At 33.4% G+C, this 71707-nt stretch overlaps 8 protein-coding genes, 1 long non-coding RNA gene and 1 pseudogene across 10 annotated transcripts; 3 read left to right on the forward strand and 7 right to left on the reverse strand.

Annotated features, from left to right (window-relative positions):
- Positions 5049–5543, reverse strand: LOC104770951 (annotated as a pseudogene).
- On the forward strand, positions 8804–9433 carry LOC104770950. Its single transcript, XR_764683.2, has 4 exons — positions 8804–8862; positions 8950–8976; positions 9160–9235; positions 9375–9433. It is a non-coding gene; the product is annotated as an uncharacterized LOC104770950 (long non-coding RNA).
- LOC104770949 (tRNA (guanine-N(7)-)-methyltransferase-like) lies at positions 17784–19439 on the reverse strand. The gene is made up of 3 exons (XM_010495425.2): positions 19360–19439; positions 18852–19048; positions 17784–18489 (listed from the first exon to the last, which is right to left on the reverse strand). The coding sequence occupies exons 2-3, from the start codon at positions 19038–19040 to the stop codon at positions 17923–17925; spliced, it is 756 nt and encodes a 251-aa protein (XP_010493727.1). The 5' UTR covers positions 19041–19048; positions 19360–19439; the 3' UTR covers positions 17784–17922.
- Positions 19617–22738, reverse strand: LOC104770952 (cryptochrome DASH, chloroplastic/mitochondrial). Its single transcript, XM_010495426.2, has 12 exons — positions 22307–22738; positions 22087–22226; positions 21806–21988; positions 21311–21436; positions 21140–21214; positions 20928–21044; positions 20799–20845; positions 20639–20715; positions 20482–20557; positions 20189–20382; positions 20018–20067; positions 19617–19936 (listed from the first exon to the last, which is right to left on the reverse strand). Exons 1-12 carry the CDS (start codon positions 22698–22700, stop codon positions 19715–19717), a joined length of 1701 nt encoding a protein of 566 aa, XP_010493728.1. The 5' UTR covers positions 22701–22738; the 3' UTR covers positions 19617–19714.
- Positions 22748–26654, reverse strand: LOC104770955. 2 transcript variants are annotated; one of them, XM_010495430.1, is made up of 6 exons: positions 26565–26654; positions 26271–26423; positions 25779–25957; positions 25410–25662; positions 25146–25309; positions 22748–23351 (listed from the first exon to the last, which is right to left on the reverse strand). In XM_010495430.1, exons 2-6 carry the CDS (start codon positions 26420–26422, stop codon positions 23200–23202), a joined length of 900 nt encoding a protein of 299 aa, XP_010493732.1. In that variant the 5' UTR covers position 26423; positions 26565–26654; the 3' UTR covers positions 22748–23199. The 2 variants fall into 2 exon arrangements, 1 of the variants encoding a protein (XP_010493732.1); XR_002036877.1 differs by lacking the exons at positions 22748–23351; positions 25146–25309; positions 25410–25662; ... (1 more) ...; positions 26271–26423; positions 26565–26654 and adding exons at positions 23466–23711; positions 23787–23885; positions 24022–24114; positions 24860–24929.
- Positions 29190–29864, forward strand: LOC104770956 (flowering-promoting factor 1-like). The gene has a single exon (XM_010495431.2). It carries the CDS (start codon positions 29344–29346, stop codon positions 29674–29676), a length of 333 nt encoding a protein of 110 aa, XP_010493733.1. The 5' UTR covers positions 29190–29343; the 3' UTR covers positions 29677–29864.
- On the reverse strand, positions 33398–36480 carry LOC104770957 (E3 ubiquitin-protein ligase RNF12-A). Its single transcript, XM_010495433.2, has 6 exons — positions 36235–36480; positions 34479–35641; positions 34302–34352; positions 34112–34213; positions 33859–34017; positions 33398–33774 (listed from the first exon to the last, which is right to left on the reverse strand). The coding sequence occupies exons 2-6, from the start codon at positions 35628–35630 to the stop codon at positions 33625–33627; spliced, it is 1614 nt and encodes a 537-aa protein (XP_010493735.1). The 5' UTR covers positions 35631–35641; positions 36235–36480; the 3' UTR covers positions 33398–33624.
- On the reverse strand, positions 40650–40969 carry LOC109131307. The gene is given in 2 exon segments (XM_019242107.1): positions 40650–40795; positions 40797–40969. Coding segments are annotated over 2 exon segments (186 nt in total). The 5' UTR covers positions 40953–40969; the 3' UTR covers positions 40650–40765.
- LOC104770958 (uncharacterized protein PF11_0207) lies at positions 40738–42454 on the forward strand. The gene has a single exon (XM_010495434.2). It carries the CDS (start codon positions 40966–40968, stop codon positions 42259–42261), a length of 1296 nt encoding a protein of 431 aa, XP_010493736.1. The 5' UTR covers positions 40738–40965; the 3' UTR covers positions 42262–42454.
- Positions 65009–66113, reverse strand: LOC104770959 (protein phosphatase inhibitor 2). Its single transcript, XM_010495435.2, has 2 exons — positions 65547–66113; positions 65009–65456 (listed from the first exon to the last, which is right to left on the reverse strand). The coding sequence occupies exons 1-2, from the start codon at positions 65882–65884 to the stop codon at positions 65045–65047; spliced, it is 750 nt and encodes a 249-aa protein (XP_010493737.1). The 5' UTR covers positions 65885–66113; the 3' UTR covers positions 65009–65044.

The following is a 71707-nucleotide window of genomic DNA, read 5'->3' on the forward strand; positions in this document are numbered from 1 at the left end:
TCCTTTCTAATCTATTCATATTTATTTTTTAAATTTGCATAGTTAAATTTAAATTCACATATGTTGGTTTTAACAAAAAAATCAACTTTATTTGAGAATTAGATGTTCCTATTCATTTTTAAACGATCAATGTGTAACATAATATATATAAGCATTTTGTCTTGCAATCACAAGTTCCATTTCCATTGCTTAACTCCATGGTTAAACTATAATATATGTTGTCATATTTGTAGGAACAACAACATACTTATTTAATATATTTAAAAGAGCAGATGATTAATCGAAATAAACATTTCTCCAAATTTTATAATTCAATCAGTGTGAGTGTACTTATTACTTTGAAAAACTTTTACATTGAAGTTCATAAAATCATATAAGAAAACTAAAATACTATGTCACTTCAAATTTGGAAGGAAACACTTGGTATTCCTTTTTAAAAAAGTTAAGACACATATAAAAATTTATTAATATTTAACTCACTTTAAAGACATTAAAGGTCATTTAACTCAAAAATAACTACTATCCAATAATTCCATACATTCCTCCCACAAATAAAATACATATATATATTTATATATATGTTAAAGATTATATTTAAATATTACAGAATTTTGTAGTTACCTAAACTTATATTCACATATATACAAGGAAAAAAGATGGCTAGCTACACGAAGTATCCCAGAAAGCATGGTCACACATGCTAAGTATACTATTGTATACTCAACTACACAAAGTATATGTATTACATGACCACATGCATGAACTATATGACGTTATGTGGTCAGCACCATAGACATATAATCCAGTACACCGGTCAACTGACTCCGGCGAAGACCGACGTTGACTCCGGCGTTGACCAACATTACAAAAAAAATATTCTAAATTTTTTAAAATTTTGTTTTTAAAATAATAAATTATTATACTCTAATATATTTATGGTATATTTATATATTATACTCTAATATATTTATGGTATAAATTATTATACTCTAATAATAAATATATATTTTTAAAAATAATAAAATCATTTATGGTTTTTCATGATTAAAAGACATATTCTATTCAATATCCAAATAATTTTTTATATATCTCTAATATATTCATTCTTTTTTGGTAAAATATATTCATTCTTATAATTAGTTATTTTTTTTTTTAAGCTAAAGTAAATAGTTGAATAAATATCATTTATAATTATTTTCAAGATATAAAAAATCATTTATAATTATTTTCAAGATATAAAATCATTGATAATTATTTTCAAGATACAAAAATCATTTATAATTATTTTCAAGATAAATATATATATATATATATATATATATATAAAGCTCTGGTAATCAGATTATTGAAATATTACAAAATCAATAAAATTAAATTCAAATACTTTCATTAGAAAATAATATGAAAAAGATTAAGTATATGACTCTTTACTCTAAATTTTGCATGGTAAATGTTATACAAAATTTTAGATACTCTTAACTTTAAAATTTACAACTCAAAATAACATATAAACAACAACAACAAAAATTCACAATATTTACTTTTAATATATAAAAGATAAAGATATAAAAAACCATTTTAGCAAAACAATGTATTTGATATAAGGGTATGTTTTGAAAAATGTATAGAATAAGAGTATTTTTGCAAATGCCTTTATATTATATCTTGAAAAGAATGAAAGTAGTAATGAAAGTAAAGAGTCATATAATCAATCTTTTGCATATTGAATAGAGTAAACGACAAGAAAACAATTGTTTACACTAATAAAGAGTATTTTGAAGAGTAAATTTTAAAGTAAAGAGTATCTAAAATTTTGTATAACATTTACCATGCAAAATTTAGAGTAAAGAGTCATATACTCAATCTTTTGCATATTATTTTCTAATGAAAGTATTTGAATTTGATTTTATTGATTTTGTAATATTTCAATAATCTGATTATCAGAGCTTTATATATATATCTCTTGAAAATAATTATAAATGATTTTTATATCTTGAAAATAATTATCAATGATTTTTTATCTTGAAAATAATTATAATTGATTTTTTATATCTTGAAACTAATTATAAATAATTTTTATTTAACTATTTACTTTAGCTTGAAAAATAAAAAGTAACTAATTATAAGAATGAATATATTTTACCAAAAAAGAATGAATATATTAGAGATATATAAAAAATATTTGGATATTGAATAGAATATGTCTTTTAATCATGAAAAACCATAAATGATTTTATTATTATTTTAAAAAATATATGTTATATTAGAGTATAATAATTTATACCATAAATATATTAGAGTATAATATATAAATATACCATAAATATATTAGAGTATAATAATTTATTATTTTAAAAACAAAATTTTAAAAAATTTAGAATATTTTTTTTTGTCATGTTGGTCAACGCTGGAGTCAACACCGGTCTTCACCGAAGTCAGTTGACCGGTGTACTGAATTATATGTCTATGGTGATGACCGCATAACGTCATATAGTTCATGCATGTGGTCATGTAATACATATAATTTGTGTAGTTGAATATACAATAGTATACTTGGCATGTGTGACCATGCTTTCTCGGATACTTCGTGTAGCTAGCCANTATATACAATATATATACATAAGAATTTATATTACTTATTAACACCATAATTCGACCCATTATTTGCGTAACTCAAAATTGGTTTCAAAGCCAACTAAAGAAAAACAGAAATAATCTTATTGATATTAGACCAAAACATGGGCATACAGACATAATCACTTACACGGAAGATAATTATTTTAAAAAAATAACTTATTATTGCAACATCAACGTATGAAGGGATTACATAAGCAGTTAATTAGAAAATCTATAATACAATAAATGTATTGGAAACAATATCAGTCAATGATAAGATTGGATCCTCAAAAGCAAGAAACAACATCCTCATAATTCATAAAAAATAAACGCCACAATTGTACACATCTAAACGAATGGTATAAACATATAGTGTATAAATACAAGTGACGGCAAAGCCCGTAGATGCCTAACTAAAACAAAATAATACAAAAGAGAAAACGAAAAAGACCAAAAAAAAAAAATACCAACTACATCACAACCCACGCGTTGCGTGGGGAAACACCTAGTCTAATAAGACTTAGTGAACAAGGAAAATATTCTTCTTTTATTTTTCCTGGAGGGCATTTTTAGTTGATTTTATAGTATGAGCTAGGGATTAATTCGTATCTTCTATCTTTCCACCAATAATTATATCACTATAATGAGATCTCTGCTTCTCTCCAGGCTTTGTCTTATGAGGCAACCACGAACCACCTCCGGTCGTAAATGTAAGCTTCACTTCTCTCCGTTAATTGTTCTGTATCGCTTTTCTTCCTCTTCTTCTTCTTCTGCTCATGTCTGATTACTCTGCAGAGACACCACCTCTGTGGCGTTCGATTCTTGTCTGAAACCCCTCTCTGTCACATTGTTGGGGCCGAACATTGTGGATCTACTTCCAGAGATGGGGATGTCGGTAAACTCGTCATTGGCGATTACACTCATGAATCTTCTTCTTATGGAATCAAGGTTTTGGACAAGACGGTGCCAATGGATTTGATGAAAGCAACGGGAACAATAGGAGCATCTCATGGCTGGGTGGCTACTTTGAGAGACGGCGTTGTGTCTCCAAGATGACCTAAACCCGAGTGCTTCTGATTCAGACCCAAAACGAATCTCACTACCTCCTATCATCGTAACTCTGCCTCATTGCCAAACCAAATTCGTAACCAACGTGGCCATGTCCTGCTCTTCTCCTGAGGACGATGACTGCATTGTGGCCCTTCAAGTTCCTGGGACCTCAGCTCAGCTTATGTAGGCCTGCTCGAAAAGACAAGGTCGAGTGGGTCAACACTCAACACCAGAGTCAAAGATCCAGCCTTCTTCTCCTCCAGAGTCATGTACTCAAAGAGGAATGAGATGTTCTCCATGCCTGGCTCTGGAGGCGCACACACGGGATCCTGGGATCTTGGAGAACATATGCACAAACCTAAGATACTACCTGTGTTCGACACGAGACATTATCCTGAGTTCGTTCAGTCAGAGTTGCAAATACTAGATTCGTGTAGCACGACCGAACACTTGGTGGAGTCACGACCCACGGGAGAAATGTTTTTGGTTAAGTCGTTCATAGGGAGAATGGAAACGAGGCATACAATGGTGTTCAAGATAGACGAAGACAGAAACGCTACATACACCCGAAGACATTGGAGATCTCTGTATTTTCCTCTCCAAGTCCGAACCATTTTGTCTCAAGGCTAGCTTGTCTGGCCACTGCAGAAATACGGTCTATTACATAGAGAACAACGAACGCGGAACAGTTAACCTCAAAAATAAGGACAAGGATCGTATATTTATAACTTACCCCGCACCTTACTACATTCCACCTCAATCCTCCTCCTATTAGTAGTAAGCTACTACGCAATCTGCTTCAGTGTATTTGGTTTCATTTTTCTTTGAAGGACAGTGGAAATGGAAACACTCTGAATTATCATCATGTAGTCTACTTGCGCTTCAAATGGAAAAGAAACTTTACTATGATGTTCTGTTTTGTATTGAGTCCATATTTCTCCTTGTTCTGTTTTGTGTTTGAGATTAAGATGTTAGCTTCCAGTTCCAGATGATACATCAAGTAAGCGTAGTGAAAAAGTTGAAACACTTATTTGGCTGGTGCAATCCTCCCTCTAGTGGGTTGTGCTTTGCTCTGTTTTGGCTTTCAGACTTTCAGTCACACAAATGTTGACAAGCCTTTGAACATAAGGGCACATACTCTTTTAACTTCTTGAAAACGTCTGATGTATCATGCTTATTTGGTATATTGGTATAGTTGAGACTCAGTTGACGCTTCATGTGAAAATTAATTAATCATGTACAACAAGATACTAACATAAAAAATCTCCAACTTGTTGTCCTCAATACACCATAACTTCTTAATTTCTGCAAACACTATCCCAAAATTTTCAAATACAGAAAGAAGCTTTTGTTACAACAATAAAATGACAAAGACTGAAAAATCAAGAAACATATGCAATGCGTCTAAATATTGCTCTGAAAGTCTGTCCTCCATTTCTGGCAACTTTCTGTCTTTTTCCTCGGTAGCACTGCACAGAAGCTCGACGACGGGATCCGAATCAAGCTCCTCTTGTGTAAGAGATTCAAACATGGGATGTTTCTCAAGGCGAGCCTTCATCCACTCTCCAAGCTCTTCCACATCAGTGATTGTGTAAATAATCCCACCAGCTCTAAGAACGTAAGCATACTCATCAAGCAAATGAGTGCTAATCACTCTCCTCCTGTGATTCTTCTCCTTGAAATGCGGATCAGGGAAGAGGGAAAACATCTCCGAAAGCTGTCCTTTCTCAACGTAATTCGGAATGTACTTCATCGAGCGAGTTTGTCCTAACAACTGAGATGTTCTCATACTGTCCCTCGGAGCTTGTTCTCCTCAAGGCTAAGATCCGTTCCTTAACGTATTCTGTGACTTTGTCTCTCAACTCCATATCGATCATATTGGTAATATATGGTCGTGAGTTCGAACAATTCTTTCTCACAATTAGACAATCAAATGAAGAGTTGTTTATACATTTGCTCTGTTTGGAAATCTTGTGGCATTTGCATCATTCGGCATTAGTCTCCTTAAACCATTACAAAATCTTGCACTGGACCAACATCATATAATACCAACATACCATATACTACTAATAAATGATTTTGTGGGCTTACTCAATGCATGGGTCCACTCGTTTTTTATAAGTATCATTAGCTAATAAACTAAACACAAGAAAATAAACAAAGAAACGAACCAAGAAAGGAGAGTGGAATGTAACAAGACTTGGTGGGCAAGGAAAATATTCTTCTTTATTTTTCTTGGAGGGCATTTTTAGTTGAATTTATACTATGAGCTAGGGATTTAGTTCGTATCTTCTATTCTTTCACAAATAATTATATCACTATAATGAGACCTCTGCAACCACCTCCGCTCGTAAATGTAAGCTTCTGCCATCAGAGTGGGAACGGTTGCTTTCATGTTGCAGGACCCAACACTTGGTGTACTTCACCCACAGGTGAAACTTTTTTGGTCAAGTGGTACACAAGACGCTTCTCACCCGAGTACGTATATTCAGAGCGTTTCTTTGTGTTCGATATAGCCCGGAGATTCTATGGTGGTTCGGCGGCCGTGACTTATGATATTGGAGATCTCTGTCTTTTTCTCTCCTACAAAGGTGAACCTTTCTGTGTCCAGGCTAGCTTGTATAACCTATCGCCAAACTTCATCTATTTCTTGGGCACCAATGACTACGGAAAAGCAAATATCTGGGATAATACCATGGTTCGTGGATATGACATGGTTCGTGCATTTGCCATGTACCCATCCCCTTACTTCATCCCACCTCGATCCTAATTCCGTTTTTTTCCTTTTTTGTTTTGATGTCTTAATTTGTTCTAGAATGGAAATTGTATCTCTCTTTTAGATTTATCTACTTTCTTTGGTAAAACAGTCACTTTACTAAAATGTTATGTGGTGGCGTTTTGAGCATCACAATGATACAACTCTTCGTGGTTTTTTTTGATTAAGAGGACTGCTATCTGGCAACTATATGATGGACGTTGGAACGGAGAGAGTCACTTCATAACTATTCTGAGATGTCTTGTCCTTGGAGAAATAATCTTGTTTCAGCAGCAAAGTCAATTGTAGAAACACCTCTTACTGTTATCCTCTGTCTCTTCTCACTGTTATACTCTTGCTGAGAAACACTGATCCGGAAGGGATGAGATGACCAAGTAGTTTCTTGCAGGAAACTTATTTACTTCACCTACCTGGAGAAAACCAACATAACATCAGAACCTGGATAATCAAGAATGTGTTCTTAAATGTTGTAAGTTGTTTTAGTTTTATTACCTCTGAGTTTTAGTTTATTGCATGAGTGCAGAAAACCAAGCTTCACCCGTTGAGTCAGAGACTTTCACCGCCATTATGTACCTGATCATACAATAAGTACACATGATCAAAGAGGAACACAAAATAAACAAGATCTAATATTTGGTCTTGAATAGGATTTTTTATGAATCTCACAGTCATCTTTACCTTAAACTCCATTCTTGATCCTTTTTCTGACAACCTTCACACCAATAACCAGAGTCCATTGTTTCAGTCAATTTTTAAGACGGCCATTAGAAATTTAAAATTCAACAAATAAATAAATTTTTTTTAATTAAAAAGTAAATTTCAATGTCTTAGACATTTTTAGTGTTCAAAACAGCAAGATTTTTTAACTGACACATCATCAATACAGAAAAGGGCTATATTGCAAGTGATTTTTGAGATTGTAATATTGACTTACATTTATTTGATTTGGAGGTTTTTCTTGCAAAAAAAATTATTTGGATGGTTTTTTTTGCACTAAATCCTATTAAGATTCTATTAATCGATATAATTTACTTGACTTAATCATTGCAACTTTTGTAATTTCTTACAAATGCTTCGCTAATTTTTTTTGTATTTTTTTTGTCAACCGTTAAAAAATATTTGTTTATGTATTTATATCACATATAATCAATGTTAGCAACTATGTTTTGGTTACATAATTTTAAAAACAAAGTTGATTCACAGTACCACCATTGCCTTTCTACAATACAAGAAAAATTCTTTAAAATCATTTGTCAAAGAGTTTGGAAATTCTTTAAAATCATTTGTCAAAGAGTTTGGAATATATATTAAAAAAAAACTTATTATGATTTCAGTAACATTGTATATTGTATTTGTTTGATTCGAGTTTTAGTCAAACAGTAAATATCATATTATATATTATATATTATTATACTGGATATAATATTTTAAATTAAAACTTTTAAGAACTTAAAATATCATCGAACAGGGATATATTATGTTGACAAATGATAATTAGCCAAATTATAAAATTGTCCTGCAATGTACCCAAAGTTAAAATCTAGTCATTAGCTAATAGACTAAACACTTTGATAAAATAATAATAAAAAACTAATAGACTAAACACAAGAAAATAAATAAAGAATTTATTGAAAATAGACTACTTTTAGACACCCAACATTGAAAATAGTTCACAAGAAATTTTGAAAAGTGAAGGTAAGAACTGTATCAAAGTTTTGTGAATTTAGGTTTCTTCTAAAGCAATGTAATGGTCCCTTTCTCATGCAGATAAAGATACAGATACAGATGCCATAATAGCCAAGGAAGTAACAATGGATAAGAATATCAAGCCTTCTGTAAGGACCTTGTGCTAGGACCATTATTGTTGTTTCTTCTCTGGTTCTTCCTTATGATCAAATTACAAATTCCAGGGTTCAAGCGCAAGATTACCTTTGGTACATTCTGAGAAGGTGAATCGTACAAAGGTAATACAAATATGTTTCCTTGCAGATGGTTTTACACTCTACGTTTATATATCAGTGAACTATATTTACAGGTACTCGTTGAATGTGAAGGTGACTCGATAGATTTGAGTGGAGACATAGGGGCTGTTGGCCGCGTGGTTGTTTCAGACACAACTGGGGACATGTACATGCACTTAAAAGGCATGTTCCCTCAAATATACATATAATTGGCTTCAGTCTCTTTGCTTTTTATTTTTGATTTCTCCCATAGAAGAACTCCAAAAGTGGTTCTCTTTTTGTTAGCAAAACATGTAGCAGAATAGCTATGCCTATTAAATGTAACAAAGCTGATGTGGTTACAAGTATCCGATAACAGAATTAGTTCATGACTGGAGTCTCTTAAGTAACACTTTGTCGTTTCATGTTTCAGGAACCATATATAAATCAACAATCATTCCATCCAGAACATTTTGTGTAGTACGTTTTTGGTTTCCTTCTATCTTTCCGAATTGTAAGGGCACTTTGTGGTTTATAATTATTCACACCAGTGATCTTGTATTTCAGGTTAACGTAGGTCAGACAGAGGCAAAGGTTGGTAATTTCTGTTGTGCTTCCTTAGTTTCAACCATCTAAGTTTTTTATATTCCTGCTCATAGATTCCGACTCTGTGTGCACTCTAAACATTTGCTAAGCTAAAATTTAGAGGCTGGTTGAGAAACTAAAACATATATTTGAACGATAGCCTAAGTTTTGGATTATATGTTTCCTTGTCAGATTGAAGCTATTATGAATGACTTTATACAGCTGACACCACAATCTAATGTGTACGAGGCAGAAACAATGGTGGAAGGTCAGCTCTATTTCTCTTTCTCTGTTTAGAGCGTAAAGATATTATTGCTACCTTGTCTTCTTGTAGCAATATTCTCCATTTAGTAAACTGATTTTACGAAAATGATTGCTTCTCTGGCTTATTTTACAAACCCATTTAGGCACTCTGGAGGGATTTTCATTCGAATCAGATGATGAAAATAATAAAAACACCAAGAATGCTTCAAAGCCAGCTGATACAACATTATATACATCAAATAGAGTAGGTTTACAAGTTTGAGGTGAAGCCAATTCAGACAATTCAAGGCAATCTATTTGAATAACAAAGCTCAGAATCTATGAGTTTTGTATCACTTTCTCATTAAAAAAAAAAAAGAAGAATGATGACCGATTCATGTCATGCCTGATTGCCTCAAAGCAGTTAGACTGAAACCAAGAAGCAACAAGACTGGAAAAGGTCGAAGTATATTGGATGAGGATTGAGTCTCTCTTTGACTCTGATCCTCAATTGGGGGATTCATATACTGGTCGTTTGGAACTTGGTTCACTGTGGGAGGAGGCATGAACTGTCCATTCCCATTTTGATTCTGAGGTGGGGAAGCCATTGATTCCTCGTTTGGTCCAGGTGGGTTCAATGAGAGGCGCGAAAGGTGGAGTGTACTGATTTTGAGTCGGTGGGGCCACCACAGGTTGATTGTATTGATTCTGAGTGGGAGGAGCCATTGGTTGACATGTATACACCTCTTCTCATCCCTATCCCGTAAAAGAAAAGTAGAAAATGGACAATGGATCCGGTCAATTAAGTGAAAATAAACCGAAATTAAAGAAACGGATACTTACTAATCGGGCAATAAAACGGGTTTGGATATAACCACTTACCTGTTTTAAAAGTCGATTTAGAATTAATTTATTAATAATGACATCTAATTAGTTTTACATAAACAGTTGTCAATAAAGCTTTAATTTTGGCACAATTACCAGTTATTATAGAAATATCATTTAATTACAAAGATATCAATCTTTAACAAAATTTTCTAATTACAAAACTGAACCTAATTGTAAATTGTTAGTTACATAATTGATTTTGAAATCGTAGATCTAATAAAATTATATCGTAATTAAACCTAATAAATTACGATTACTTAATTTGGAAGCAAAAAAATATTGAAATTTATATATGTAAACTTATTTAATTTAGCAAAGTAGCAATAAATTATTTTGGAACTATTTTTTTAACAAATATATTGGTTGGATATTCACGTATTTCCTTAACTAAAACTATAGTAATAAATTTGGATTACTATAGATATAAGCAAAAAAATTGTAATTGTATATATGTAAACTTATTTAATCTGGCAAGGTAATTAAAAAATATTTTCGAGATTCCTTTTTAAAAATATATTAGTTAGATATAAGATATTTCCATAATTCCTTGGAAAAAATGCACCTAATTTGATCCATAAAAAAAAACATACCAAATTTGAGTCTTTAGCATTTAAATAGATTTCCATAACAGACGTCCATATTTGATTTTGAAAAATATAGTAGCATATTAATTTTAGATCTTGATTAAATAGATTTCCATAAGAAACCATTTCAACCAATATAAAATAATAGATAAGGAATTTTTTAAACTAATTTAAATAATAATTATCTAAATATTTGCAAATCTTTTTCAGTTGTCATATATATAAATTTCCAAATATATAGGACTACCATATAACAATGATTTTCTTAATTTCACAATTAACATATTATCAAATTTTCGAGATTTTTCAAAAAGATCTAAACAACAAATTTGAATTAAATTCCGAAATAAGAATTAATTAAGATACTGAATTTGTTTTAAAAATTTTAACTAGGTCAGCCTATTTTTTTTCTCATTAACTCCATCTCTCCCTATAAATATATGAATCATATGGCTGAAGTCACAGAGACTCATTAGTCACCTTTTTTAGAAAATGGTTCTTTATTTTTTGCTTATAAAATTTTGCTTTATGATTATTTGTTGTTATATGATTACCTCTAGAAATTTTACATACGTTTTGATGTTTTCTTTTTCCAGGTGAAATTCACTACATAGAATCAATTCACTACATACAACTGCTGAGTTGCATGATATTGAGCCGTAAGTATATTTTGCTTTGATTATATTTAGACATTGTTTGATTTATGTAAACATCACCCATTTAACTTTAATTTTTTTCAGATCGAGATTCTGTGTGGAATCATTTAACCTTAATTTTTCTTATAATGTAAAATCAGATCGAGATTCTGTGTAGAATTTATTATTTTATCTAAGTTTCTAACTAATCAAGATACCCATATTTTTTCTCAGAAAGAGTTAACTTCGTCAAAAACTACCATTGTAACACTCTTTCTTATTTTATTTTTCTTTGAGCTGTTACTAAGAGGTTTTAGTTGTTGGAGTGTATAAAAATGTTGACAGCATTATTATAAAAACCGTATAAATATATTTGTTTATTACATGTTTTCATACTCTAGAACTTACTTTTCATACAAATTTTCATCTTAAAAAAAATTCTCTTTAATATGAGCCATTAGATATTCACAGGTGAGAAGAATACGAGACTTCAAGGTATGAAACAAATAAGGATAAAAAAGATAGAAATGAACATATTAGAGCCTCTACTGTTATCATTTGTATATAATATTTTGGAAAGCAATATTGATATATTTTTTAAATAGTTGTGAAGATTGTAATCTTTCAAATATATATTTCCCAATCCCACATCATGTTGAATTATTTCATGCCACATTTAAAATGACTTTTAAATTTTAAAATTTCAAATTTCAAAAATACCAAAAACATATTATATGTTTAAATAATTTAAAATAAATAATTTAATTTTTTATTGGAAAAATCACATTTTAAACTTTTAAAGTGTCACTTTAAACCTCGAGAGAATTTCACTAACACTATAACCTTTAAAATAATTTTACTAACATTTTGAACTTTTAAAATGATTTTACTAACACTTTAAACCTTGAAACTGACTTTCATGTTTGTACTGTCATAAAAGATAATGGAATAATAATATCCGTCATTGCAAAATAGTTAAATTATGGTGGTTTAATTTAAATTTTAATTAGTTTTAGTTTTTATAAATAAAAAAAGAGAAAAATATAAATTTGTATTCATGTTTATTGTAGACAAAACTTTTACGACGTTACTCTTCACATTATTAATCCTTTTAATAAATGCATCTCCTCTGAGTTATGATTCAAACCGATTGACTTCTCATTGGAAACAATGAATCTTCTAAATATGTCGTCGTCTTCAGTTTTACATTTTTCAAATGTTTTAACCTTACCTCTGATTCTTCATTTTTTTGCTTTGATATATTTTGTTTTTGTTTTTGTTTTTTAAAATTTTTTATCAGTTGTAATAAATAATTAAATAAATTAAACAAGTATTCAAATAAAAAAACTAGCATAGTTTAACTATTTCATGTTGACGGATTTTATTGTTTCGTCATCTTTAATGGCAGTGCAAACATGAAAGTTAGTATTAAGGTTTAAAGTGTTAATAAAATCATTTAAATGTTTATAATGTTAGTGAAATAATCTCAAGGTTTAAAGTGCTACTCAGTGACACTTTGAAGGTTTAAAATGTGATTTTCCCTATCCCATTTTTTATTTTATTTATTTTTATTATATCAAAACTCATTATATCACCATTTATTATATTCACCTTTTTATATACTATTTTATCAAAACTCATTAACAAGTATATGATTCACTATAATTGACTGTAATATAGTTATGAAAATGTAACATATTTCATTTCATTAAATATTATATATATATATATATATATCTGTAAATACTTCCCCGCGCTGTAGCGCGGATCCGATCCTAGTAAATAACATAAAAAACAACAACAACAAAGTTGTCACTGGTTTAGTCGGTACGGTTAGATTTTATTAATTTTCCATTTCGATTTCTTTGCATACCGAGACTCCGAGAGTAATGTATTTTGTGGCCATTTTCTTAAACTTTAAAAATTTTATGAAGTAAAATAAACCTTTATAATGTTTTGTTTACGTCATGTTATTGCTCCAGTTGTTTTCCTCTTCTCATGATGTTCCAACTTTTAACTTTTTATTTTTTGAAAAAATAACAAAAATATTTACTAGTAAGATTTATTTCGTGGAACTCATAACAAGTCACAAAGTAGAATCCATGCAGCTTGCATTGAACTTACTACGTAGATCAAACTTTAGTAATAGTATCATTATATACTAGGTAGGGGTGTCAAAATGGGTCAAGATTAATGAGCCAACTCAATTCAACTCAACTCATAAATCCTAATGAGTTTAAAATTTTGACCCTAATGAGTTGATGGGTTAAGTAAGTTAATGATTAAATGAGTTTGGTTATAATGGGTTTATGAGTTAACCACTAACACATCATTTCTTCGTTATAAACCTAATATTATCAATATCATCATCATCATACTATCATCATCATTGGTCTACCATCATCATATCAACATCATCATCCTACCATCATCATACCAACATCATCATACTATCATCATCATCATCATCATACTACCATCATCATATCAACATCATCATACTATCATCATCATCATACTACCATCATCATACTATCATCATCATCATCATACTACCATCATGTAACTATCATCATCATCAACATTATCTTACTATCATCATCATCATCATAATTTCATAATCATATTAACATCACCATCATCATATCAACATATATATATCATAGTCAACAGCATGATGTCATCATCATCATCTTATAATTTTCTATTAAATATTAATTAATTTATATTGTAATTAATTATAATTATTTTATATTAAATATTAATTAATTTATATTGTAATTAATTATAATTATTTTATATTAAATATTAATTAATTTATATTGTAGTGGGTCAACCAAATTATTAATCTAACTCATTTAACTAAATTGATTCATGGGTTGATCCATCCCAATTATTAAATGAGTTGAGTCAACTCATAAACTCATTTAACTTTGAACTCATTGGATAATGAGTTGAGTTGGGTTGGATTAACCATTTTGACACTCCTAATTTAAACAATAAAATTTATATAGGTATATTTGTTTTCTATTTTCTTTTATAATAAAATTATTTTAGGGTATATATTCTTTTTCCTTTTTCCCTAAAAAAGATATTTCAACTCTTCTCTTCTTATTTGACGAACGCCGAGGTTCCTCCAATTTGAGAAATTTACGTGCAAAATGTCTGAGCTCTTATTCTATGAGCGCCGATCTCATAGCCTACTACATTGATCATCATCATGACTTCTTCTTCTTCTTTATTATGCTCTCTTTTTCCTTTTTTTTCAACCAGTTTTTCTCTCTCATAAACAACAACAAAAAATGTTAAGACCCGAGATTTTCAAAACTTTCCTAATTTCAATCGAGCAGAAGATGACCACCTTTGGAAAGCAAGGGAAGAATGTTATTTTGATGGACAACTGGCCCAAGTTGAAATGGGAAGGAGCGGCAGTTGTCCAGAATCTACTAAAAGAGAGGTCTTCTTCAACTCCTCCAATTCCCCGTGACGTGCTTGATTCTATTGCATTAGGTAGCTACTCTTTCCGTTTGAGTTATGGGAAGATAATATATGAATAAAATGCTAAGTACATTCATGAGTTTGACTCATCTCTTTTGGATGAATTGTTGCGCCATATGGGAGACACTTCCAAGAAAGTACCAAATGCAGAACTCAAGAGGATAATGGAGAGCTGGATTAGTATGGGAGTGAAGAGAGAAGTGGCGCATCTCAGGGAAGCTTCAAAAAACATGACGTCATTGGAGGAAGCTTTTGTTCATGCTGAATCTAAATAATATGAATTTTAATATTCAATATCCAACATTATTCTATAATCTAACTAGAGATTTTAGAAATGATTATAGTAATATAGAAATTTAATCAACTTTAGTTATGTAACTTACAATTGCATTTATTTATCGTAACTTTTCGTAAAATATATGTTTTTAAGATTTAACTATTTCATCATTTATTTTGAGAAGTTATGTATTTTTATTATAATTATTGGTTGATAAATTTTCACTCAATATGAAATTTATTTAATTTTTAAAAACATTTTTATCAGAAAATTGCATTTACTTATTATAATCGTTCGTCTGATATTCTCACTTAGGATCACTTCGTCATAATATTTGTTTATGAGTAATATATATATATCAATAACTGTTATGATGCTTTTTACTCTTTATAAATTATTTTCATACAATATCTTATACTAATAAATAATAATATATACAAATTATTTAATAATTTACTCCGATACAAGTAGAGCTGTCTCGATTCATTATGACTTTTCATTTAATAATTTTCAACTAGAGTTGAGTCTTTTTACCATATTATTTTTTATTATAAGTTTTTATTTTGATGATTATGTTTTTTAACTCATAGTTATATATGTTTAACATTTATGAAGTTTTACCCCTATTTATTATTTTATTCTTTTGAGATAATTTTTAATTTTATTATTTAGCATATATTTTCAAATAATTTTATAATATAAAATTTTTAATTTAAAATTTGACTAAACTTAATTTGGATTATTTCTACGGCGACATCTTGGAGGTCTGAGTTCCAGTTAAATAAAGGGAAGAAGAATAAAAATACACAACCACATGAGATTAGAAACGTTTTGTTAATGACATCAAAACCCTAATATTTACTTTTTGTTTTGCACAACCATATATATAAAAAAAGTGAATGAACCGACAAAAAAATGGAAAATTTGTAATTCCATATTTTTCATAATTTTCTACATGTTAATTAATAGAAAAAACAACAAAATAAAAATGGAAACTTTTAACTTGATAAATACATAACATTGATTCGCTCACGATTTATTCTCTTTATATAATCGATCTCTGTAACTCATTGTTTCTTCATCGTTTTGTTTCGCTTCTGATTTCTCTCTAATATTTTCAATTAACGACGACGCAATGACAGAGACCGAAACTTTCTTGCCTGCTAAGGAACGCATGAGACTTAATGACGAACCAGAAAAAGCCGAAGTGGTCGCGTCTGCTACAAAGACGGTTGCCGTTCGAGGCAACGTCAAGTACAAAGACAATTAGTTGACACTTGATAGTTCTCTGTTGGATATATAGACTTAATTAATAGCAAAATTCATTTTTTTATTAATCACTACTTTTCCTTTAAATAGTTGTGTCTATTTATTATTCATGTATTTTGAACTCTATATAGATTTGTCTCTTCTTTAGTTACTAACAAATCATTGTTAGTAGAAACATGTTTTTTGTTTTATGTTAAATCAAAATAATATAAATATTAATATATTAATATCCAGTATCTAATAATATTCTATAATCTAACTTAGAGATTTTAAAAATGATTATAGCAATATAAAAATTTTAATTTTTAAAATATAATTTAGAGTTGGGTCTATTTATCTTAACACTTTGTAGAATATGTATTTTATTTTTAGAAGTTGTGTATTTTTACTATAATTTTCCTTGATACATTTTCACTGAGGATGTATGTTGAGAATATATATATAATATCGCGGAGGTCTGAGGATGCTGAGAATGAGAATGTTGGTGAGGAAGAGGAAGATGAGGATGCTGGAGAGGAAGAGGAAGATGAGGATGTTGGTGAGGATGCTGGTGAGGAAGAGCAAGATGAGGATGTTGGTGAGGATGTTGGTGAGGAGGACTAGTTTCTGATTGTTAGTTTGGTATGTGAGAATCTTTTGATGAAAACTTTTGAGAACATCTGAACAAAACTCAATATCTTCTTATCATATTGTATTTTGGATTTGAGTATTTCTGATGTTGGCATCTTCATATTCATCATAATCATGGTTCCTGATTAGGTGTTAGGTGTAATGGTTTTGAGATTTAGAACTGGTTTTGTTTAAACTTGTCTATTTTCTCACAATTTAGCTTTCACAATGCATATCAAGAGTATGATTATCGGTGTTGATGGTTTGTTCACTGATTTCACCCGAAGTCTACACAATTACGGTCTCCTTTGCCTCAGTGATAGTGATACTCCCAGTTAGATTTGGTCTTCTTTTTGCATCCTTAAGCTAGTTTATGTTTTGTTAGTTAGGTTTACTATGATGTTCTGTTTTGTTGAGTCCATATTTCTCCTTGTTCTGTTTTGTGTTTGAGATTAAGATGTTAGCTACCAGTTCCAGATGATCCATCAAGTAAGCATGGTGAGAAAGTTGAAACACTTATTTGGCTGGTGCAATCCTCCCTCTAGTGGGTTGTGCTTTGCTCTGTTTTTGTTTTCACATCTTATTGGCTATCAGAATGCAAATCTACAACTGCCTTGTTTTCACATATGACATAACCCGTCCATCCATAAAACTTGTTCATCGATTAGCAGCAAGGTTAAAAACAAACATGTTGCCAGCTTTCAGTCAAACAAATGTTGACAAGCCTTACGTGTGATGATGTATTATGCATATTGGTATAGTTGACACTCAGTTGACGTTTCATGTGAAAGTTAATCATGTACAACAAGATACTACCATAAAAATCTCCAACTTGTTGTCCTCAATGCACCATAACTTCTTAATTTCTGTAAACACTATCCCAAAATTTTCAAATACAGAAAGAAGCTTTTGTTACAACAATAAAATTACTAACAAGACAAAGACTGAAAAATCAAGAAACATATGCAACGCGTCTAAATATTGCTCTGAAAGTCTGCCCTCCATTTCTGGCAACTTTCTGTCCTTCCTCGGTAGCACTGCACAGAAGCTCGACGACAGGATCCGAATCAAGCTCCTCTTGTGTAAGAGATTCAAACATGGGATGTTTCTCAAGGCAAGCCTTCATCCACTCTCCAAGCTCTTCCACATCAGTGATTGTGTAAATAATCCCACCAGCTCTAAGAACATAAGCATACTCATCAAGCAAATGAGTGCTAATCACTCTCCTCCTGTGATTCTTCTCCTTGAAATGTGGATCAGGGAAGAGGAAAAACATCTTCGAAAGCTGTCCTTTCTCAAAGTAATTCGGAATGTACTTCATCGAGTTTGTCCTAACAACCGAGATGTTCTCATACTGTCCCTCCGCCGAGCTTGTTCTCCTCAAGGCTAAGATCCGTTCCTTAACGTATTCAGTCACTTTGTCTCTCAACTCCATACCGATCATTAACGTGTCAGGGAAGAGCGTCGCGAGTGAAATTAGCAGGCCACCAAACCCGCATCCAATATCAGCAAACTCAACCTTCTTGGAGATTTTGTTGTCAGCTTCGACGAATTTAGGGAAGTGAAGTGAAAAGTCCTCATGAGCTGGAGAAACCGGAATCGGGAAGTGAGAATCGCTAAGNGGAAGAGGAAAAACATCTTCGAAAGCTGTCCTTTCTCAAAGTAATTCGGAATGTACTTCATCGAGTTTGTCCTAACAACCGAGATGTTCTCATACTGTCCCTCCTCCGAGCTTGTTCTCCTCAAGGCTAAGATCCGTTCCTTAACGTATTCAGTCACTTTGTCTCTCAACTCCATACCGATCATTAGCGTATCAGGGAAGAGCGTCGCGAGTGAAATTAGCAGGCCACCAAACCCGCATCCAATATCAGCAAACTCAACCTTCTTGGAGATTTTGTTGTCAGCTTCGACGAATTTAGGGAAGTGAAGTGAAAAGTCCTCATGAGCTGGAGAAACCGGAATCGGGAAGTGAGAATCGCTAAGAGGGTTACTATGAGCTCTTGCTCTGTAGAATCGCTTCCTAGGTAGCCCTGTAGATTTGCTGAAGGTTGGTTTCGTCTCACCATCCATTATCACTTCTTAATCACACAAAAAGATAATAACAACAGTGAGTGACATAACCAAAACATAGTCTTATTGCAAGTTTTGTTCATTCGAGATTCTGAACTAGCTTAAACATGGCAAAGAAACGAACTTTGAATCAACTGAGACCGAATCTGCAAAACCCACTAACATGCCTAAACCCTAAACCCTACACCCTAATTTTCTAATGTCTCTGTTCTATGAGAAGATCGAGAGCAAGCATGCTTAAGAGAAACCAGAAACATGGATTCATAGATACGTAATACGATAAGAGAACAATAAGTAAACTTAGTCATTAATTGAGTACCTGATTCACTCTGCACTTGGAAATTAAAATCTCGAGCTCTTTGTTCTTCGCTGAGAGAAGCAGAGAGAAGAAGAAGAAGAAAGAAGATCTTACCTTACCTAAGAATTAGGGTTCCTATGCTCTCAATGGACCCAAACCCATAACTTACTCTTAATGGGCTTTCCTACAGCCCATAATAATATTTTGATAAAACTACATAATGATTTAGAAATTTACTAATTTAGAGTATGAAATCTTTTTTTTTTTACTGTAGTCAATTTAGATTGGAGTTTGGACTGAGACAATCATTGATTCATGTGCACAAGAATCACATAATGAAGATACAAATTCGTGTAAATAATAGTTGTTTGTTTCTCTAAGAACCATTGTGTCTAGAACGTCTTCCACTATGACTACCTCTGAAGCCACCACCAGGAGGTCTTGACCCTCCAGCCATTGGACCATTACCATGCTTTAATGGCACAATGGTGTCCATATACATCAATCTCCCTGGCGAATGTCTCTTCTCTTTCGAAAGCCGACGCAGTTGCTGCACCCAAAAGGCAACATATTCTCCTTCTGGATCATAATTCTGTGCCTGAACAAACCAAACAAACACATTGTCAACCTCTTCTGCATTAGTACTGTTTCTAATGACTAGTGTTTAAAAGTTACTAACTTGCTTGGGAATGCTGAAGTAGCGGTCTTCTCGGGGATCATTTCCAACTCCTTCAGTGAGCAAAAATCAATTTTTCATCTTATAAAGTTTCCATTTTAATCTCATTCTCAATGTTGAGATAGAAACCACAAGTCACAAAGAAACAAATTGTAGCATGAGTAGTACTAGTACCTGCTCCATAGGTCCAGTTTCCGTAGTTAGAACAAGGATCATAGTCCAATAGACATGTCTCGAACCATTCTGCACCCATGCGCCAATCCAATCCCATGTCCCGGACAAGAAACGAACAAACAATCTGTCGGCCTCGATTTGACATGAAACCTGTAGTGGCTAACTCCTTCATGTTTGCATCTATAAGAGGATACCTAATACCATTTCATGAGACAGTCACTAATGGTGAAGGCATTGGAGCATTTTTGATTGATGCTTTCGAAAAAAAGTAGTTCATGATATGAGATATTTACCCGGTCTTGCCATCTCTCCAAGACTCAAATAGTCTCTTATCTTGACTCCATTTCCCTTGCACATTTCTAGGCCCACCTACGAAGATATATAATGGTGCTATTTAAAAGATTCATTCTGATCACATGGCGTCACGCTTTAGCTCGAAAGCATCGTTACCTAGTTGGAAGAGGGAGTTCCCACACTTAATTGAAAGAAACCTAAAGTAGTCCCTCCATATTAATTCAAACAGCACCCTGGAAACATATATCAAATCAGTTAGGAGTAAGAGTGACGAGAATGCAACAGTGATTTGAAGCTCTCACAAATGAAGACATACCAATATGTTGAATTATTTGCTACTCTTTCCTTTTCATATCTTTGAACCTGAAAATTTTCAGTTGCCACATACAAGTGAAACAATGCTATATGTTTTTGGGACACTGAATAAAGCTTTAAGATATGTGACCTCTTCATATATGAAACGAGGAGAGATACATCCAAAGGCAAGCCACGGAGAGAATTTTGTCGAATAATCAGGTCCTAACATTCCGTTTCTCGTGTCTTTGTATACTTTTAATAGATCCTGCATGAAAAACAAAAACAAAAAGACATACAAATATTATGTACATATACAAGACACGAAATAATAGACGCAGGGAGAGCTCAATGTCCTCTTGCCTTCTTCCAAAAGTACTCAAATACTCTGCCTACTCCTGCACTTTCACCACCCACGAATCTCATTCCTCTGGTTACCTGTATCAATATACATACAAAGAGTTGACTAGTAAAGAATGCTTTTACTTACTGTTCTCTCTTGTCTCCTCAAAAGAGCTTCTCAGGGATACTCACCTCTTGTGGCTCAATTCCAAGTTGCTCAAGAGTTGGAACATCTCCCCAGTTATCAACAGAAGGTGTTAGTCCTAGAGAAAGTGGAACGCGAGTGGACCTTCTGATACTACAATTGCCTTCTACCGACTGCAAGTGAGTTTTCAACCAGAAACAAACTTAAATATGAATTCCAAATATTCAAATTAAGTTTATTTACTGTAACACAAAAGCTACCAATATATGCTCTATAAGTCATCAACCGCCCAACTAGACAATTACTGATCTCAATTACTAAAATGCCGCTTCATCCGCAATTGATACCTCAAAATGTGAGAATTTGTGTGCAATTCATTCTACTGTATCACAAAGTATGGTACTAATTAGTATCCTAAACCATTCAGAATGTTCTAATACAGTAATACTCACTCCTATTGTATCAAAGAAAACACATCAACGGAAACAAGAACCAAACAAGTATGGTACTAAGTATCCCAAACCATTCAGAATGTTCCATACCTTACGAAACTGAGTGTAGACATCAGGCAAATCAAAAACATCAAATGGAAGATCATCTTTGTGATACATAGTGCTTCCCCAAATAAGCTCAAGCTTAGCACCATTCCCAACCCTTTTCAAACCTTGATTCACAAGTCTTTCAACATCTATCTCCTCACTACACGTTTCTTTATGAGCAAACACCTGAAAAAAAAACATAACCAAAAACAAAAATCACATTTTCATGTTCCCTAACAAAACTCTGAAAATTTTCTTCAACACAAGTAACAAAAACACTTAACCGTATGAGCTCCAAAATCTTTAGCAAGAGAAGGAACAATATCTTCAGGTTTACCACTTCGAATAAGAAGATTCAACCCTCTTTTCATAAGATTCTTTCTCAAATCAACCAAACATTCCATAAGAAAACCACCTCTTAAAGCTGAAAACATTACCACATACAAAGATTAATAAGTGATCAAGATCAGAAAAAGGATTGGTTTTGAGAATTGGAAACATTACCTCCGGTTTTAGGGAAATTGAAGAAATGAGTAGTGTGAAAGAGACGAGGATCAAGACAGTAAACAGGCAAAAGGGTCTCAGAGGAAGACCAAGCTTTGTACAATGCATCATTAACAAGAACTCTAAGATCGTTTCTAAACCAGAGAATTGAGACTCCTTTGCCGTTTCTTTTCACGGAAGAAGAAGGCAATGCGTATCTCTCAAACGTCTTTATGGCCACAGAGTCAATCTCTTCCTCGTTGAGAGCTGGAACACGATGGATATGATCGTTCATTCTTGCGACGGAGCAGAGGAACAGTGAAGAAGAGGAAGAAATGGGATGAAGGTTGTGAAAGGTGAATCTGCGAAGTGGGTTTGAGAGATGAGATGAGAACGAGAGCGAGGAAGCCGCCATTTACGGATGATGCTTTGTTAACGTCATCTAGTTTTTGGTGTTCGTGTTTTGATGAGTTGAGAACGTGACACGTGGTGTTTGGTTTGGAAGTGTGACGTGGCTGATATTTAGCCTTTTGTCTGGATCTGATTTGGTCATTTTCATTTGTTTCTTATATTAAATTAGATGTCTCATTTGTCTAAAGATGGTATTATATATATGGAAAACAAAACAAATTACTGAAAGCTTAATCGTAGAAAGATTTAGAAACTAAAATAAAACTGGCAAGTAGGATATATAACCAGGATTACAGAGTTTAAGATAGTGGCATAAAAACAGAGTTTTCAGACAGTGGTAGACAACTAGACATGCATGTCAGATAGTTTATATCCCTAAACAAAAGGGTGAATTTTTTTAGATGACCTTAAAGAACAACATCACATATTTTAATCTCAACGCATAATGCAGAGTATTCCCAAAAGTAGAAGGTAGAGACATGCATGGTTAAGGTAGAGATACCCTAATTAAAGAAGGGGTTGTTCCTGCTGTTAAGGACTTCACATTCCATCTCGACGTTCACAGCATCTTCAGTGTCCAAGTAGGCCTCCCCAAGTTCAGCTAAAGACATGGTTTGAACAAGACCCATCGCTTTGTTCATGACCCACATGTTAACTACCACGAAACAAAGAACGTATATAAAGCAACATTAGTTATAAAGGAGTACTGACATTTTGACATTGCGAAAATAGTAAACATCAAAAGTTTTTTCTTTTTTGGAACTTAGAGCATGGGCATTGGTGTCCCTCAGATTTTGGTCCTTCAAATATAATAAGATTATTTTCAGAGTTTCTTAAATTTGACATAAGCATTGGTGTCCCTCACATTTTGGTCCCCCAGCATACAATATAACTACAATGAGACACAAGAGAAAGCTAGCCATACAAAGCTAAATCACACTTGACCATTGCTTAGTTAAGTTACCTGAATAACTGACGGCAAGAACAGAGAAAAGAGCCATTTGAACTGCAGTCCCTGCAAGTAGGAGAAGCAAAGAAACGAGTCAAGGTTCATTCTACAATATAATTATGTAGGGAGAAAGAGGATTACCTGACTGATGACAAATTTTAAAATGCCAGCTCTTTCTAACTCAACCAAAGCCATATGAGTCATGCTAGGCATTGCACGATGAAATGGCAAAGATGCTTTCTGAAAACAATAAACACGGCTCACATATGTTAACTTGCAGGATATTATGCTTTATGAAATGTTAGGTATATAACCAGACAGTCCAAGGAAATGCCATCAAGTCAATCAATGATGAGTAAAAAGCCTTGGCTCAGACCTGTAAAGTCCAAATTCCTTTAGGGCCTCGGAAATCAGGAATACCACAAGAAGTTGAAATGCCAGCACCTGTGAAGACTACTAGATGCTTACTCTGCAAAACATAAAACCATCCTTCTTGAAGATACTTACATAAGAACAGGAAACAAAAGCCAAAATATGCAAAAGCATCAAGAAGAATATGAAAACAGGACACAGATCCAAAACCTTTTGAATCATTTCCCAAAACCAAAGTTAGCACAATGGTGAAATAGACAATAAATACGCCAAGAATCTAGCAACCAAATCCCTTTATACAGACGTCATTTGCCAAACATTTGGCTTGTTAGATTAAAACAATGATAAACAAAGAGTCAAATTCTACACACAAAATCAGACAAAGGCTTTTTGCATAATCAGTAAATAAGAACCATTGACATTGTTTTTTTAGGAGACCCACAAGGAATAAAGACACCTAGCTCATCTTAAGTTGCTTGATATAACCCAATTCCAATTCTTCCAATTAACACAACACAATGCAAGTCCAAAAACAAGTACGGTAAAACCTAAAATATACGAATCATTAAGTAATACTTCCAACTCTTCAACAACCATCACAACCCATCAAAAAGACAAGATGATAAAGCGTTAAAGGGCTTAATATGAACATGCGATCCAAAAATCAAACACTAGGACAGAACACACGAAGGATCAACTGTAAGAAATCTAAACTGCTAAGCGATCAATCCAGAGACAAGAATCAACGAAACCTGAAATTACATAAGATTACGGAGAAAAAATCGAGTAAACCCACAAAAACCCAGAGAGGAAACAAAATAAAGAAACCCAAGAAGAACAACCTTGCATTGTAGAACGTGAGAAGGGTCGAAGAACTCGGCCTAATTGATCAGAAATTGAACAAACCTGTGAAATTAAACCTTCTTCGATTAGAGGTCTTTGCTCTTCTTCGATGGAACCCATCGTCTGAATCTTCATCCAATCAAAAGGTAGCACGCGTCCAAGTGAACGGAGAAAAAACGTCCCAAATGAAGATACGTTTCTTCTGAATTGGGCTTTTTTTTATTTATTTTAAATCGAAAAAAAACGGGGGACGGGTTAAAACAACACCAATGCACATGGTCTTACGCCATGTTGTTTTGTGATTGGAACCACGCGGGTCGAGAATCCGCAGCTGAGCTCGCACGGAAACCATCTCACCAGGCTGCAAGACTTCACCGTCAGCTAAATGCAAAGACATGGTCAAATCGTCATCTTCACCAGACTCTCCCTTTGGGTACAGCTTCAAACTCCTGTAAAAACGTTATTGACAGACCACTTGTTAGCAGTAAATCTACCAATGGAGACACAAACAATACGTAAGGGGAAAAACACAAACTTTTACAGACTCACCAGTTTTTTTCTTTCATTGGAAAGATCTTTGAAACGCAATCATTCCCTTTCAGCAGCGAGACATCCCTAACACGCCAAGTGAATTTGGGAAAATCGAGTTTCTCCTCTGGTGGAGCAATCAAGACATCAGCACCAAACTCACATTCTCCATCCACAATGTAGCCTTGTTCAGGGTCATTGAACTTGTCAAGAGGAAGAACTTTTGACACTCCCCACACCGTTCTTGAAGAGTTGAACAGCTTTGCTTCAACATCTACACATCAACAAGTATATATACAAGTATTAGTGATTCATTCATATCTATATACATAGGCATACAAGAGAGAGAGAGAGAGAGAGAGAGATAAGGCTATATATGTTCATACAAACCTTGAACAGAGAAGTACTTGTTCTCTTTCTTGTTAAAGACAAAGAAAGAGAGATGAGCAAAGACCTCCGTGGGTGATGTTGTGGAGGATGAGAGGCAGCTCTTGTCAAGTTCCACATACATCGACACAAACCCACTTCCGTTGTCATCTTCGTTCCCTTTAGGGTACAGAACCATTCTCCTGATTTCATATTTTTAGAGATAAATCGGTTACAAAAAGACAACATTTTTTACTTCTACATGTTCATAAAGATGGAAAGATATGAACTTTTGTTTCAGAACAAGATCATTTCATACTTCTACATGCTCATACTGATGGAAAGATATGAACTTTAGTTTTTAAGAACAAGATCTTTTCTTACTTCTACATGCTCATACAGATGGAAAGATATGAACTTTATAGTATAAGAACAAGATCCTTTCTTACTTCTACATGTTCATAGTGATGGAAGTATATGAACTTTAAGTTTTTAAGAACAAAATCGAGCACATACCAGTTGTATCCACCGGATTCGAACTGAGGTGACTCGTATTTGTTGTTGATGGCAGTAACCTGAGAGAGCTTGACAACTGAGGAAGTAGGAGAACGATCTCTCCAGCTCTTCAAAACTGTGGAATCTGGTGCACTTGAACCCATGTTACCCATCCTACAAAAATTACAAAAAACAAAAAAAAAGGTAAGGTCTTTACTTAGAATTCGCAAATGTTAAACAACGTACAGCTAGTTTTTGTACATTCTTCTCATAGAAGACGAAGAAGTTGAAAGCTAGAGAAAAGATCCGACGAACCTTGAGGCAAAGAGCGAGACGGAGACTGAGAAGGAGAGAGCCTTGACACTTGTTAAGTAGAGAGTAGAGACTGACTATTCTGGAAGCTTGAGTCTTCTTCTAGGGTTAGATAGGCTTTTTATATAAGGATGTTATAACGGGCCTAGCTCGTTTTAAAATTGTTGGCCTGTGGTCCTGCAAAACATCGACAATTCAATATAGCAAAGGATTCGACTGTGACATGATTTAAATTTTGGTTGATACGGATACATTTTTTTTTTTTAAAGAACAAGAATAGAATCCTTCTAAATATGATTTTTGACAATATTTTTGTATCAAAGTGATGATTTGTACCATATGATTGATTGTTTCTTAGACTATGCGAACGTGAAACTCTTTTTATCGAGTTGAAATCGTATGGTTTATTATGGGATTGTATTTGCTTTAGACTTTTCTTTTGTATAGTAAATTTGTTTAATTGAGTCTATAACTTTGGAATTTTTCTCTATAGTGGAATCATATGCTTTTTTTGATAGAAACGTTAGAAGAATGCGTAGCAACATTCTCTTTCTTCTAAAATTGATTATAATCTCACTCTAAAGTAGAGTAAAAATATAATTAATCTATATTTAAAGTAATTCTATTTTTTACTCTATTGTTTGTTCTATTATTTTGAAAAATATTGGAGAGAAATTTTATTACATTAAAAATTTACTCTTATCTTAAATTAGAAAATAGAATAAGGGATCCACAAATATGGTCTCAACAGAGGATGAATTTACGTTTTGTCCCAAATCTACCGCTATATATACCACATGCACCTAGACAGATACATGCTTTTTATTCCTTCATCCAATCCAAAGCATTTAACAATTAGTATAAATTTACAGAGAAGATATACATATTTGTATATGTTCCCGCATCTCTATATTTTTAATAGTTATTCCATTAAATCTTGTGACTATATATACATTTTTATAAGAAATTGATATTAAAATTCTACGCATCGAGGAAAGAAATTAATCTAGTGTAACTTCAAAAAAAAAAAAAAAGATGTATTCGACCGATGACGCATAAGGTTATTGTGTACGTGCACTAATACAATTATTGATTGGCCATGCTAGAATCATATTTCTATGTTAGGGAAGCAAATGTTGTTAAAGTTGCTTAATGTCGAATCTTTAATTATTATTTTCAAGTATCAAATTAAGAGATAGAGATTCGCCTACCATTAGTGTGTATGCATGATTCTCTTACATGTGTGATTCGTCACTATATATGTAGCTCCACCATTAGGGTCATTGTCCATGGTCTTTTTTTAATACTGATTTGTCGTATAAAAAGCTGAGAGTGAACTGTGAAGGATGACAATGTTTAATCTCAAAAATAGTGTGCTTATAATTGCTAGAATCGTAAAGGATGCTAAAGTGACCTAACCGTCGAATTCAAGATAGAAAAGAAAAAAGATTTTACGCATAATGTGAGATGACATTATGGAATAACACGTTATTTTAAAAAATGAATTGTTCAATTGTAATATCTAGATAAATATAGTTTACTTGGTTGAGAAAATCAACTGGAGAGCTAGCTACTTAGCCAGGGGTGATCATATTTTCTAATATATATCGTTTGGATCAGATGAATCATTTCTTATATATGTTTTAGTTCATTATCGAAGAACAAAATACAACATTTGGCGCTGAACCAAAACTCAAAATATCACTCCATGAAAACATTTGAATAAAATATTGTACCCCTTAGATTATATTAATCTTCTATCGAATAATATAATAAAATAATACCTACAATAAGATCTATTATTAGTGCTTAAAATCTTTAAAGGTTCATAGAAACCAAAATCAGAATTTATCCGAACAAATTCTTACCAAACATGAAAAAAATACTAGTGTTTGTTTTTAGGAAAAAGATTGAGGAATGTTAGAAAGTATTCCAAATTTTTTTTAAGTAGTGAAAGTAGATTAACCAAATAATATAAGTTCTTCATCAGGCTGGCGAGATACAACCTTCACCAAATTAAATATGCATGCGGACATCTAAACACATAAATTAAAATGTTATGTCATTATGATCATCTACATAACAATTTATTCAATGTTTCTTCATAAACCATTCTTATTTAAAACTACATATCCATTTCTTGGCTAAGTTTTGTTTGTTTCTAAAAATGTAAACAGTGAAATATGCGAAAATAATCTATTTAATTTGTACAATTCTTAGTTTGACGAAATTAAATCAATTTTGTAATACATATTGACCCCAAAAAGTGGTTTCTATAACCTATTGATTAACTTTTTTTTTTGGTCAAACCACCTATTGATGAAGTAACTTAGGAAAAAATAACAAGCAATTTTTATATTTCCATGAAACATTTGAGTAGAAGTAGCTTTATTAATCGTTTTAATATCAAAACAACAAACTATGATATCAGTTATGTGCAGTCTCAAATAACAGCTTACAAACATATTTTCGGACACTTCATTCACCACAGTACCATATATAATTTATGTATCAACAGGTTATTCCACTAGTTTTTATTTCATCTTTTAGTTATTTCACCAATGGACCCAAAAAAAATCATTGATAGCTATAAACTTTAAACAGATTCTACTTGTCACGTCAAAAGGATACTTTTTGTCTTGATGTGGTAGACCCTCTCATCTTACTTACGGCTATATAAAAACAGTACCACACACAACTCTCTTCTCAAAAAAACACCAAAACCATTCCATGTTCTTTCTCTCTCTCAAGAAAACAAAAACTAAAGAGGAAGAAAAAGATCATGTCAGGCGTGTGGGTGTTCAAGAACGGAGTGATAAGACTTGTGGAGAACCCTAACCAGTCAGGATGCGACACACAGAGCCGAAGGAAAGTGATGGTCTATCTACCGACAGGAGAAGTGGTCTCATCCTACTCTACGCTGGAGCAGATCCTCCAGAGTCTTGGATGGGAGAGGTACTTTGGGGGCGGCGACACAGATCTCCTCCAGTTCCACAAACGGTCCTCTATTGATCTCATCTCTCTCCCTAGAGAATTCACCAAGTTCAACTCCGTTTACATGTACGATATCGTCGTCAAGAACCCTAATTACTTCCACGTCCGAGACTCCCATTAAATCGTCTTTCTTTTTTTGTGTTTTGTGTGTGTACACATGTGTTGTTTGGTTTTTTATAATTTAGAGTTTGTTGGGTTTTGTTTTTAGTTGCATGTGCATGTTTTATTTGTTGTGGACGTTGAAAGTTGTGTTACGTAACTGTGGTTTGATGCAAGTTGAGATTAAGAAGGGACATGGATTAGGGAGAACTCAATCTCAACATTAATTGTTCTCTTCCTTAGCATGATTCGATTCGGTGATGACTGGTTGTAAATTTGTAATTGAGAGATCATATTCTCTTTGGCTCAGTGGATCTCAAATGCTTTTCTATTTTAATATAAAAGCCAAATCTAGTGATGGTTTTTTTTTTCTATTCTAGTTTTACACTTTTACTTAAGAACTGGTGACGTATATTAGATATACTCCCATAGAGATATGTCGTGAGGATATTTCAAATTCAAAGTCCCTAAATTAAATAGCCAATGGGAGAATTCAGAATCAATTATGAAAACCCACTTTTCTTAGTGGCATTTGTGAGTTTTGCCATTTTATGGATTTGTCATATTTCAAAATTTTAAAATATAATTATATATTTTTGTTAAAGAAATATAATTTTATATATAATGTTTGGGATTTTTTTGGTTCCATTTTTTCTTATTGTTATAAATTTTAAAGTAAAAAAAAAGAATAAATCTAAATATTAAAAAATGACAGATTCAAAAGAATTGGAGTGAGAAGTGGCAAAATCTGTAATAATCCCAAGAATTAATCATAAAGTTACATTATCAGGTGATCGAGTAATCTATGTTGAATAAGAGATATATAACTATATACATATAAATAGGAATATAAATTTATATATAAAGAGGGAATATTTTGGGGGACCCCATGAGGCTTAAGGAAGTTGTTTTGGTTAATGTATTTTGATTCCATCATTCTTATGAAAGCTAATGAAAGGTATTGAAGAGGCTGCTGGTCTTTAGTTTTGTCAGTGTTGTACTAATGAGTTCTTGTTTTTTGCGTTAAGGGTGTACATAAATAAATATCATTAATATGAAATGTTGATGGATTACATTGAACACTACTTAAAGAAGGGTATGCTTGAGAAAAAATAATTAAAAACTAAATTACAGTTTTTAAAAAAGGGTTTTGTGAGATTATTACCGAATCCAAAGAAACAATATTATCTTCGGCCATCGCTACCTATTATGTCTTCTTCCCGTGATCGTGTTACTTTGTTTTCAGATATAATAGATTGTTGCTTGGCCTGGCACTTTCTTGATTAGAAAAGGTCTTAAGTTATAATCAGTCTCCGTATATATGAAATTAAAATAGTGAATTAAGCTGAAGACACCTATATATAACGCTTTTATGAAACTTTTATATATAAAAAAAAGGAAAAAAAAAAAACTTAAGATCTATTTGGCCCTCGTGCTAGAGAGTCGAAAGGGACATTACGTATAGCTTTTGCTGGCAAATTGGTTGTGTCAGTCTCTCAGTAAACACCGACTAGCGATACATCTATCATTAGGGTTTTCCTTGCACTTTTTTTGACCTTCTAGGCTCTAAATAGTAATATGTTTATGAAAAACTGAATGTTAATTTCTGTATTATTACTTTGATGGGAAAAAAAAAAGCGGCCTAATAGGTTAAAAAAATAGTGATACATCATTTGGAAATAATACTAAATACTTCAATTGTTTTCATGAAATTTACAAAATGGTTTCGTTGGCCAATTTACATTTTTACTTTAAGTGTGAATTTAACCAACCATGCATGTTTTTCTTTTTATCATTGGGATATAAGAAATAAATATGATACTAAAGTAATTGCGGTTACTGTGTACTAGCGATGTATGATATTGCAATATACGTATCCCACATTCCCACTATATATCATATGCATGTGTTTGAGTTTGTGAATCGAAGGAGATATTTGTCGAAAACATTGACAAAGAATATCAATATATTGTGGTCCATACCTTGTATCCCTACAATCGTAACATCGAGATGATTAATGTGCCGTATTGGTTTAACCAAACTATACTTCAATATGATTTGCAATCCCATAGTCAAAACTCATGATTGACGAGGCTTGTCAAAAAAAAAAAAAACATACACATAAAGCAAGCAATATAGACCACAGTGCATCACGTGAACAAAGCATTGTCAGCTTCTCGGTGAACCTATGAGAGTTCGAAACGTGTGTAAAGGGACATTGCTTTGAGAAACACATCCCACTCCCTAGGAGTATTTCTCACGTGGCCTGAGCTTTAATATCATCGACACGCACAATAACTCCTTTGATTTAAGTAATTCGTACGCGGGGGCAGCCGCAGATTTATTGGAGAGAGACATGGATTTGAGGAAGCTCCTCATATATTGTCGACGTGCCATGTCGTAGTCCAGTGAGAAGATAGGGCTAGGGGCTAGTACATAGGCTCTACTTTGAAAAACTAGTTTAGGAGACATCACATCTCATTCTGCCTTGTTACTGCATGTACTGATTGACGACGATTGGACTTGTCATTACTAAAACATTATTCAATTAACTTTCTCTTTTATTTATACATTTTAAACCTCTATCAATACTACATAAGTACATATGAATATATATCTGTGTAAATACATGTAATATACATACCAAATGAATATTTCATACCTACTGTATAATTATTCACTAAAAGTAAAGCATCCATTATAACTGATCGAATGTAATTACCTTATTTTGTTGGGTATGAACTATGAAGAATATGGTTACTTTGATATCTGTAAGGAAACGTGTGAGACCGGATCGATTTTTGATATTAGTCTGCCCGCTCTGCACCCTAATCCACCCAACCCTAAACATCTCCATTCGGGGTCTAAAACTCATGTTAGTATCTAATTAGCACTATAGATTGTGATTCATAATTTTGGTTATAATATTTACTGAATTATATTTATGTGGTGATAAGCAGCTTCAGTTTGAACACTGCTTAATTAAAAGAAGAGTAATCTTGAGAAAATGAATTAAAACAAGGTTACAATTTTTTTTACAATGGGTTTTGTGGGCTTATTACCAAATCCAGAGAAGCATTAGCTTCCCTAACTAACCAGTAACCAATTTGGTTAACAGAATGTTGTGATTAAGAGAAATGCTTAAAAACGAGAGACAAGCTAATACTCATACCACGCGTCTTCCAAGCAATGGAATTTTTTTTTTTGTTTTTGGCATGAATTCCATTTTAGTATTTTACAGTTAGTTACTAGCTGAAAATTCATGAATTTAGTTCTAATTAATAGAACTGAGTTTTGATAGACTCAAAATCAAGTAGTTTTGATTCAAAAGCTGGTCACGCATCTGGAACGCATATGAGCTAAATTTGTTGAATATTTGATAAAATGGGAACACTAATTAATAATTATGCATGACGACGCAATCAAAGTAGAGTGGTTAAGTTCTTCATGGAGCATTGAGATCTCCGGATGATTCCCTTGGATTCACAAGAAGTCAATTGTAGTATCGTTCTATAGTATTTTTTAGATGACATATCCCCACCCCATGCATATTTCCTATGTTCAGAAGTTTAAGATCCACGAACAATGGCTTTGGCTTTGGGCCTATGACAAATTTATGGGTTACTAGTTTGTTGGAAAGCAAAGTTATCGAACAATGACTACCTTCTTTATTTTTCCCTTTAACCGTTCTCTAGAGCCAATATTTTCATTTAGAAGCAAAATGAAAAAGTGCAATAACAGTAAAAGTGGAATATGGAACTAAACCAAAATATTTGGTTGAAACTGAAATGTTTAGAATTTATACAGGTGAAAAGTTTGTCCACCTGATCTTATTTTCTATTTGTTCCCAAATTGTGTGTAAGTAAAAAAGAAAGAAAAACCTTTTATGTACAAATAATAGAGAGCAAGATATATGGTGGAAAGCAGAGAGACAAACACTTTGGTGATGGTGTCTCTGCAAATTCCATCATCATGAAAATGGCTGTGGCTGAGATTCTTCTGCTGAGGTTTTACAGATAGGACACCAATTCTTCATGCGGAGCCATTGTTGCGCGCAGCTCACGTGGTACTTATGTTGGCAAGGCAGAGTCCCTACTTCATCTCCATCAACATACTCTTCCTGCATATTTTAACATAGGATGCTCTTTTGAGCTTTTTGTAAAGACTACTGAGAGTAGACTCAGAGAAGAGAGAGTTATTATACCTGGCAAATGCTGCATTTGACATCATCATCTTTGTTTACGCAGATGTCGCCGGATTCATCTGTTGGAAGATAGATGCTTGACTTAAGGCTTTTCAGTAGCGCTTCCTCGCTTAGAGCAGTGCTCACTGTACCCATCTTCTCCTCCAATGCTAATAGTTCCTGCATGAATTTTGACAAGTTTAGCTTTCATATCTAAACACTTGAGCGTTGCCTTTGACTGTCAACAAAAAATACACAAATAGGTAAGGCTAACCTCATACGACATGTTATCAATGTCAAGCCTCATGTCTCTATGCTGATCGTGGAAGCTGCTCATACCATTTAAGAACAAATTGGTCTCTAAAACAGCCAATTGCTGCAAGGGAAATAAAGATGTGTCAAAATAGAACTCTGAAGTCAGTCAAAACCTCTGCATTTCAAAAGGTCCAAGATGATGAACTCACCTCGTATGTAAGCTCTTCATCTTGTTCAATCCTTTCCAACGCCAACAATACCTGCAACATTGAGTATTTGAGTTTGAGTTACTAAGACGCTGGAACATCATTACACACACAAGNTTTGAGTTTGAGTAACTAAGACGCTGGAACATCATTACACACAACAAAGATTATGATGACTACCTCTGCTACTCCATTCATGTTATACCGTCTGAAACCATCACGGTTCATCAAAGAGCGAGAAAGGCCGGCTTCTGAGGGGCTACCAGGCATCATCAGGCTACGTAACCTGCCGTCACTACTGATTGGCCTACTGTAACTATTTAATGGACTACGTGAAACTTCTGTAGATCTAGAAGGATTGAGATCAGCTCGTGTTGCAGGGCGAGGCGTTTGTAGAGTTGCAACCGCTCCAGCACGTCCTGTTCTACCATAGTAACCAGTTGATCTCCTAGCACTACTTGAAACAACACTGTTGTCCCTAACACTTTGTAAATTTCTGTTCCTCCTAGATTCAGATATGGTGATGCCATTACCCTGAGGAAAACTTGAATTCCTTCCCCCAATCACTGATCCTTCCGTCTTATTCCCTCTATTTGAAGAACTGCTCTCTCCATCAGAGTTTTTCTTTCTAAATACGATACTTTTTCTTGTCGGATTTGAGTTTGATGGAACAACATCAGAAACAGATTTGCTCTTCAAGTCTCTCAACCCATTCCTGTTCACACTAGCTCTACCAATTTGGCCACTGTTACCCAGACGAGCCTCTCGGGTGACCAAATCAGGTCTCTGATAAATGCTTCTACCAGTTCCTCTACTTGAGCTTCCTGCCTCTGTCACAACTACTTCTCCAGAGACAGTATTTTCAGAAAGAACACTAACAGTGCTTTCTTTGGTCTTTCCACGTGGAAGAGAAGGCTCAGTCTTGGGAGACTCATCATTATTAACACTGCTACTCTCTGAAGAATCCATGTCTAAAAGAGAAGAGAGCTGTCTCCTACCACCAGTAACTTGAAGTGCCTTTTTCGTACCGCCAAATCCAGTCATACCTCGAGATGAACTACTCCCAACGGTTTCCTTCCCATTCAAAGAAGACCGAAACGAAGACACGGTAGATTTAGCTTTGTGATCAATCATCAAAACTCCCTTAGTGGAGGAACCAATCCTGGAACTACAACCAATCCGGCTGCAGATAGGAACAACACTCTTCTTATTATGATGATGATCATCATCATCTTTCTTCTTCATATTCATATTCTCATGAAGAACAAGACCACTTGCTTTCCTGGACATAACCGGTCTTGATGATGTTCTTTTGCCCTTAAATCCATCCATACATAAAAACACTGCAATAGAAGAAGAAACAAAGCTTTGAAATTTCAGATTCCCTATCAAGAAATTGCATCAGTTCTTTCTACAAGTTTTGTAAAAAGGGTCATCAAAGCCTAATCATAACAGAGAAAGAAGAACATATATAATAACCTGATGAACCATAACTAACCCATCAGGCTTCAACAACAGATTAATTAAGAGATTGTTATAGAAGACTTAAAGAGAAGAAGATGAACCATCCATGAAAATAACGATTTACACGGAGTTTCCATAAACACGATTAGTTTCTCCGTGATTTAAGCTTCTCCATTAAAACACACAACAACAACTCTAAACCAAAAGATTAATAATTTTTTCAAGAATCAGAAACAACCAAACCAATCAAATTTCATCGAATATTTACATAATTAATCAACCAAAATTAAATAAATTTTTGGAGATTGTATCAAAAGGCAGAATCATCAAATTCAATCAGCGAATCCAAAAATAAAAAACACACAAAGGTTTATGGGTTTTTTTTATTTTCTTGTAACNAAAAAAAAAAAAAAAAAAAAAAAAAAAAAAAAAAAAAAAAAAAAAAAAAAAAAACTGAAATTTCCGGCGATACCTTAACCCGGCGGCTATGTATGGTTCAGCGAAGAAAACGTGGAGTGAGAGAGATGCGATGAAGAAGAAGGAGGAGAAGTAATATATTCTGAATTTTTAAGTGATTTTATAAATTTTGTGATTTTTTAAAACCGGAGAAGAGGAAGAAGAAGAAGTAGTGGCGTAGCAAAGGCGAAACAGAAGTCGGAGTGATCTGAGCCGTTGATTTTGGGTTTTTGTTGTGTGAAGCCTGAGATGAACGGCTTAGATATATACTACGAAAAGACTTGAGAGAGGTTTGTGAAACGGCGCCGTGTTTGATTAGCGTCTCGTTAAACACGGAATGATATGTTTTAATTTAATTATATTTCTTTTTTGGTTCCATTTCCAAAAAGTTATAAAGGGAGTTTAAGGAAACATAATATTAATTGATCAAAAATAGCTGGGGTGGAAATATTAGTAGATTACATAATTAATTGTGCTGATAATATTAATTTATTAATTCTACTGTTCACAAATTCTCTAAGTTTAACATGTAAAACGGTAACGATGATGAAAACATACGTTTTTTTAGCATCTAGTAAGGAAAATTCTATAAATTTGAAGGTTTTGTTGAAACTAAATAGCTTACTCCTAAAAAAATATATAAAATATTTGTATGAGAAAATACGAAGAAGAAAGATGATAAGAAGAGTGTAATATGAACAAACGTTTTTTTTTTTATTTTGGATAAAATTATAAAAACGTCATACTCAACCATAAAAATTGACAAAATTATTGTTGAGAGATGATAATAATAATAATCAAATATAATATCAGTTTGGCCCATTCTGGAATATGTAAACTAATTAAAGGAAAGGCGACGTGATGAGAAGAAACTAATTATAAAGATCCCACATCCATGATAGAAAACGAAACCATTTTATAAATTATAAACAACTTTAAAACATTAATAAAATAATAATTATAGACATAAAAGTCATTGGTTTATTATTTTGTAAATCAGCTATGTTCATTGGAAGATGAAAGATGAGGAGAGGGTTAAATCAAAATGGACCCAAGTCAAAAGCCAAAATTCAGAACGAGAGCCCACCATATTCTGAAACACACACAGGAGATTAAGGGGTGGGGAGCGTGAAAGGACCACGCAGCATCACGACCAGACGTGAATACATACACTTATCTGTAAAAATGTCAACTTGAAGAAACAAATTTTTGGAATCATCCTAAAGCTGCTTTTCTACGTCATACGTCTTTTTCTATCTGTATGTGTTGTTGCATTTGCATACATTGATACATAATTTATAGTATATTATAGGTACTTATTCTCTTTTTCTCTCGTAGTCTCGTACCTAACACCAAAAGAAAGCATGCAACCACGCAACACATAACACTATAATCATGCAAAATTTGATTAATTGCATATAAAAATGTTCAGTAGGGTTAACACTATACAAAAAAATATAGTTTGATTTTGCAAAGATACGTAGGAACAATTCCAAGGGGTCATATTTTGATACAAAATTAATATAATTTTGAACTGCATGTGAAGAAATGTTTCCCACGAACTCTATCAATCTAGTTATCTAATCATATTCATATGTTTCTTTTTGGATAAAATAAATCATATTCGTATGTTACTTTGAATGCACTTTTAACTATTTTGTATTTATTGAAATCATACAATGGAATTATGGAAGAAAACTTTTCCTAGAAGAGTTTTATATGTTAAATATATTAATAATAATTATTTTCAGTTTAGTATATGAAAGTACAATTGCATTTTCTAGTGTTTGTCAACTTAGCACGAATAAATTATATACATTTCTTTATAAAAAATCATTTGGAAAATATCCATTACCAAAATATCGCTATATGATGACCACGAGCAATAATCCACTAGAAACTATGTGTCGTATACATGGTATAAGAAATCTAATCCAAGCATAAATCCCTAATTTCTTATAGCGGTCACAAACTCACAATCATACTAGATAAGGACTTTTTCAATGGCATTTATAGTCAGTGCCGGTCCGGTGAAATCCGAGGCCCAATACGAAAAAGAAAAAAAATTAAGGTTTTTTTTAAAAAAAAATAATAAAAATTGAAATATGTTTTGCTAACTATATTGGGGCTTTCACAAATTTTTATTTATTAACTCATTTGATTTTGAGATTTTTTTTGCTAATTATGGACTTTTTTTTGCTAATTTTGAGGATTTTTTCTAATTTTAAAACCTACTGTATTTTATTAGTTATGGAATATTTTCAAATTATATGGCTTTTTAACTAATTCTTGGACTTTTTTGGAGCCTATTATTGGACATTTTTAAAAATTATGAGGCCTTTTTATTAGTTTTGGGAGGTTTGAAGCCTTATTAGTTTTTTTTTTAATAAAAAATTCTTGCAAAATGGGCTTCGAAATTTTGAGGCCCAATACGAATGTTTCATTCGAATGGGTGAAGGGCCGGGCCTGTTTATAGTTTTTGTCATTTCACCTTAAAATTTTTAGATTTGCCATTTTTTAAGATTTAAAAACACAATTTAACAGATTATTGTTGGGTTCTCTTGGTTCCATTTTTTCTTAGGGTTTAATATTTGATATGAAGTATGTATTTTAGCAAAAAAATTTACAAAAACACACATTTTGAAAAATAAAAAAATGGCAAATCTATAAAGTTTAAATGAAAATGGCACATTCATAATATTTGAGTGAAGAATTGGCAAAATCTATTAGACAATATCCCACATCGAGTGAATTAAGATTTGTGGAGCAATATAAATAGTACATGGATACCTCCACTCATTGCCAATTGGTTTTAGGTTGGATATTCATGTTTACTAATATGGTATCAGAGCTCATAGTTAGGCCCAACAAGCAAATTCTCACAAAAAAGATTTCCCACCTATGTGGCCCATATAAGTAACATATCTTGTTGTGGATTAAAATTTCTCTCGATTGTGGGGTCACCCGTGGATGTCCAGTCCCACAAACTTCACGCTACAGATGTCCAATCCTGAGCGTGAGGGGGTGTATTAGACAATATCCCACATCGAGTGAATTAAGATTTGTGGGGCATTATAAATAGTACATGGATACCTCCACTCATTGCCAATTGGTTTTGGGTTGGATATTCATGTTTACTAATAAAATCCATAAGAATCCCCACAATCATATCCAAATATAAATTGAACATTCGAGACGAGATGGCTCTTGATCCAAACAAAATGCTTTTATCTCGATTTACATAATTTAGCTAGATCCCAATAATTTTAAACATGGTGTATTCAAGTTTCTACAGGTTCCTGAAAATGCATGAGCTTCACTAATCCGTTGATGAAACAGATCAAACACTTGTCTCCACTATAGTGGCAGCGATGCAACACATCAACACATCATACCACTATAAAACATGCAGCTTTTGTTTTTACCATATTTAGTTTAATTACTTTACAATAGTAATCACATAACCCCAAATATCAACAATCTTTTACTTCTCGCACCAATCACCATGTCACATGGAAGAAAGAATGTTATAGTTGGTGATTGCACGAAATTGAGGGGTACAACAAGTAAAATGATTATTGATGTAATATGACATATACGGTTGTACCCATCAACGTGTAGGTTTTTTAAGTTGAGTTGGCTTTTAACTACCACCGAAATAGAGTTGGTTTTAGCCTTTATGTTCAATTTTGGGCCCATTACCTCTATTGCAGATTAGTTCCCACAGCAAGTGTGGTTTAGTATGTTTTAGTTAAAATGCATAAGGGAATAAGGGATGAGGTGATACGTGGCAACAGAAGCCAGACACATTTGGTCTCTTCAATTTCGTGTCTAACTAAGAAGAAGAACAATCACACCACCCCATCACAAATTAAAACTTTCGACTACAAGAAAAACTAGTAAAGTAACTACGATATATATATATATATATATATATATATTTGTTCACTTAATATATCCATCTGTTATTGCTACAACTCCTATCACATAGAAATCATAATCTTTAGTCGTGACTCGTGACATGCCACAAACTTTTTCGCATCAACCATCGCCATTTGGCATGAGATTTAAAATAGAACCTATAATTTCTTTTCTTTAATCAAAATGATTGAAAAGATTATGTCGACAAGAAAAACAAATGATTGAAAGGGAATTGGGATGAGTGGATAGCATGTAGAACATTGGTGGAACCGTTCCAACAATGGCTCCATCAGAGTTAAGCAAGCCCATTCTTCTTTCTTTACATATATAATTTGTTTTGAATTAGTTTAATTCCTATTTTTGGCGATTTAGTTAACTTGTAAAGTCGCAATTACGTGGTGTTATATCTTATCATATATGCTAATGACGTGGGGACAATTATCTTATTTAGTACTAACATTGAAACGGTCTAAAACAAAAAAGAGAGACAAAAAGACGCAAGACAAAACACATAGTTGGTGTTCTTTGTATAAATAGAAACGGCTCAAACTAAAGTCAACGGTTCTCCATAACGACCGGAATCGTTTTATAATGTTATAATTTAGTTTTTTTGATTTAGTAATTTGTTAGGGAGATTGATGGCCTCCACCACCATTCACCACCCATGAAATTGCGAGATTTAAGCTCCGTTTTACAAAAACATAAGTAATCGAATCTCATTTTATAGAAAACCCTAATTTTCTTTCCAAAGATATTTGTTTCCTTGATATACACGTTTCTCTTTTCTATTGCTGTTTCTTCTCTTTGATCCATATTTCTTGAGGTAATGGCAACGACATCAACCACGACAAAAGCAAAACCGGACAACCCAAACCTAACCAGAAGCAGATCTCTCGGCAGAAAACCAAAGCCACCTTCGTCGACGGTGTCATCAGAGGATGGTACTGATCAGAAACCGGAGAAGCCTTTACCAAACTATCTGAAACCAACAATCAGTTCGAGACCTGATCCAGTCAAGTTCTTGAAGAAGAACAATAGTAGTCTTGATGATAACCAGAAGCTTCTCCGTAGAAGATCCTTTGATCGACCTCCTTCTTCTTTGACTTCTCCTTCTAGTTCTTCTGCTACTCCGCGTATCCAAAAATCACTCAACGTATCTCCTTCTCGCCCGCTAGATAGACCAGCGGTTCCTAGAGAGAAGCCTGCCACAGCTCTACGCTCTGCGTCTTTCCATGGAAGCAGAAACGTCCCAAGAGGAGGCAGTACTACTGCGAAATCGCCTCCTGTGGTTCCAAAGAAGAGCGGGTTGAGCAGCGGTAGCATTAATTCTTCCAAGAGCAAAAAGGAAGGTTCTGAAAATGTTAAAGTAAAGAAAGAATCTGATAAAGAGATTGCCTTGGATTCTGCTTCTCTATCGTCTGCTCAGGAAGATCATCAAGAGGAGATTCTCAAGGTTGAGGGTGATCATGTACAAGTTGTTGAAGAGATAGAAGAACCAAAAGATGAAAAAGAAAACAAAGAAGTGCAGGTAGATCAGGTTGTTCAAGCCGATGACTCCGGTGAAGAGAAGAATGAAAGTGGTGGATCAACAACGGTTACTTCCCCTGTTGGGAAAGATTGCACTGTTGTCATCAAAGAATTAGAAGAAAAATTTGTTAATGAAGAAACCGAAGTCGAAGAGAAAATAGAGGAAACTAAAGAAGAAGACAACAAGGGTGAAGATGGGGAAGAGGTTAGTAATAAGATTGATGAGAATGATACTCCGGAGAAGGTTGATATTGACATGAAAGAAACTGAAAATGTCGAAGAGGCTATAGAAGAAAAAGAAGAAGAAGTGAAAGGAGAGGAGAAGGAAGAGGTTAAAGAAGAGGCAAAGGAGAAGGTTAAAGAAGAAGAAGAAGTGAAAGAAGAAGAGAAGGGAGAAGAGAAGGAGAAGGTGAAAGAAGAAGAGTCGGGAGAAGGAAAGAAGAGGGAAGTAGTGAAAGGGAAGAAGGAATTTTCATCAGCTTACAACGATGTAATAGCAAGTAAGATGCAAGAGAACCCGAGGAAGAACAAAGTTTTGGCTCTTGCTGGAGCTTTCCAAACCGTCATTGACTATGAAACTGCTGCATCTAAGTAATATATATCACACAGCAACAACACCAAAAACAATGTCATCTTTAGCTTTTTAATGTTACCTTTTTTTGTCTTTCTGTACTAATCATCATTTTTTCCATTGTTATAGTTTTCTCTCTTGTGAAATTGTATGCTTTTTTCGAGTGAACAAAGTCACCTACTCATATGTTTGAATGGATTGGATTCATTGGTGTATATTTGTCATGTCTTTTAACTCCAAGATTCTCCTATTATTTTCTATATGCAGCAAAATCTGATTGTTTATAGAGGTTTTGATTACTAATCATTGCAATATTGAATGTACTATATTTTTCATCGTAATCAATTATAAAAGTGGTAAAAGAAATTATAAAACTTTTTATAATGTTTTCTTATACGGTTATATACCATTATCTTTTACTACTTAAATTTACTAGGTTTTAAACTCGCGCGTGTGTCTATTTGATATATTTTGATAAAAATTATATATGATTGATGAAGGTAATGAAATATTATCTTATAGAAAACTTTAAATTATTATTAAGGAAAAAATTAAACTTCAGATACACAATTTTTAAAAATATACAAATCTGTTGTATTTTAAAATAAAATCTGATTAAAAAATCATGAATTTAACTCGACGTCCAGGCGAGGCGAATCAACCTAGTGACCTCACATATCCTAAACCATTTATTTGACCACCAGAAAAACGAAACAATTTTATAATCATGAATTCTTAGCGTAAATAAACAAAAATTGTAACAAAAACAAACACATCTTCAAGCCTAGAAACTTCATGTCATCGTTACTTTTACCATCTAGTTTTTCGTTATATTCTTTTTCTTGTTCTTCCTCATCAACTTCTTCACATTCTTACACTGAAAAATCTTTTTTTTAGACTACCACACAACTTGTTAACCCATCAAACTCCAAGACCAAAATCATTTCTTTTCTCATAAAAATTATGCAATTCATAAAGACCAGCTATAGTCAACACATGCACCCAATTATTGATAATTTCATCAATATACTTATTCAGTTTTAGATCCACACTTTGAAACTTCTGAAACCAAAATCCTTACTTGCAGATAAAGTAATATGAACAAATGTATAGTTAAAACAATATTTGTGCTTTTCGTCGATCCTTCTTCTTTAAACTCAAGTAACATCAAATCAAGGTCTTGCGACGTCAATCCTTTTTTCTTAAACTTAAAAAAAAACAATTTTTACTGCAAAAATATCAAATCATCTGTAAAGTCATACACAAAAACATGTTTTACAGCTCATAAGAGATATAAAGCACAAACAGAGATAAGTAAGATTTTTTCAAGATATTAAAAAATTTGATATATAATATTTAATAATTCTTAAACTTTTAAATTTTTAATAGAGATAAAATATTTAAAATATTTCAAACTTTAGATGTAATTTAAATATTTGTAACATTTTTTTAGAGTTAGATATTAATGACACTTTAACTTTTTATAGAGTTTAAATAGTTATAATATTTTAAAAATATTATGGAGGTATTTATAATATTTCTAAACATTCTATAATAAATATTTTAACCTTTAAAAATTTTAATTTGCTAAAATAAATCAAATAAAATTTTTAAATTTAGAAACCTGATAAATAAGCATAAATCAAGCAAACCTGATAAATTTATAGTTAAAAACATATTAGTTTTATTTATAATAGTTCTTAGCCGTTGTCTAAAATTTTCTAGCCGATGTGGAACGTTGTACATATTTCTTTTACTTTTATAAATTTTACTCTTTTTTTCTAAAAATCTTAATAATATAGATTACTACTATATTTCTAAAAATGTTATTAGTGAAATCCTTTTACATGTTAAGAAATTATTAAAATTTAAAAATTATAATATTTTGAAACCTTTTAAAAGCTAAAACTTGTAGAAGTTTCAATATTAATAATATTTTAACCTTTTAAAAAATTTTAAATATTATAATTTTTAAATTTTAATAGTTTAAATATTATAAATATTGAAAATTTTAAAAGTTTTTATATTTAAACTTTTAAAATTTTTATATATTATAATATTTTTTTGAAACTTTTTTAAGTTTTAATTTGATCAAATAAAAAAACCGGATCAAACCGAATCAAAGTTTTAAACTTGGACGCTTTCCTACTCATTCGTTGTTAGAAGCATATTAATCTTATATATACTGGTTCTGAACCATTGTCTAAAACTTTTATAGCTGATGTGGAATATTGTACATAGTTTTTTTATTTCCATAAATTTTAAAATTTTACTTTTTCTAAAAATTTCTAGAAATTTTAAAAATGTTAATGAATGACATGTCAAATCCTAATCAGTCGTTTAAAAAATATCTTAATACAGAAAGTTTTGGAAATTTTAAAAATATTAATTAGTGACATGTTGAATTCTGATTGGATGTTTTAAATCCTAGATGAACAGTCTTAAGAGCTTATTTTTATCTTTTATTTAGTATAATTTCTATATTTTTATCTTTTTCTAGTACTGCAAAAGATTCATAATTTTTTTGTGTTATCGATTGGAAAATAAACTAAAAATAGAAAAGAGATAATTAAATTAATCGTTACATACATGATACATCCACTAGAGCAGCTTTTGGTGTGGTACAGAATAATCCCACGTGGAAGAGAGGTCATCATGTAGTTGCCGAGTGGGCTCATGGTTTAGTACGACTATATAATATCAAAATCTAATTTGTCCCCAAGTTGAAGTGACTTGAAAATTATGAAGAAAAGTATAAAAAAAACCCTTGTTGTAATCTTCTTACACATATAAAGTATTAATTCTAAATTAATTAGTTAATCTACTAGATAATTGATAATATCTTATTCATGGACTGATTTATTAACCAAATGAATTTATGACATAATGAGATAGTAGAAGGATACAAGTGTTTGGTTCCTTTCCAATGTGGAAGTTTGTCACACGCACATGAGAGAGAAAGAGAAAGAGAGAGTTCCTATCAACTTTGACATTTTATTGTAACAAAGCAACGCAAAGCAAACATAATAAGTGGCACGACACAAATTTAGTGAAATTGAATGACACGTGGTCGTCAGAAAGAGAAGATATGAAATTGGCAATCGCTTGTTGTGTGACCAAAAATAAAATAACAAAAGAAGAACAAAAAGAAGAACAAAAAGAAGAAGAGGCTACAACACGTCTTGTTTCCTTTTTTTTTGTTTTTTTTCTTTCTGATTTTGTTTGTTTTATACTTTCTCTAGTTGTGGAATCAGGTTTTGGTGACATTTTTTCATGGACGTAGGGAGAAAACTCTTTATAATAGGTAAAAACTAATATTCAAATTCTGATATAGTAGTTCACATGACATTCCATAAATTTTGACTAGAGTCAAAAATTACAAAAACAATTTTTAAAATAAATATGTCTACAAAAAATTACATTACATTTTTATAATACTTTTGTATTGAAATTATTTCAAAAAAAAAATAATCGAAAAATTAAGAAATTCGGGCTATAATTCTTTATATATTTAATAAAAGATGTGTGTTTTAGTTTAGTAGTGCTACATTTCTATTTCATTGTGTCGACCATGTTTTAATATATATTTCATAAAAAATCATGATATTTTGAAGAAAAAATCTATTATATTTTAAAATATAATTCACACAATAACACCAATTCCACCAAACTCTCTACTCACGATTTAATCTGAGCCAATACATTATTATGAGTATATATATATATATGTATAATATTTCCAAGTAATACTATTATTCAGTATTTATTACATCGGTTAAGTTCTTACTACAATGATACCAGTACACCATCCTCATAAAACTGCCTATTTGCGATTAAATTTTAGTTAATCCGATTATGTAAAATAGCATGAATAACATGATATATATTCATTTTCCAATAAATAATATTAATAAGTATAAATCCGTTACAAATTTTTTTAAACAAAAATAATTTACACAATAATATTATTTTTACTATTTTTTAATTTTAATATAATTTAAACTACTTGCGTTACTTCGAAATGCTATAAATAACATGATACATTTTTTCCAAAAATTGAAATATTTGAAAGTAATACATTCTTCTGATAACTCCGTATCTTTTACCACACCAACAAAAAAATTCTAATCTTACACCAAAGATAAATATGTTAAATTTCTAGTCTATACACAATCATTTACCAAATTAAGTTGGTTAAATCTACTATATCCGTTACGACTATTTATAGATATCAAATATTCTCTCTCGAAAACTCCTCATCTCTTACCACAAAAACAAAAAATCTTACACCAAAATAACTATGTTACGTACCTATATGTAAAAAAAAGGGGAAATTGGAAAAAAGACATTTTTTTTTTCAAAAAATGTCCATTTGTACTTTTATCTTTTAAATTTGTTGAAATAGGTTTTTTATTAATAAAAATTCAGTTTTACCCCTACTTTTTAAAACCAAACTAAATACAAAAATACAGTAAATAATAATTAACAAAATTAAAAAAAAAATTGATGGAAACCTCTAATCGATTTAGAGGTTTATACACCCTATAGAATGAAAACTCGAAAACCCTTTTACACTTAGCTTTCACTTTTACCAAATCGTAAACAAAAGAAAGTGACATCGACGGCGGCTTTGACGGACGGTAAATTACTGCTGCTTGTTCTTCCGAGTAATCGACAACGGTGAGTTATTTTTTTCATCCTTTTCTCATCTGGGTGAAGTTTCGTCCTTAAATTTGTGCCCTTCCTGATTTGGTTTCATCTTATTAATGCGATTCATGGTTTTTTTTGCTCCCATGGTTTTTTTGCTCCCATCGCTCATTGTCGTTTGCTTCTCTTCACATCATTTGAAATTCGGCTTGATATTACAATGTAAATCACTCTAGATTTTTCATTTTGCATAGATTTGGAAGTTGCATGTAGATTTTGTTAATTGCTTTTGAATTCCTATTACTAAATTGAGCTATCAATGATGAGAGTAAAAACAAGGCTTTTCTTTGTTCATCTTCATCTAATTGTTTCATAGTTTTTCAATTTTGTTAGATTTAAAAGTTGGTTTGACCGCTTATGAACTGTTCTTGGTTTCATGTTTGGTTTGATAGTTATTTGATAGTAATATGTTTTATGTTTCATGTTTGGCTTGTCTTGGTTCATCTTCATATAATTGTTTCATAGTTTTTCAATTTTGTTAGATTTAAAAGTTGGTTTGATCGCTTATGAACTGTTCTTGGTTTCATTTGTGGTTTGATAGTTATTTGATAGTAATAGGTTTGATAGCTTGAGTTTGTGGTCGCTAAGTTTTATATTAAATTGTCAATTTTGTTAGATTTAAAAGTTGGTTTGATCGCTTATAAACTGTTCTTGGTTTCATGTTTGGTTTGATAGTTATTTGATATTAATATGTTTTATGTTTCACATGTTAGGTGTACATGATTAATATTAGCTTGTTGAACATGGATGGCAAAGATGGATCAAGCGGACTGATATCAGGTACTTTTATAAAAAATTTTATTTGTTTTTTCCCTGTTGAGAGCTTTTTCTGCTATTTCTAACAACTCTTAATGTTTGTGTTTGATTTAATTTTTCTTAATCTATTGTTTAGGCGTTGGAAAGGAGTACCCTAAATGCCTTTTCAAATATGGTGATGAATCACAAGTGAAGCAGATAAACAATAGCTGCAGAATGTCTATCATGACAAGAATCAAGGATGCTTTGCCAACCGAGTATGAGAAAGTGAAGAGTGATCCTGTGTTTGCTAATGTGTTTGCTATCTACGAGAATGGGTTAGGATACTCTGCGCGTTTGATACACATCATTATGTCTCGGCAGTTGATCACAGATAAGAAACATGAGCTTTGGTTTGTGTTTGGAAGGAAGCCAATGAGATTTTCGATGCAAGAATATTATGCAGTCACTGGACTCAAATGCAATGATGATTTCAGCTTAGATTTGAAATCTTGGAATGAAGACAGTTGGAAGAAGGACAAAGGTTTTTGGGCTAGATTATTGAAGAGAGATGGGGAGATTACCATTAAGAGACTGATGGATGTGCACCTAGTAGAAGCTCCCAAGTGGGAACCTGAAGACAAGCTAAGATTTGTATATGTGTGTCCTTAAGGACGAGAAGAAAAAGATCCCTCTCTCATACATCAAGTTGGTGATGGATCTTGATAAGTTGAGAGCTTATCCTTGGGGTTTACATTCTTTTGACTACCTTGTGACCTCGATCATGGACACAAGAAAGGAGTTGAAGAAGACCAACAGTTATATCCTTAATGGCTTCTCCTTTGCACTTCAAGTATGGTTATGGAAGCAATTCCAGTGATTGGAGAATTGTTGGGAGAAAAGATCAACAAGGAAGTCACAAACGGTGCTAGATGTTCTAACTGGAAGGGAGCTGCAAAAGTGTCTTATCAAGACATTATCATCATAGAGCAATCGTTTGGACCAAAGGTTAGTAATTTATTTTCTCTATTCTTCTTTAATTGTCATGGTCTGAATATGGTTCTGTTTTTTTATTATTGCTCAACCAAAATTTTTGTTAATGTATTTTTGGTAGGATATCGTTTATCCATACATCTCGAGGTCAGGAAATTTTGACATAATCGATGATATAGAGTTTTTTAGACCTGATGAGATCAATGATGTGGGAGTCAAAAACGTAAACGATTTGGTGCGATCTAGTTACGATTTTAGAGAACATGAGTGGGGTCATGTTAAAACTAATGATGTTGAAGAAGAGAAGATATAGGAGGTTGTAAATGAAGATGATCCTGTTGAAAAGGAAAGTGATGGAGACAATCAATTGTCTGGGTTGGAGAGTAGCGAGAAGAAGCAAGATGTAAATGTGGGAGCATCAAGCACGAAGAAGAGAAATACGAAGCAGATTGATCATGGTGCAGAAAGTCGAAAAATGCAACTCCAATGTCAGCGAGCCGCAACGTCGGGCACTCATGGTTTTGATGAAGAAATGAAGTCATTCATTAAAGGTATGTTTGAAGCTTCTTTCAAGCCTTTTAAGGAAAAAATAGGCCAGCGATTGAAGAAGATGGAGGAGGATGTATCAGAAGTGAAGGAGATACTATCGACTCTAGCATCAACTTCGACACAAGCCACACCACCATCCTTTAAACCAAAAGATGTGGTAAGTCAATAAATAATTTATATGCTTTGGTGTTGTATATGTAATGATTTTGTNGTCAGCGAGCCGCAACGTCGTTCACTCATGGTTTTGATGAAGAAATAAAGTCATTCATTAAAGGTATGTTTGAAGCTTCTTTCAAGCCTTTTAAGGAAGAAATAAGCCAGCGATTGAAGAAGGTGGAGGAGGATGTATCAGAAGTGAAGGAGATACTATCGACTATAGCATCAACTTCGACACAAGCCACACCATCATCCTTTAAACCAAAAGATGTGGTAAGTCAATAAATAATTTATATGCTTTGGTGTTGTATATGTAATGATTTTGTCAAACTTATTGATTCTTATTTTTGACATAGGGGAAATCACCATCCGTTCAACCAAAGAGTTTGGTACGTAAAAAGTAACTTGGTAAAACTTGTTTTCGATTTAATGTTTTGGAAATCGGCTATGTTTTTTTGTTTTTTTTTAAACATTCGGCTATGTAAGTTATTTGAAAATATTCGGCTAATTGGAAACTTATGTATTGTAATTGTCTTGGTGAACTTATGTATTGTATTGTAAACATTAAACTTTGTTTGATCTTTTCATAGACAGGAAGACAACTTTGTTTTCGATGATTTGTTCACCAAATCGGGTGCCATAGATCTTAATATCGAGAGTCAAGATTTATTGAGCACTCAAGATTTCTTAGAGAAAACATTAGGACATCTTTCGCAAAAACTATGTGTACCCGAAGTTGAACCTACAATAGATGCGGGAAAGTATGACGACGATGCTGATTTGGTGTTCGTATCCGATGCTAGATGGAATGCTTTGGAAGCATGGCAAAGGAATCTTGGGTACGTCTTCTAATTTTTATTCTAAGCATCAATTTTATAATTGTCCAGATTTTAAAAATTTTAGCTTACAAATTACTATTTTTTTAACAATCACGAGCAACTTAAGTTGGGTCCATCGGTAATTAATTTTGAATCACTTGATCGTGTCATTTCTCACAACAAGTGGCTGCACAATCAAGTAAGTATAAACTTTATTTTTCTCAATACTTAAATTGTTCATTATTTTACCATGGTTAAATTTAAATTTAACTTTTATTTGTTTTCAAGGACATGGATGTGATGATGTATTTATTCCGGGAGAAAACATCTTTAGGGCAAATGAAGTCAGACCGGGTGGGTTTCATGAATTGCATGTTCAGTGAGAGAATCAAAGTGGAATACACCAAGTACTTGAAAACAAAGCGTCAGCACAAATGGGATAGTAGACTTCTCGATTATGCTAATGGTGAGTTTCCTTCTCACGGAAAGACAAGTAAACAATGGGGTACATATGTTGACAGGATATACGCTCCGATTTTCGTCAACGGCAACCACTTGATTTCTGTTTGCGTTAACTTTGTCTTAAGAACTGTTGAAGTCTTCTACTGTGCTGGACACATGAATAGAAGGTATGTCGAGTGTTTCGCAACCTGCATCCCAAGGGAGTTTGATGGCGTGTCTGCAAGGGAGTTTGCCCATTGGAACTTCCCACATGTACATGTCCTTCTCTCCAAGTCAACCACAAAGTCTATCCCATGCGCTTTAACCTGTATTATGTTTCTTCCAATCGGATAATTTTTAAAGTATTTACCTTTCACTATTCTTCTTGAAATCTTTTTCTCCACCTTAACAGTTAAAGGATCTTTCTGCTTGGCACTTAATTCTCTTCGCTCAAAAAACCAGCATGTTAATATCTCTCTGATGCTGTCTAATAAAGGGATTACTGGATACTCTCTAGGTGATCTCAAAGCTGAATTGATCGACTCTGCAGTATTGTTTGTGTTCAAGTCATATCTGTATCCAGGGAAATGGCATCGAGCCCATTTTTTAACCTCAGCATCCTCTAGGTACTCTCCAATCGCAGGACTGATGTTGCAAATTTCTCCAAAATGTTTTTCAAACTCAGCAACTCTATAAGCTTTAGACGCTCTTGAAACCAAATCAGCCACACCCCTTCCCTTGTGATATGTAATAACATTACCAATCAAGTGGTGGATGCAAATACCATGAGTAGACAATGGATAGATTTTTTTCAAGTGATTTGCTAATTGACACATGCCTATCTGATATAAAAGATAAATCTTTATCATCTCCAATAACAACCTTTAGTTGCTCAAAAAACCACTCCTATAAAGAATCATTCTCAGAATCAGCAATTCCAAATGCTATTGAATACAAATTAGAGTTCCCATCTACGGCTGTAGCAACTAGTAGAACTCCTTTGTATTCGTTCTTCAGAAATGTTCCATCAATCACAATAACTTTCCTCATTCCCTTGTAAAATCCTCTTATTGACTGACCAAAAGAAATAAACAGATACTTGAATCTACTGTCGCAATCAACTTCATAATTTGTAAATGTACCCAGATTCGCTTCTTGTATCATGTACAAGTATTTTGGTATTTTACCATAACTCTTCTCAGGATTTCCTCTAACTTCGTTCACTGCATACTTGCGAGACTCCCATGCCTGAGAGTAAGTTAAATCACAACCATACTCTGTACGAATAATATTAATGATATCATTCGGTTTAGGCCCTTCCAATACACCCTCATAATTCTGCATAATGAGATGTCCAATTGTTTTAGCTGAAGGTGTCCTACAAAATTTCTTCTTCTTTGAAGGAGCACAAGTATGGTCCCTCACAAACTTGTTGATCTTGAAATACGTAGACCCATTTAAACACTCAGCATGAAGACTCCATTTGCAAACATCCTCTATGCAGCGTATACATCAGAATACTGTATCAGATTTTGTAACCCTGTAGTCACAGTTGTACCTCATAGCATACAACTCCATTGTTGTTTGTAACACTTCTTTGCTTTTGAAATATTGACCCTTCCTTACGATCACACCTTTGTACGACGTTCCAACACCATAACCGGCGTTCTCGTCAGATGTTTTTTTTCCCTAAAACATCCCTCCGTTTGGCATCATCAGTATCCACAAATAAAGCTAGGTTTTCATTTGGTCTACCATCGCCATCTTCAACAATTGAAATCCCTGGTACTTTATTCAAATCCAGTATGACTTTGCTCCCAACATCCTCAACACCACCTTTGAATGTCACACACAAATTTACTGTTTTCTTCTTTTTATAGTATGAAAGAAAATTTGTGACCTGACTATTATTCATCGTAACGACAGGAGGACAATCAGCAGTGAAATCCGTGGGTAAAAAACTTAGCTCCATATCAACCATACTAGGCTCTTTTCCATAGGCTTCTGAAACCATAATCTTCAATTCTTCATGTGTAGTACTCGATTCCAAAGTTAGTAATCTTCCACGATTTTCTTCATCAATAATAAGTCTCCACTCATGATTGTCAAACAATCTCCACACACCACTCTTAACATAGATGTGCATTGCCATGGCTCAAAAATGGTGAAAAGAAATGGGAGAAAATGATTTTACACACCATAAACTAGTGCACTAAACGATTAGAGTTGTTTTAAAAATTTCTAAAATCATTAGACAACTTTTTTTAAATTTGGTAGAACACAATCTTAACAAATAATTACGATCTGACCTAATTATTAGATAAATATTGAGTTTTCTATTCTAAATATTCACTTTCTTTATTTAGCAATCACTAAAAGTTTCAGAGTATACAATCTACTTTTTGGTAGTAGATGTCAACTAATTTTCTCAGAGATAGAGTAAAAAGAATAAAACATATTCTAACGATTTAGAGCATAGAGTAAACCGTAGGAAGATTATACTAAAATTTTTAGAACATAGAGTAAACCGTAGAATACAAATTATGAATTTAGTAGAATTCAGAATTTCGGGCCCCTAAACTATTTAGAACATAAACTATTCCTGAATTTAGTATAACATGTATAAAATGGTAGAACACATCATCTTAAATTTTCAGAACAGCAGAAAACGTTTTCTAAATTTTTTATATCAAATTTTATCCATAAAAAAAACAACTTATACATTTTTTTTTTGTGAAAAAAATTATATTACCTATATTATTATATATCTACTTATTTTCCTATATTTCACATTTTAAAACTTGTTAAATTTAGATTTTTCAATTTTTATGGGTATTTTAGGTAAAAAAGACCATTTTCAAAAAAAGTTGTAGATGGACAAATTTTTTTTAGTGATCCTTTATTTCCAATTTTCCTTCAAAAAAATAACAATATTTACCAAAAGAAGTTTTGACCAACTTCATTTTGCTAATGTCATCCAAATATTTTGGACATCATCTACCAAACCAAATAGATACTTATGCTTAAACTTTCCACATTATTATAAGATAACAGTACATATTTTTCCATCTAAATCAATTAATTTAAGGGGCACTGTATTTGGACCTGGGATATTAAAAGCTCACTTTTCTAGAAAAAAAATATATCAAAACAAATATTGACTTGACCTTTCACAAAAATTAAAAAAAAAAACAATAAAACAAGAGAATCGATGATGAGAAGATTAGAAAAAGGACAACAAACAGATAAGCTAAAAGAAAAGAACAAAAACACTTATTAATTAGTCGGGAAATTTATGAGATAAGCATTTAATTCCAAGAGTATTGTCTGATTCGGACTTTCTGTCCGTGCTTCTGAAATTAGCATTTGTTGGATACCTGAAATTACATCGCTAACCCTCACAACTCGAAAGGAAAAAACTTTTTTTTTGCCTTTAATTTTTTTTTTCCCCCTTATTCTAGTCTTCGTTAAACCTTTCGCCTCTTGCCGACATTGATGACGATTCACCATCAATGTTTATCTAAAATCTGCAGAAACATTCATGACGGATAAATTTTTTTTATCTCCCCCCGTTGTAGTCAGATCTGCTGTCTTGTTTCGGTATTTACCTCAACTGCCTCTTACACAAATAGGCTTCATTCAATTTCAACATCTTTCACTTCGGCCTGGAAAATTTACGACTCCTCTCTTCCAAGAACTTGAAATTTCTCTGCTATTCTCAGTCTTCAAAGGGTTATATAAAGGTCGCACCTCAGACTGTGTTTGTAGTTCTACCAATCGGTAGGTCTGAAGAACTTTCGATTCGAAGGGTTAGGCATGTCCCCTTCTCGATAAGTTCATATTTTTCAAGTTCAATGTTATCTTTAAACTTATATGAGATTCTTATCCATCTTAACCACCTTAATCCTTCTTCCGTAGGTTCAATTGTTAGCTATGTCTGCCTCTACTAACCAACATACTACTTCACTATCAGCAGGTAAAAAATTTGAAATAGATTAGTAATTGTACTTCGATTACTTGCATAATTGTATATGTCTCTTGTACAATAGCCACATATAGTTAGTACTTATCATCTGTTTCCTTAGTAGACCCATCGACTCTATCCTTCCTCTCGTTCGAGAGCTCTGCTCTGTGTTATTTCTTTTGCTATTACTTTACCTGAAGTTGTAGGCTAAATTGATGTGGTGGATATCTTGTTCGGTCGATTCAGTATAGGTTCTATTGTTTTTCTACCCTTCCAACTCTCCCTCATTGTTCCGTGCTTCTGTTGCCTCACCTATAGTTAGTCTATAAGGGTTTCCTGTTACATGTCCTATTCTTCTGCTGTTACTCGTCCTCTATTAGATTCCTCCCTGGGGTTCCCTTTCTTACAATCCTTAGGGTTTATTTTTAATCTTCTGCTGTTACTCTTCCTCTCTTACATTTCTCCCTTGGGTTCCCTGTCTTACAATCCTTAGGGTTTTTTTTAATATTCTGTTGTTACTCTTCCTCTATCACGTTTCTCCCTGGGGTTCCCTTTCTTATAATCCTTAGGGTTTATTTTTAATCTTCTGCTGTTACTTCCTCTGTTACATTTCTCCTTGGGTTCCCTGTCTTACAATCTTTAGGGTTTATTTTTAATCTTCTATTGTTACTCTTCCTCTATCACATGTCTCCCTGGGGTTCCCTTTCTTACAATCCTTAGGGTTTATTTTTAATCTTCTGTTGTTACTCTTCCTCTCTTACATTTCTCCCTTGGGTTCCCTGTCTTACAATCCTTAGGGTTTTTTTTAATATTCTGTTGTTACTCTTCCTCTATCACGTTTCTCCCTGGGGTTCCCTTTCTTATAATCCTTAGGGTTTATTTTTAATCTTCTGCTGTTACTTCCTCTGTTACATTTCTCCTTGGGTTCCCTGTCTTACAATCTTTAGGGTTTATTTTTAATCTTCTATTGTTACTCTTCCTCTATCACATGTCTCCCTGGGGTTCCCTTTCTTACAATCCTTAGGGTTTATTTTTAATCTTCTGTTGTTATTGTTGTTATTGTTGTTATTAGTTGATAAAGAGTCTCTTATTAGTTGTTATTGTTGTTATTCTCCCTTGGTGGCCCTGTCTTATTAATCTTCTGTTGTTATTGTTGACAAAGCGTCTCTTATTAGTTGTTATTGTTGTTATTCTCCCTTGGGTTCCCTGTCTTACCCTCCTTAGGGTTTATTTTTAATCTTCTGTTGTTACTCTTCCTCTGTTACATTTCTCCCTTGGGTTCCCTGTCTTACAATCCTTAGGGTTTATTTTTAATCTTCTTTATGTGTTTTAATCTTCTTAAGGTTTATTTTTAATCTTATGTGTTTTAATCTTCTTAGGGTTTATTTTTAATCTTCTTTTAAGCGTTCTTTATGTGTTTCCTTCTATTCCCCCAAGGTGACGTTCCTGAACGGATTTTCGCTGTTAATTGCTACCCTTCACATGTTGTTCGTATCAACTCCTACTCAAGACCTCGGTACCTCATTGACATCCTGCATATTCTCGCTGGGTTGCCTGAGCTAGATATGTTGTTGGCATCTCCTCTTGGGGCTCTTTTCTCCTTGCCTGTTCGGTTTTGCTCACTATCTGGTCAACTAGTCCACCAGCTCTTATGTAGACAGCTTTATACTCCTAACAGTGACGAAATTTGGTTTGTTTATGGCGGCCAACCTTTGCAGTTCTCCTTGATTGAGTTTGAGCAATTGACTGGGCTTTCATGTGCACCTTTTCCACCACCTGAAGACCTACTCCCTCTAACCACACATGCTGATGGATGTGCTCCATATTGGTATAAACTTATAGGGCGTGACCTTGGCTCCACTACTGTTGATGATCTTCTAACCCTGTTGAAGGCTGAACCAAACATGCCGGCTTGGCGGAAGTTTAGAGTTGCATTAGTTGTAATTGTTGAAGGCATTCTGCTTTGCCGCACGCAGCCTGTCAAACCTTCATTGGAAGTTGTTGAGATGGTTAAAGATATTCAATTCTTTCTTCACTATCCGTGGGGACGTCATTCATTCAAACGCCTATTTAGGATGGTCACGATTGGAGAGTACATCCCAGATAAAGCGTCGCTTATTAAAAAACTCAAACAATCATCCTTGGCTGTTCATGGGTTTCCTCTTCCAATTCAGTTACTAGCATTTAAATCCATCCCCGCGCTGCTCAACTTTCTTCCTAATAGTCAAGACAGGTCAACGTTTCTTGACCAAGGTATTACATATCTCCCCAAATGCAAGTCCTACCATACCTCCAACATATTGTCAACTGAGCATGATCCATCGGTAAGCGATCTCCCTGCCTCCTACTCAGCTTTGTAATTGTAGTTTACTTTCTTACACATCTACCTATCATATATTGCAGTTGCAGGTTTTATTCCCTTGGTCACCAGGTTCTGAATTCGAATCTACTGCTGGAGGTGATCCCAAAAGGCACCTCTTAGAATCACTTGTCTCATCTAGATATAAGTTTAGGCCAGAGTTTGGATTTGGAGGCGATTCATCTCTACCAACTCTTAACGTCCTCCCAATCCGGAAAAAAAAAATTCGTCACTTGGTGAGTTCATCTTCAGAGGTTGATTCCACACGTCATACCAGAAAGCACTGTAAAATGTCTCACGTCTTTGAGTGTGCGAAGCATGTTGATGGTATTGTAACGCTAAAGTTGACAGCTTTTAAGCAGTCTTTACTGGCTGATTTGGGTGAACTCCTATTTAAATCCAAATCAAATGAAAAAGATGAAGAGGTATGTGCGAAGGGAAACTCTTCCTCAGAGGTTGGATCAGATACTAATGTCGCCTTATCGCGTTTCACGCCTTCTGATTGTGCTTCGCTGCATGGACAGCACGCTTATCCTACTGCAGAAACGTCTGACGCATACTCCGATAAGTCCTTATGCTTCGCATCTTCCACCACACATGTGCTCTCTCTAACCTATATAACCTTATCAATGCTTCTGCCTATTTTATAACTAACCCTCATACGAAGCTATTGGTTAACGTAGGTACCTCTTGTTGTCCCTTGCTTATGCAGGAAGCTGAAGAAAATAGATTTTTGTTAGTTGATCGTCCCCATGATCCACTTCTTTATCTCTCCCGTATTGATGCCCTTGAAGGTCAGACCTCTTCACCCCAGGAACCTAACGCCTCCGAAGCTCTTTTTCATGTCTCCTCCCAGTTGAAGCCTAATGAGACTTCTTGCCTTGCGATTGTTCCTCTTCTTCAATTACCTCTTTCTTCTACCGGGATTTCACCTCATCCACAGCAAACTCGGGTGTCGATGTCAGACCAAGCAATATCCAGCTAATAACAATGGTGCAGATCATAACGTCAGCAGCAGGAATGTTTCTTCTCAACTTAATTCCACCAGACGTGTACCGTCTTCATGACAAACTCTCCTGTCTGACACCCCATTTGGTCAGACCAGAATATGGTACACACCTCCATGTAGAGCAAGTCTCTATCGAGCCCGGCTAACCGGCATCGCATTCCTCAGAAACAACTCCGCTTATCATTACTGCCTCTTTTACTCATTAAGTCCCCTTCAACGTTAGTTTGCAGGAATTATAAATTAATTTTATGGTAATGGTCTCCAATTCCTTACAACTGTTTGCTGTTGTAATTTCGCACTCGATAAAACATTCAATGCAGATGGAAATCTCATATCTACTAAAACGCTTAGCCTTGAATTCTATCCCCACTAAAGTCATCTCTAACACATCTCTTACTGAAACCCTTTGCCATTTAGTCAAACATATAGGACAACAGATACCTGCAATACTATCTATGCCAACTCAGATACAAGTCTACTACGCTTCTTGTTCTGTATCTCATCATACACACCTTAGTACCCGACTTTAATGTATTTGTTTACCACCATAAATACTCACTTTATGTACATCACCTCTAACTCTTCAATCTCTCTCTCTCTACTGAAACATTTTGTTTCCTCAAATGGATAAACTTGATATTCATGTCGCACTTGACATTGCCTCTCGAGTTGGTCGTTCTACATTTGCTGATCTCTCAGGTATGCTTTCTACATCAAAGTTTTACTCCGGTCTTGCTTCCCATCCTAGCGTTCTACATACAATTTCACTGCAATTCCTCTTCGAAAATCCAAATCTTATCAACCTCACTTCCCCTTACCGTCCTTTCTTCTCTCGTTGTCTACAAGCAAATAATCCAACAGCTTCTTATCTTGAGAGTTTGAAACTTGCGACCAAACATGGACATGCGGAGACAGCTCTGCAACTCTTACAAAGCATACCTGCAGCTCACCCCCATGCTTCCTTTACAATATCGCTCCTCCAAATTTGCCTTGGGTTTTATGAAGATGCCATTTACAATTCTAATTTACTTGTAGCATCTGTTGGTTCTTTTGAAGCTGCTGATGAAATTGGCAGTACTGTTTTTCGTCAAATCATGAAGATTGGTCCAAGAAAGGTTCGGTCTCATGCAAACACTTGGAGATATGACCATATTCCGAAGTGTGGTCCATGCTCACTTTCCAACCGTTGTCCAGATTGTTTTTTGTACTGGTTTTCAGTTATGTATCTTCTATTATGTTAGGCTTTATCGTCTATTTCCCATGTAATTTCGGTTTTATGCCAATGTTTATGTCCACTTTAGCCTACTTTATATCTAACGTCTCCCTCTAGGGAGCTCTACTTATTATCTCTCGGTTATGGCCTTTAATACGCACTCACCTATTAAATATCCTCTATAATTTCCCACTTGCTTCTCCTGTTGCACCAACAACATAATTACATGGTTGAGTTTACAGCGCTTGGTAGGTGCTATAGTTAATGGTTTACTCTGACTCACTAAAAAGTGTTCCCGATATTTCAACCAAATTCAAACTCCTTCACAGAGTGTCTAAAACACAACAATCAGACTACAAACTATTTCAATGGACTCCATTCCTCATGTTTTGCTGGTAGATATAGTGAGACGGGTTTCCCAGGATGGTTTTCGTGAGTTGGGACCTTTGCTCGCATCTGGTCCTGAATTCAATAGGATTGCCCTTGATCCTACTGTTTTGCATGATGTTGACATTGACGAGTTCATTTTTGTAAGCCCTCTTGCGAATCAAGGTTCTATTTACCGTCCATTCTTACTGCGCTGCTTGGCTGCTGGGAACCAGAGTGCCGCGTATGTCGAAGGATTGCGACTTGCTGCCCAAGCCGGACCTTCTGACGCCTCTATTAATCTCCTCAGGTCCTCAGCTTCCAAAAACATATACGCTCACTTTGCTCTAGGGACGTTCCTCATATGTTATGGGTCCTTTGACACTGGTATGGAAGTAATTTTCTCATTCTTATCTTTGGTTCGATCAGTAGAGGAGGCAGTTGGCATTGCCGAAATGGTTGTCACCCAAATAACAGAGATGGGCACACCAAATGCTGGTTTCTATGAGCCTTTTATGCGTTTTCCTACTCTCCCACACTGTTACCTTAACAACTTCTCTGTCCTCCACCTCTGTCCCAAGTGTTTTGCTTTCAAGTACGCAGCTCGATTTCTCGAATTGTGTTAACTCCAGCTTAGTCTCTCTTTAGTAGGTTCAGTCTTCTCTATTTTCATGTACGCAGCTCGCTTTATATTTTCTATTAACTCAAACTTACTCTCTCTTTAGTAGCTTAAGTCTTCTCTATTTTCATGTACTCGCTAATCTCTGTCGCAGAAACTATATTTTGTTTTCATCTGCAGTCGAATATGTACTCTAATTGTGTTAACTCAAACTGAGTCTCTCTTTAGTAGATTTAGTCTTCTCTATTTTCATGTACGCAGTTCGCTTTCCTGAATTCTGTTAACTCGAACTTAGTCTCTCTTTAGTAGCTTAAGTCTTCTCTACTTTCATGTACTGTCAAATCTCTGTCGCATAAAATATATTGTGTTTTCATCTGCAGTCGAATATGTAATCTTATATGTACCGCTTCCCATTTATGCACCAGACGCTTTCTCATATATATATATATATATGTCTAATATCCATACAAATACCATCAAAGGTTCAACCAACAATTTGAACCATACACATAAATAGTCAGTCTTTCAAGTAATAAGCTATGATCCAAAAAACCATTACAACACCTTCTCATATCCACCTCCACTTGTTACTGACATTGCTCTGCAGTACTTCATCCACATTACAAATGCAGAGTCTGAAGGCTCGAAAAAAAAAACATTCCTCTTCAATGCGACTGCAGCTTCCCTCCATAGACCCCAAAAAGGTCTACCAGTTCAATTACCAATACTTCCTCTTCATTCATCATGCATCGACTAACATTACTACTTGCATCTGGTGCCCAAAAAACAGTCCGCCGATACCTGAAAACAGAACAGACACTCAGTTTCTCTGTTTACTTTCAAACTATTGTTATTCTCAATGTGAAAGTAATTTGAGCCTGTCTCTAACTGAAGTACCCACCAAACACAAATATAACATCCAATACCTTATCCTAGGAAGTTTTTACAAGTAGCTCGGTTATGGCCTGCTTGTCCACATGTTGAACACTTATGGGGGGCTATTTTTTTTTTTATTGCCCTGCAACCATCAAAATCAGTATACACTCTAAAATACAAATTTACACGGGATGAAGGATTAAGTTTGGTCATTACCGGATGTTCTCCAGTAGAAGGAATCCTTCTCTTCCTTCTTTGTCCTGGACCTGGTGGGTTAGTCGGAGGGTTGAACTCATTCTCCACAACTGCTACAGGGACTTCTTCATCGCCATGATTAGGGACAGGGTATATTAGCGCCTCATAAGTAGCTCCGAAAACAGGGACACGATACATTTCTCCTACAAGTGAAGGAATGTAAACACCATTTATCCTCGCTGCAGCCAACGCATGGCAACAAGGTAAAAGAAGCTTTTGAAACCCAATACAAGAACAACTTTTCTTCTCAAGATCGACAAAGTATGTCTTGCCCTCTGTTTCACTGACTTGGTAAGCCCAATCTGAGACTGCTATAACTGCCAAACCTGCGGATGCTACATGGTTGCGCAGCATAAACTTATTCACATTAGGTGTTATTGGCTCAGGAAGGGTAGCCAATTTTTTTGCCTTTGCTCGTCTGATGCAGAACCACTGCATCAGCTTGGTCCTAATAGACTCAACCATAGTGACTATTGGGAGCTCAACCATCTTTGCTATAGCACTATTCAGAGCTTCAGCGATATTACTACTCATTATATTATACCTCTTAGCGGGGCAGTGAGCTTGAGTCCAATGTCCAAGTGGTATTTCATTCAAGTACTCTGCACACCGGCTGCTTCTATTAGCTATTTCCAGTGACGACTCGTTGAAATCACCAACATTGAAGGCACGAGCTGCTTTGCCAACTAATGGAGATAACCCTTTACCAGCAAAGTGTCTCACGTTTCGCTCTATGTGTACTGCACAAGCCCCATGAAAAGCCTGTGGGTAAACCTCACCAATTCCAGCATAGATAGCGCGGTGCCTATCAGATACGATTACCAAGTCTTGAGCATCTGGAACAATTAAACACAGCTGTCTGAAAAACCACGTCCAAGCAGGGTTCCCTTGCTCAAGCAAATACATATATGTTGCCAACAACTTGTAACTTTCTGCATCACTTCCTCTACTGTGCGTAACTGCAATTTCTTTGCCATACCACGCCTTCATGTAAGTGACAGAGACATTCAGCTCTGCCAGAACAAGGTGTGGGATCTCATTCGCCCTAGGGCCTGGACGACCGTTTGCGTACTTGCCGTGCAACACAGAAGCAATAACCTTTGAAGATGCTAGCTTTGCATACTGTGATCTTGATGTAATTGTGCAACTATGGGTCAACGTAGCAGTCCGAACCTCAAAATTCTTTGAGAACTTCGACACAGAATGACCAAACACTCTCCATCTGCAATGCGGATCAACACAAACAAATATAAGCCTCTCCGGGTCAGATCTTGTTTGCCGAAAATAGAAAAGTCGTTTGATAGCATATATCGACACCGTATTCTACATATCGTCTTTGTCTTTAAACAGTCGACCTATATAGGTTGCATCTTCTTAAGCTGATACAGGTCCACAACCATCAGTGTTCGTCAAATCAATGACATCATCAAACACCGGCTCTGCGTCTTCAGTTGGCAAAGTCTAATCAAAGTTAATGTCATCTTCCAATGTGTTGCGAGAGATTGGTTGATGTCTTGCCGTAGTTACAAATGAGATCACCTGATCGCCAACATCTGCTCTGCCCCCGTCTGGTTCTTGAGCCATCGCGTCCTGAGGTTGTGCTACCAATGACGGACCACCTTCTTCCATAACAGATCGCCCAAACTCTGGAACGGTTGGAGTGTTAACAACATCATTCCAAAAGAGGGAATCCAAATCTTCCGCAGCTTCAGAGGAAGAAGCTGTTAGGCCATCTGTGAAACATTCATCACTGGCAGGATCATTGACGGCTTCAACATCAGGGATAATGAAGTTGTCAGAGTGAGGCAAAAGTTGATGTGGTGTTTCAGGCACAATTTGATCTGGTGATTGAGGAACAACTGCTTTCCCCTTTTCTCTGGCTAGTTGCTCTGCCTGCTCTTGAAGCAGTTGTACCTCATACAGAACCCGTTCATCCTCAGAATTGCAGGTATATTCCTCCTTCGTCTGGTCTTTGATGTTATCTGCCAGTGAAGGTGTCGCCGCATCTGCAAGTCTTATTATGCCACCAATATCTGTTCCTGGCCACTTTTCTGCACCTCTATCTGCCACCAACCTCTCGCAACCAGTACTTCCTTCTCCAAACTCTCTGGCACACTCATCCACTCGACAACTATCCCTCCCGCCATTGGAAAATTGCCCATCACCTAAGTCGATGCCTTTCCCTTTGTCAATACTATCATTAAACAACATCCGCCTGACACCAGGTCGATTAGTCCCTTCATTGGTCTGTGCACCACTAGAGTCAACGCTATACATCCTTATGCACTCGTGTGCTTCCTGAACATACTCTGGAGATACACCAATCTGTCTATCATTCTCTCGACCATTGTTCGTATGTCGAATCCTTACGCTCCTGCTACCACTTACGTCCTCCTGAAAAGCTTCCAAAGATAGCAACAAATTTAAGTGAATGGCTCCTCTCCGAACATTGAGAAAGTTTCTGACGCCCATGGTAGTGGTAATAATAACTGGAGGCCTGCTGTTTATGGAGAAGATCGAAAGTGCACATGGAAGCCAGTAACTCAATTTTGCCGTGAGACTCATGTGTTGCAGCTCAAACTCATGATTTACATGTGAAACCAGTTCTTCATAACTCATGGACAAACGCATACTGATGAGCCTTGCATAGCATTCCTTCGCAATAACAAAAGCCCATACTCCAGACTCCGAGAATTCCCAAGTACCTGCAATCACAACGACTGCAACTTCTTCCACCTACAGAAAGAGCATCAATGAAATGCGGTCAACAAAGCAGTCATGACAATGTCGCCATAATATAGAGAGAACATTGTATGAACAGACTACGAAGGACAGGATCGATGCAGTCACCGCTAAGCATCAATGACAACAAAACATAGACAAAACAGAACCCACAAATGTTGATTGTAAGGTTAAAGTGAGGACATCTCTCTTGCTTTACAAACTAGACAGGCCTAACAACATGGCATATAGCACCAAACTGCTGTGTAAAGCAACCTACGATCAAAAAAGCCTAAGGTAATGCTATATTATGAGCAAACGTTCACGACCAACAACTCACAGCAAACCTTCAATAACTCACAACAACTCACAACTCACAGCAAACCTTCTACATCGGACAAATTATAGAAACACAGAAATACAAGGATAGTAGTTGTTATTTACCTCATCGCTCATCTCTGTCTTTCTCTTGCACAAGGTAAGTTTATGAAATTTACCCAGATCTTTTAATTTTTGCGGTTTGTTTTTTTAATTTTTCCCCAAATGTCCACAGAAAGACAAACCCTCATATATATCCTTGGGGATTAGAACCTTTAACCTAATCAACTGTTGTAGCAAGCCACATCGTCAATTCCCAGCCATAGAAAAACAACTACTCGTCACCCCATCGCGTCGACTCTACAATTCTCTCATTTGAAGGCAAGCAAATCCCGCGCATCGACAAGAAGGGTAAATCCGACATTTCGCACCAAAAAAAAACCTAAATTTAGAAGTACGGACAAAAAGCTCAATTATGAAAGTTTTGCTGAGACAAAGGCCATATGACAAACGCCCCTTAATTAGTCTGATTACTTTTTCTCCCGTCCGATTCAAAATTAATTTTGATCATTAACTTTAATTTTATCCGAATTAAAACGAAAACATTAATTCGCTCGACGAAAATTAAAATTATATTTTTCAGAAGGAACAAAAAAAAAACTTATGAACAAAGAAAAAAAAAATTCATCATTGCATTTTGCAATTAAATTATTGATCATCATCATCATCATCTTCTTCCTCAATCAGATCTGAAAGTGCAAAACAACTCCGAGACATGTAAGCTCTGTTCTTGAAAGATCCTTTCCTCGCAACAACCTTCTTCACTTTACCTCCTTGTTCATCATCATCACTCGATGATTTATTATTCTCATCAAACCCAGATTCCAGATCTTCCTCATCATCATCATCTTCATCTTCGTTAACTGGTAACAGAGGCATAGATTTAGGGTTTTGCCAAGAATAAAACGATTTCCTTGCTAATTTATTACAGATCTGTAATCTTCTTCTTTTATTCAATGGATTCTCTTGTTTAGCTACTTCTTTCACACTACTACTCCCGATCTCTCCTAAATTCCCAAATGATTTTGATTTCCCTTTGTAATGATTCGATAACCCTCTCCTGCAAGTTACACAACCCACAAATCAAGAACCCTAAAAAAAAAAAGATACGATTTTTAAGAAAACAGAGGAATGAATGAAAGAAGTTTACTTTGAGGGGAGAGAATCTTCAAGAGAGCTCATAGAAGCTAACCCACGAAGCCCTAGTTCATTAGAAGAAACGTCATCGTTTTCGCTTTGTTCATCATCGTCGTCTTCGCTATCTCCAGGTGTTCCGATTGATGAACTATCAGATGAGTAATCAGCGGTTTGTCCTGACCAGATTCCACTTCCTGGACGGCTTAGAGGACCAGATTCTTCTTCGTTTGCTGTCTCGAAAGAGGATGAAGAAGACGAAGCTTTCTCCCTCGTCGTCGTCGTCGCCGCCGGTAGATCGGTTCCGTATTGAGAGACTTCGATGGAGAACGTTGGTTTAGCCATCAACTCCATCAAACCGTACTTTGTTCAGATCAGCAAAAATCAGACAGAGTTGGTCGGAATCTATACACGGTGTTTTGTGTTTCTTTTACTTTTTTTGTCTGAAGTTTCTGTCTCATCAAATCTATAAAGATCAGAGAATAGTAGAAATCGCCATAGCAGGGACAATAAGAGAGAAGAAGAGAGAGAGAGAGAGAGAGAGAAGGGATAAGGTTTTTTTTTTTCTTTAAAAATAAAATTAAAATTGAAAGAAGAAGACGATAAGGACGATATAATTGGATAAAATATATATCCTCTTGGCTTTTGGGAAAATTTGATTTATATATAGTATGATAGTATTTGTGTATGAGTATGCGTGATTTTGGTAAACTAAACAACTGTAAAATTAAGGCTTTTTCTAGTTTTTGCTTCTCACCTCTGTATTTTTGATATTTTTTATTTGACAAGATTAAAAATAGGAAAAAATTTGTATCAAAATGGAAAGTATCTTTTTAGGGTTGTAAAAATAGATACAAAAATATTTAACTTAGCCGAACTATAAATATACACTATTGATAAAATCAATATTCAAAACTACTATACGTGTGGAGTATTTTTTTAAACGTGTAAGTAAAGTAAGTAAATAAGATATACGTAAATACTTTTTTTTACCATTGTTTAATTATAGTTTTTTTTACAGTCTTTCAGAAAATATTTGAATGTTACGTATTCTTTGATATTTTTAATCCTATATTATATATATATATATATACTAGATTAGGATCCGCCTGATATGCGAATTTAGAGTTTTTTAAATAAATTTAATAAATAATATAAAATAAATATTTTTAGTAAGTAAAAACTATCTATAAAAATAAATTGATACACGAAGTTGTCCAATGTGATATTTAGTGTAAATAGTGCGACTATGTGGTTGAGACTATTAATCATGTTTTCTTTGAATGTTCTCGCTTTTATGAAGTTTGGGAATTATCTCTGACTCTGATCTCATCAGAAGGTTTTCCATATGAGTTAGTGTACTCGAATTTGGATTTTGTTTTCTCGAGGGGTGCCTCTCAATAGGGTAATCCTGATCAACTTCTTCAATTACCATAAAATTTATGGGCAATCTCGAAAGCCATAAATTAAAAAGTTTTTCAAGATTAGAGATCGAGGAGAATGATATAATTGCTCAGGCTTTGAGCGATAAGTTAGCTTGGGAAGATGCGCTCTCTTTTACGGCGGTCATACCAGCTCCATCTTCGTCTTCGGATGTTCAAGTTTCTTCACCTGGTTGTCCGATTAATGGTTCTTGGAAAGCAACCAATGTGCATTCAGGATTGGTTGGTGGTGTTGCGTTGGTGAGGAGCGAACCTTGTTTTTGGGGGGCAAGTGTCTAAGACGGAGCCCCTCCTCCCTACATTTGGAGTTAGAAGCGTTGTTGTCGGTCATGGAGCGCATACGTGCTGCAGGGATCGCTTGTCAACATTTCGAGACTGATTGTGTTGAGTTACTCACTATTGTGCAGTCCCTGAAAATTGGCCGTCCTTCTCCAACCTACTCGATGATTTTAACTCGCTGGAGTCCTTCCCACTATTCTATATCTCTTGGATCCTCCGTGCATCAAATACGAATGCAGATTGTCTTGTCTGTGCTTCGCGTTCTCTTATCTCTGAAGTTTCTTTTGTAAACCCCTTCCCTCCAGCTTGGATAACTAACCAAAGAATTTCTTTTTAATTTATTGTTTCGTTGAAAAAAAGTTAATAGATACACTTTTAGTTAAAGAAAATAGCTGTGGATGAGTTCAAAGTTATTAAAATAAAATTAAATTTAACAAATAATATATATTTAATTCTTTTCATAAGTAAAAACTATGTATAAAAATAAAGAGATAAACTTTTAGTTGTAGAAAATAGTTATTTTTTGTTTTCTGTAATACACTAATGTATATCCATTTACAAATCTACTACATACATTACCACTAAAAATGTATTTATACACATAAATATATTTTACTGTTAAAATATACTCTTTAGTCTTTACTACTACCAACAAATTATCTTTACGAACACATTATATAGCCTATTATATGTCTCTTCATTTTAACATTTTTATAGTTAAAAAACGCATATGTTAATATTACATACTCTTATCTTATATATTACAATAGCAGTTTTTTTGAAAAAATTATTTGATTGGTGAAAAAAAATATATGAGAGGATCTATATATATATTTTTTCACTTCAACCATCTTTTTCTTTATGTAAAGGTGAGTATCTACATTTTTTAGAAACAGTAACTAATTGTACATTTTCACAACCATTTTTTTATCTTATATAAAAAGTAATCATTTTGCTTGTAAAATTAGCAACTTAAAATTAAAATAAATAAACTATATTATAATTTTGAATTTTATGATATATATTTATATATAATTTCCTTACAATGATCTTTTTAAATTCTAAAGCTGTTTAAATTTTATAGTTTTCTTATAAATTGCCTTTTAATATTTTTAAAACTGTTAATAGTTTTATTTTACATTTGGAAGTTTACAAATGTTTTTTTTTTTTTAAAAGATTTTAAATAAAATTAGGTTTTGTTTTTTCTATTTGACTTTTATATAAAACCTTTTTATGATAGGTGTTGAATTTTTACATTTTTATTTTTAAAATTTTAATAAATTTAGAATTGACATGTGTCACATCTGAATGATACAATTGACACGTGTCACGATCTTGTTAATGAGTAACTTTGAAAATTATATTTTCTTTTCTCTATTTGATTTTTATATAAAACTTTTTATGGTAGGTTTTGAATTTTTACATTTTAATTTTTTTTAATTTTCATAAATTTAGAATTGACATGTGTCAACATCTGAATAATACAGTTGACACATATCACGATCTTGTTAATGAGTAATTTTGACATCAAACTTTATATAATAAAATATATATATATATATATATATATAAATCGAGTTACATGTTAATTTTTTTTATAAAACAATATCATAGCTTAAAAAAGAAGTTTGCCTAAGTAAATTCCATAAACTTGTGAACATCCATTTTTCTTGTATGAAGGCAAAATTTATTCACAAACAATTTTATAATATATCAAATGCATCTTTAGCCAATGTGTTTTGGGCAATAATTGAAAAAAAATTAGTTAGAAGGTGGACAGAGCAAACACAGAACAAAAAAACAAAAATTATTTCGGACTAACTATATATCATAATGATAATCCATTACCGAATAATATGGATGAATGTAAATGATAAAGAAAGAAAAAGACGACAGTTAGTAGAGAGAGTTACTAGAGTAACTTGACTATCAAAGACTATCAATGTTTAGGATGAGAGGTTTCAGACTTGTTCATACTTTGCTTTATTTTGTTAACATCGTTTACTAGTCTTAATTGATACTTGGGATGCATATTTTACCACTGAATGCCGGTAAAAATTTCATCTCAAATAAAAGTTAAGGGATAAAAAAAATATAAAATAATTCTCTTTTGTCATCTTATTAGTGTATCTTGACATGATTGTAAACTGTAATCAAAGAATTTGACTGAATTGTTTAATATATTTGAACTTTTGGTAATTTTAAGATGAATTTTCTGTGACTTTGGCATAATCTAGCAAAATAATTAAAACTTTAATTAACAAATATTGACAAATAATTATGAATGTAAAAAGAATAACTAAAAAGTATCATAAAAATAGATAATAATTTAATGGTCTCATTGACTGTTATTTTAATAAAAAATTGTTAGAAATACCTTTTTGTATATACTATTTTCCAAAAATACTATTTTTGGCTATTTTCATTTTTATCTTTTTACACAATTACAATATGTTAAATTAACTAAATTTTTTTTTATATAGGTTTGGATTCTCTATTTTACATTTAGGTTATAGTTTTGAGGAGGTAGAGTTTAGTATTTGGAGTTTAGGATTTAGAATTTTAGTATTTTATATATGGAAAAGGATATCATTAAAAATGGACAACAAAAAAAATGGTATTTTTGCAAAATGGTATAGAAAAGGCCAGGTTTCCAAATGCCCATATTTTAATAAAGAAATACTAAAACCATATAAAATTAATTCTAATATAATAATATATTAGTTAGCAAAATTGAGTTATTCTTTCATATTTAATTTTTAACCTATTAAAAGAATGTAAACCAATTTATGAAAAGCTTTGTCAAAGCATTATTGAAATTAATAAAGATTTAATTGCGTTTGATTTTAATATAATGTTATAATCTGCTTAATAATGAAGTTAACATTGATTGTTAGAATTGGTATTGACTAGTATTGTTTATAAGAGTCTAGAGTGACAAAAAGTGTGGACAATCCAAGTGCAATTTCAATATCGTTTTTGAGTTTATTTGATGTTATTTTCTCATCTTGATTTGGTTTTAGTTAAAAGATAACTTAAATGTACAACCAAATTGAAAACATATAATATTTATATGATTAACATACAGTAGTTTAAAATTAAACTAAATATTCATGAATTTATGATTTATTCGCTTCTGATATATAGAAGAAGTTTTTTTTTGTTAATTTTGATTTATTTTAATTTTCGAATCTCATAATAGGTAAATCACAGACGGTTTATATATAACTCTTTGGTTTGTTTTGGTTTAACTATATAGTAGGTGAGTGGGTCAGACAACTCAACTAAGATAAAAATAAAAGAATATTCCTTTTTGAATATTTGGATCTTAATATATGGCAAACAAATACTTCGAATTTCATGATATATATACATATCATATCAAATCCCATTGACATAGAGTTACATCAAATTATTAACTAATCTTTTGTTGCCATAGCTTTTTTGTTTTTATTTTTTTGTTTTCTTACCGGTTTAAAATGTCACTGCAATTTCCAACTAATTTTTGACATTTATAATTCTTACTTGCAATTTTATTACTCCAAAGTCCAGATAATATATTCTTATTCTCGCTTACATCAAAAGTTATAGAATCTTTTTTATATAAATGTCAAAATCTATACTTAACACTGACCCTACACAAGTTTTAGATCTATTTATGGTATAATGTCAATCTATATATACATTTTCCAAGTACAATTATGAAATAAATCCTCAACTTCAAACTTATTTACAAGACTACCATTGGTATTTAAATTTAACTAAAATGACTAACAGATTTTCCAAAATTGGAACTAATATTAAATATATTAATTACTGTTACAAATCTAATATTAAAAACAATTTTCCATAAAACTCGAATCCTAATTTAATTAAGTTGTTGTTTTGGAAACATAATTATTATACTTTCAAAAAAAGAAAATATTTTCACTGTAGTAATTAACTTATACATAACTATAGTAATAGACTAAATAGTTTTAGAGACATAATAATTAACTTAGTTATTTTCAATTAACATATAACATTCAATTAATTTTTCTAAATGTCTTAGTTCTGATTTTTTAAATACGAAAATAATAAAAAGTTCTATTCTCTAATATTAGTATGAAATAGTTAAATTCACACAAAAAATAATTGCATGTTTTCATAAGGATGACTTTCATTGATAAATACCAAAGCTGTTATTACAATTAGCTATTTTGGATTAAAATTGTTTTCTAGATTTGTTAATATCATAATTTTAAATTTTAAATTACAACATTAGCTATATTGGATTAAAATTATTTTCTAAATTCGTTAAGATCATAATTTAAAAAGTTAAATTACAACAACCAATATTTGGCATTTTAAGTTATCTTTGATTAGGTTTTCTATTTGTGGGTCAATTATATTTTAGAAGATATTCTATTGAATAATTATTAATTTGTAAAAATATATATTAATTGTTTACACAAAT

Source organism: Camelina sativa, chromosome 20, assembly GCF_000633955.1.
Source record: "Camelina sativa cultivar DH55 chromosome 20, Cs, whole genome shotgun sequence".
In the NCBI taxonomy this organism is placed as follows: Eukaryota; Viridiplantae; Streptophyta; class Magnoliopsida; order Brassicales; family Brassicaceae; genus Camelina; species Camelina sativa.

Coding starts and splice junctions, on each gene's coding strand:
- LOC104770949 (XM_010495425.2), bottom strand. CDS start 19,040: ATGGATGGTGAGACGAAACCAACCTTCAGCAAATCTACAGGGCTACCT. Junction 18,490..18,851: donor ACAACAAAATCTCCAAGAAG/GTTGAGTTTGCT, acceptor ATCTCCAAGAAG/GTTGAGTTTGCTGATATTGG.
- LOC104770952 (XM_010495426.2), bottom strand. CDS start 22,700: ATGGCGGCTTCCTCGCTCTCGTTCTCATCTCATCTCTCAAACCCACTT. Junction 22,227..22,306: donor CAATTTCCCTAAAACCGGAG/GTAATGTTTCCA, acceptor TAATGTTTTCAG/CTTTAAGAGGTGGTTTTCTT. Junction 20,383..20,481: donor TGGAGAGATGGCAAGACCGG/GTAAATATCTCA, acceptor AAATGGTATTAG/GTATCCTCTTATAGATGCAA.
- LOC104770955 (XM_010495430.1), bottom strand. CDS start 26,422: ATGGGTAACATGGGTTCAAGTGCACCAGATTCCACAGTTTTGAAGAGC. Junction 25,310..25,409: donor CCAATGAAAGAAAAAAACTG/GTGAGTCTGTAA, acceptor ACGTTTTTACAG/GAGTTTGAAGCTGTACCCAA. Junction 23,352..25,145: donor CAATCACAAAACAACATGGC/GTAAGACCATGT, acceptor GTTTCGTGGTAG/TTAACATGTGGGTCATGAAC.
- LOC104770956 (XM_010495431.2), top strand. CDS start 29,344: ATGTCAGGCGTGTGGGTGTTCAAGAACGGAGTGATAAGACTTGTGGAG.
- LOC104770957 (XM_010495433.2), bottom strand. CDS start 35,630: ATGGATGGATTTAAGGGCAAAAGAACATCATCAAGACCGGTTATGTCC. Junction 34,018..34,111: donor TTGATAACATGTCGTATGAG/GTTAGCCTTACC, acceptor AAATTCATGCAG/GAACTATTAGCATTGGAGGA. Junction 33,775..33,858: donor TCAAATGCAGCATTTGCCAG/GTATAATAACTC, acceptor TAAAATATGCAG/GAAGAGTATGTTGATGGAGA.
- LOC104770958 (XM_010495434.2), top strand. CDS start 40,966: ATGGCAACGACATCAACCACGACAAAAGCAAAACCGGACAACCCAAAC.
- LOC104770959 (XM_010495435.2), bottom strand. CDS start 65,884: ATGGAGTTGATGGCTAAACCAACGTTCTCCATCGAAGTCTCTCAATAC. Junction 65,457..65,546: donor GAAGATTCTCTCCCCTCAAA/GTAAACTTCTTT, acceptor TGTAACTTGCAG/GAGAGGGTTATCGAATCATT.